This window comes from Panthera leo, chromosome D3, assembly GCF_018350215.1.
Source record: "Panthera leo isolate Ple1 chromosome D3, P.leo_Ple1_pat1.1, whole genome shotgun sequence".
Taxonomy (NCBI): domain Eukaryota; kingdom Metazoa; phylum Chordata; class Mammalia; order Carnivora; family Felidae; genus Panthera; species Panthera leo.
This window is the reverse complement of record NC_056690.1, coordinates 59,618,076-59,690,164: the sequence shown is the minus strand read 5'-3', so window position 1 is coordinate 59,690,164 and position 72,089 is coordinate 59,618,076. Positions and strand designations below refer to the sequence as shown.

General features: G+C 37.3%; 2 long non-coding RNA genes across 3 annotated transcripts; one reads left to right on the top strand and one right to left on the bottom strand.

Annotated features, from left to right (window-relative positions):
- Nucleotides 1-13,542: 13,542 nt before the first annotated feature.
- Nucleotides 13,543-55,793, bottom strand: LOC122203882. 2 transcript variants are annotated; one of them, XR_006195380.1, is made up of 5 exons: nucleotides 55,753-55,793; nucleotides 54,878-55,003; nucleotides 35,043-35,120; nucleotides 16,206-16,274; nucleotides 13,543-13,850 (listed from the first exon to the last, which is right to left on the bottom strand). It is a non-coding gene; the product is annotated as an uncharacterized LOC122203882 (long non-coding RNA). The 2 variants fall into 2 exon arrangements; XR_006195381.1 differs by lacking the exon at nucleotides 13,543-13,850 and adding an exon at nucleotides 14,795-14,881.
- Nucleotides 49,080-65,899, top strand: LOC122203883. The gene is made up of 3 exons (XR_006195382.1): nucleotides 49,080-49,167; nucleotides 58,761-58,954; nucleotides 65,747-65,899. It is a non-coding gene; the product is annotated as an uncharacterized LOC122203883 (long non-coding RNA).
- The last annotated feature ends 6,190 nt before the right edge of the window (nucleotides 65,900-72,089 follow it).

Genomic DNA, 72,089 nt, shown 5'->3' with positions numbered 1-72,089 from the left:
TATCTATCTATCTATCTATCTATTTATCTATCATCTATATTTTTGCAAGGTTATGATTGTACTTTATATGGTTATCCATGATGGCATTAAAAGTTTTCTTTTTATCTGCTAAATATACTTTGTGAAGCATTAGCTGCATGTTGACATTTGACTACACATACTTCAAGGCTTTTTTTTTTTTTAATTTTTTTTTTAACGTTTATTTATTTTTGAGACAGAGAGAGACAGAACATGAACAGGGGAGGGGCAGAGAGAGAGGGAGACACAGAATCAGAAGCAGGCTCCAGGCTCTGAGCCATCAGCCCAGAGCCCGACACGGGGCTCGAACTCACGGACCGCGAGATCGTGACCTGAGCTGAAGTCGGACGCTCAACTGACTGAGCCACCCAGGCGCCCCACTTCAAGGCTTTTTTATTAACTTTTTTTCCCCTTGAAGATGACCAGACCTTGGAAGAATCAGATTGATGGAGATGAAAAGTGTGATTTGCCCCGCTCTCATCACTAACCCCTTCTCCCTCATTGTTCTGCTCTTTCCACACTCTTCCCCCACAATGGTCTTGTACACTTTACAAGCCTTAAAATTCAACATGTGTAGAACCAGGTAATTCTGAAATAGATGCTTCTGGTTCAGGCCAAAAGATGCCTCTCCATGCTTAGGATAGTGGTGGTGCGGAGTCTAGGGCTTTATTCGTACTGCACCAAAACTGAGAACTGAGGGCAGCTCTTCATCACTTGGTGTCTGCCTTCTTCTACAGGTCAGCATCCTTAGTCCTTTCAGTATGCAAAATGAATTTATTAGTCATTTTGGGAATGACTGATATTGCTACTTTATACTATTGGTTTGGAGTGATATAAAAGAGTATACACTCCATTCCTACCACACCTCAAACTCTAAATTTCAAGCATCCTTTCAAAAGAAAGGATGATTACACAATGTGCAATTGCATTCATCCACCACAGTGCTGACTCAATCCCATACATGTACAGAGTACAAAATACCCCGTTGATGTCTGAAAGACAGTCAGAACTATTTAAAAGAGTATCACACATGAATGGCTGGAACTCTAAACTATTCCTTTTGCATAGATATTCACCTATCTAAAAGTGCAGATCTGAGCCAGTTGAGACCCAAATATTTCATGATTTTCTGACTTCACACATCTATTAAATGAGGGCAACAAAACTCTGATTACTCATAAGTAGAATCAAGCCAGCTGCTTTTTCTTGATTTAACGTGTTTTTTTCTTGTATTGTTTGATCCCACTCCAGAAAGTGGACACCATATTAATTGTATTTATAAACACTGTATACACCCAGTTGCAGAACCTCAAGACTCATTTAAGAAGAAAGATTAAACACATAAATTATTATGATGAATTAAGCTGTAAAGTTCTTTTACTCTCAGTACCCAGAGTATCTAAAGGGTCCCAATTCAAACCCAGGTGGAGAAGAGTGAACCACCAGAAATACCTACATATCATGGTATATTTCAGAAAATCATCTGGCATATAGATCCATCTTCAAGATGACCCAACGCAGCTCTGTATTACAGAAAACATAGAATTCTCTAGGATGAATTTTATACTCTGTCAGCCTCTATCTACTGTAGTCCTCCATTTATCTCAGAATTCAGTGATGTGAGCTTTGATAGCTAGGATGCACCCCACATGGATTTACCACTACCCCTGCCCATGTCCACAACAAATTCAAAAGTAGTACATTTCTTGGTTCAGTGTATGAAAGATCTTTAATTCTACAACCCAGAGTTTATTTCTTTATTTTTAATTTTGAAAACTAGGCCATGGCAGAAGTTAACAGTATTGTTTGTGCTAAAATGCAAGGTAACTGTAGAACATGCATTATAAGATTCTAGATTGTGTTATGGAGAGAAACGCTAGGTTAGAGATGAGAGGGAAAATATAGTCTAGGGTTATCCATTGGTTTTCAACAGTGGCCACCAGCTCCAGCAGACCAGTCAACATCTCAGTGTCTACAAAGAATGGTCTGTGACCTTGGATCTGTCCTCTAGACACAGCACCTTCTCTTATTCTTCCAGGATTTAGATCCTATCCATTTTTCAGGATTCGATACAAATTTGGATTCCTCCAGGAAGCATTCCCAAAGAATACCAGATTATGCTACCTTTCCTTTTTCTGAACAGAGCAGTCTCTCATTGTGCTGGCTATGTTGGGACTTAATCACATGCACCCTGAATTTATTTATCATTTAGGTTGTAGGCTAATGTTGAAATTAATTCACAGCTCTGAAATCTATACCAGTAGATTTTACTGAAGGTGCAAAGCCTAAGAAAATATTTAGGGAAAATTAAGGCAAATTTTATGAAAAAGGAGACATGACTGAGGCTAGGAAAATACAGTAAGGGGCAGTAAACTGAATTTAACTCAGCCATTCCAGAAACATAAGCTTGTCAACCAAAAAATCCAATTTATAGCTTATTTGAAAGCTGGCTCAATTTAACTTTTAAAACTACTTTTCTAAAGTAAAATATCCTGAAAATTATCAGAATATAGCTGATGATTATGTTGATCTTTATTTTAAGAAGTAGTAAAGCATGGTTCTAAAGCACAGACTCTGAAGCCAATTGACTGGCCAGTTTGTTTCTGAGCTCTGGAACTTAGGAGCTGTGTGACTTTGGAAATGTTAGTTAACTGTTGTGTGCCTCTCATTTCTTATTCATCAAATACTACTAATAGCAATATCTACTTCAGAGGAGAATCATAAAGATCACATAGTTAAATGGGAAAATATATTTTCAGTCCTCAGAATATTGCCCAGCATATAATAAGTGCAATATAAGCATGAGCTTTTAATGTGTTTTAAGCAGGTAGATGATCTTGAAATATTAGTATAAATTAGAAAAGACTAAGGTAGAAAGTGGGCTGGAACACCTTGTATCTGAGTTCTAGATGGCATTTCTCTAAGTACATATTGGCCCCAAGGATGTAATCTATTATTTTTCTGGGATGGGGAGTTGAAATACAAAATCTGACCCTTTTTCCCAGGATTGCAGAAATAGAGCTAGACATTTAAACATAAAGAATTTCATAATATATTTAATAAAACGATGAAACATTATAACTTTCCATTATCATTCACTGTCTACACAATTGTAATTAGTGTTTGTTAAAATCACAAAAGTGACAGGACCACTTCTGTGCCAAATGAAATCTGATTGTCGGAGACTGCAATTAAATTCATTTTGATGTGATTTGGAGCAAGACCATAGTAATAATCTGTTTTGTCCTTTGGCCATGTTTTCAGTTCTCTGCAGTTTAGACTTTTAAAAAAGAAGTATAGGCACCTTTTGACGCTGCAGATAAAACAGAATTTTAAAAACTGATTACTTCTATGATTAACCCTCGAGTGCCTCATTGTCTCTATCCACAAAATGGAGAGAATCATTTGGCTAAACTTATGGTAACTCCAGAGCAGTGGTCAATTCCTAATTATCAGAAATTATGGAAAACCACCATTTAGTGACTTGTTATGTTTGTTACAACTCTCCTACTGTTTCCAAAAAATATGGTTTGGAGATACTCATGTAATCAGAAGTTGGTCAATATTTGTACAGAAAAGGCAATAGAATCTAGAAGAGGAAGGCATTGCTGCTATGTTACATAGTTACTACCGCCACATTTTCTCAAGCGTATACTGGAGCACATAAAATGATACATATTTAAGGAGGTAAGTGAACAGGTTATTTGAAACAAACTTCCCTGAAAAAAATTAGATGTATAGATAACATGCATCTCAATTCCTATGTGTGTAAGCTTATATAAGGGAGGGAATCCCATGAAAATAATAATAATAATAATAATAATAATAATAATAATAATAATAATAAAATATTATTTCTATTTTGATAGCAATCACTTATAAGGGCCTGGCTAGTGCTATATATTCCACCAAGTTCTTTATATGTATTAACTAATTGCACACTGGCAACAGCTTATGAAGTAGGCACCACTTGTATTCTTTACAAATGAGAAAACTGAAGCACTGAGAAGTTAGAGAGCTGCTCTGAGTCATTCAGAATTCAAATCTGGGCACTCTTGCTCCCAGCCTTTGTGCTTTTGACATCGCTGCATTAAATCCTATATGGGGCATGGCTGAATTTTAATTGCAGACTCAAATGAAGCACTGCCTCACTTACTTAAAAAAGCAAATTTGTACGCACTGCTCTTGGGGACCCAAAAAAGATTCAGGGCCTGCCCTCAGGAAGTGTAGGCTATACCAGGAACTCAGGCCCTTCTGTATAGTCACTTGCTTATTTAATTCCAAGTGTGAAAAATGCTATGCAAAAATGCATAAGGAATAAAATTGTTTTAGAAAACAAAATATTTCAGAAAGGGTAGTTGCTAACAGTCTGCCAATTGTAAGTAACAAATAAACCAGACTATAAAGCTGATAAAGTCATAAAGGATAGGGGCCTTATCTATTTTGTCTCACTCTGTATCCCAAAGCCTTGTATCATATTTATCATAGAGTACACGCTCACAAAGCATCTACTAAGGAGGAGTCCCATGAAACAGCTGAAGACAGGCGATCTATAAGAACAGACCAACCAGATTAGTCACCTCTTCTCTCTTCCTGTCAGAGCATGAATCTACATAAGGACCAAAGGTCCCTATTCCACCCCAACGTTATCAACATCTGCTATACCTGCAGATCCAGGCTGACCCAGACACATGCCTGTAGCTCCCTTTGGAGCCACTCTTTCTATTAGCAATGGGCACACCACTCAAAATCATTGCCCAGTAACCCCTGTATGACTTCCATGTTCTTACTGAGAAATTCCACTGTTGCCAAGCCTAAGAGGGAAATGCCAATTCTAATACTTGGTGGTTTAGGGTAGGTAAATCTTGCAACAAGCGTTGATCCCCCCTTGTCCATACATCACTGTGTTCTTCAATACCTCAGACCTGCCAGGGAGTTTGTGTGTCACTTTATCAGAGGCATCCACTGTGACTGCTGGAGCACTGACAACAGTATAGGTCATAAGAGAGGGAGACATTCTCCACCTGTGTGTGTTCCTAGCTGTATACAAAATTAGTTCATCATATTTTGAGGAACAAAGGCAATAATTCTTTTCATGGTGAGAGATGCTTATTGGCACACAATACTCAAATGCTCGAAGAAGTTCTCTAGACTTACTACATCAACTCTCTTGAAAGGAAAATTTACACTATGTTGGCAAGTGTCATTGTCTGGAAAAACTTTCCTCCCATCCTTTCTCCCATCATTCTTCCTTCCTTACTATTCTTCACTCCCTCTTCTTCTTCTCTTCTTCTCCTCTCCCCTCCCCTGCTCTCCTCTTGTGTCCTCCCCTCTCCTCTCCTTTCTTTTCCTTTTCCCTCTCAAGGATTATGATTCTCTTTTTTAAATTTTTCTGATATGGAATTGCTTGATTTTTAGGCCTTGATTTTAGGTGACTGCTGCATGACCTGGCTTTTGTAAATATATTGGACAAACTACTCAACCTTCAAATGAGACTTTTCTTTACTGTACCAAACTCCTCCACCCCCCACCCCCTTGGATCTAATGGTTAACTATTCACTTTAGGAACCCATTTGTCTTGCTTAGAGTTAGGACTATTTTATTTGTTTCTTTATTGAAACAAATTGAAATATTTTGGCTCAAAATATGCTTCCCAACACTCTAGCCCAATTAGTCTCCTGTCTACTTCTTTTTTTTTTTTTAGCTTTTTTAAATGTTTATTTATTTTTGAGAGAGAGAGAGAAAGAGAGAGAGAGAGAGAGAGAGAGAGAGAGTACAGGTGTGGGAGGGGCAGAAAGAGAGGGAGACACATAATCCAAAGCAGGCTCCAGGCTCCGAGCTGTCAGCACAGAGCTGATGCAGGGCTTGAACTCACACACTACAAGATCATGACCTGAGGCAAAGTCAGACGCTTAACTGACTGAGCCACCCAGGCACCCCATCCTGTCTCCTTCTTTTTAAAAAATGTTCATATATTTATTTTGAGAGAGAGAGGAAGGGGCAGAGGGATCAGGAGAGAGAGAATCCCAAGCAGACTCCACAATGTCAGTGCAGAGCTTGACGTGGGGCTCCATCTTGCAATCCATGAGATTATGACCTGAGCCGAAACCAATAGTCAGACGTTTAACCAGCTGAACCATCTAAGTGTTTCTCTCCTGTCTACTTCTAAGCATTGTGGGCTCTAGCCTTGGTAGAAATGTCCCAACCCCTTTTTTCTATTTGACCACCATCCATTCTGTAAGATATGCTGACCACAAGCAAGACTGAAAGGTCAGTATTCTCCCCTTATCCATGTCATTTCGTCTCCCTATGGTGTCCCATCCCCTTTGGGTGCTCAGCGCCAACATACTCTTCTCCTTCACCATCTTTTCTGCTATGAAGAACATATCTAATATCAATAATTACACTTCATTGTCAATGTAAATTAATGTTTTCCTATTCCCAGGGATATTCTCCAGCTAATGACAGACTTTTTTCCACAGGTTATAAAAGAAAAACCAAAAAAAAAAAAAAAAAAGAGGAGAAATTACATTAATTTGTGCATCAGCCATTTGTCAAAAACTACATTATAAATCTTACTTATGCTAACCCATTTGTTTATACAGTATGTCTCTATTATTATTAGAACTATTTGCAGGTGAAAGTAAGCTTTTCTTCTTTGTTTAAAGTTTCAGGGCCAAGCCAGAATTTGAATCCAGTTATACAGGCCCATATGCCTTTGAAATCTCACCATAGAGTATGGAAATCCGTATCAGTTGCAGTTGCAGGTCAAGTTCTACTTTGTTTTCTAGAACCTTCCTTATTAGATGGTTTCCTACTTCCTTGGAATTCTCATAGTAGTAAGAGTCAGTGCCATAAAAATAATAACTTCACTGCATATTCCCACCATATTATAGTAATGGCTTTATTTGTATCTATCAACTTTATAGTGAGACTGTAGGCAGTTTCAGCCAAAGAAATACATGCCTTGTCTTTAAAAATATATTCCTGGGGGCTCCTGGGTGGCTCAGTCACTTAAGTGGCCGACTTTGGCTCAGGCCATGATCTCCCGGTTCGTGAGTTCCAGCCCCGCGGTGGGCTCTGTGCTGACAACTCAGAGCCTAGAGCCTGCTTTTGATTCTGTGTCTCCGTCTCTCTCTGACACTCTCCCGCTAACACTCTGTGTGTCTCTCTTTCTCAAAAATAAATAAACATTAAAAAAATTTAAAAAAAACCTTTTAATAAAAAAAATAAATAAAAATATACTCCTGGACCATGAACTAGAAATTCACATATATTATATATTTAGTGAATCCTTGACTTTATAAGGATTGGTGAGATATGATGGGATTAGACCAGATTTCTCAAGACCACCGGGGAGAATAAGAAGGAATAAAAGGTCCCGTGACAGATTTCTTACCCCTCTACCTCATAAGCATTGTATTAAAGCAGCTACTTGGGAATACCTTGTTATTTTCTAAAAACCACTTTTGTGAATGGCACTTTCTAGAACTGTACAGTGGAGGGAAACCCTGTCTACTGCCAATCCTCCCTGGTGAGGGTTACGGTTTATGGAGAGAAGCATAGTACTTGTGAGAGGACAACAAATAGTGGAAATCTGCAGGTTGCCCCTCACCTGTGGCTTCACCACGTTCTACCTTTGGTTCCATTAGCACTACCATTGTCTCACCAATGTCCTGACTCAAGTTAATTCTCACATAGGACAGTTTGGGCTATTCACAGCAGCGAAACAAGGTGAACAGAACACAGTGTTGAGATTTTCATAAAACTCTCTCATTTTGTGGGAAAATTAATATTGGCATGTGGTTTATTGGTTTACACTTTAGAGGCCCCAGGTGATATTATTGATGAATCACAACTCTTTCTTCTGAGCCTTTTCCATCACATACTCAAGGAAGCCACTTTTAATTATTCATGACTGAGGTAACTTCTCAAGTTATAAGGATGTTCTCTGAAGGAAGTGCTAACCACAAAAGACACAGTGTATAAAAGATCATAATATTTTTATAACCAATTGGGGCATCATCAAGGAGCATATATTGGTGGATAGAGAACCAAATCTGGGGCTATAGGAAACAGATCCTTAGAAGCGACCAGAGGCCTACTGCATTGTTGCATTCTAAATATCCAGAGGCATCAAAAGTGTACAGTGTTATAAGTGCCAGGGGCAGAAGGAAGAATAAATGATGAATTTATGCATATGGGAGGTCATCATCTAGAAGAATTATGCATAAAGAGGTCATTGAAATATGACACAGAAAGTGCCATGATCAGAGTGTGCAGAGATTATAAAATAATAGAATAGACCCAAACTGATTTTGATGAATTAATCTCATGAAAAGGTTTTTTTTTGGATTAAATACTTTAGCTATGCCCAGAATGTCATTAAGGGGGGAAAGAGTATGATTCTGAAAATAGGGGTGCTGAGAGGGACATTGCAGAAAGTGTTACAATGAGGTAAAGGCACAGTGGTGTATTTAGGGCACAATAAATATCTTGGTATCATTATATCTTGGCCAGCACATCCTTGTTGGAGGACCAATCAGCTGGATCTCACCACTGGACTGTACATTTGGAGAACTGAAGCTCAATGGAGGGTACAGACAAAAGAAGTTGAGACCAGGGAGCCTGGGTGGCTCAGTCGATTAAGCATCTGACTCTTGATTTCAGCTCAGATCATGATCCCACGGTTGTGATATCGAGCCCTGTGTTGGACTCTGAACTGAGCATGGAGCCTGCTTAAGATTCCCTTTTCCCTCTCACTCTTCCCCTCTCTCACGTGTGCACTCTCTATCTCTCTCTCTCTCAAAAAAAAAAAAAAGTTGATACCAATGTTGTAGACACAAGGAGTCCTATTTGCTTTCTAGAGATGATACCTACTGTTTCCTACGAGATACAATAAAATGAAAGTGACAAGTGAAGATACATGTATTAGTATTAAATGAGGAGTCTAGGACCACATAGACAATCCCCTTTTTTCTGATCATGATGCTTTTCATTCCTAGGCCAAAGCACTGTGAGAGCAGGGTGGACTATTTACTGCTTCTGAAGAATCTTGGAGAATCTTTATTGAGTAAATATTTGCTATTTATACCCTGTTGACATTTTGTTTGAAGATGTCTCTCAAAATGTAAAATTGACTTCAGGATTCATAGTTTAGTTAATTCCAAAGAGGTTTAGGACAAGTGGCTATAACTTAGGTCTAATGGCCCAAATCCAATACAGATCTCAAACATGTTGTGCTCTGAAAATCACATTAGCTTATTTGGTGTTCTGTTCAAGATAGTGCAAGGGCAAGGAAGCTTCCATTTGAAATACTGTCTGGAGTATCTGGGCTAAATATTATCTCATTGTTTTCTCATATTCAAACACCCATTTTGACAGAAATGCTCTCAAACACAGTGGGTTCCAAAAAAAACCTATCTGGAAGCAGAACTTGTAGAACAGTCAGAGGAAAGTTGCTGCTTAGTGCACTCCATACAGAAAAGGGCTCTGAAGTTGGAAATGCCTCCCACATTGTTATTTATGGTACCTTTCCCATTTCCTATGTTATTTCTGGGAATATTTGTGATTCTATCTTAAGAAAGGCTATTTTTGCCCACCATATCATACAGAGCTAAGCTCTTTCACAATTGAGGCAAAAAAAAAAAAACAAAAAAAAACAAAAAAAACAAAACCCAGGAAAAAGTATATTCTTATTTTCATATGAGAGACTATAAGGAAGCTCTCCAGTTAACAAAATGTCTTTAAGAATCCCTGGAAGACTAAGTATTAATCATATTTCTTTATCAGTTTCTAAAGCCATGAATATATATATATATATATATATATATATATGAATATATATATATATATATATATATGAATATATATATATATATATATATATATATATTCATATATATATATACATATCTCCAGGTAACATGTGTGAGAATGGAATTTAGAAACAGAGACTGCCATCCCTAGGCATGTTGCTGCATATCTGCTCAGGTGACAGAAAAAGTGGGGTCTTCTAATGATTTTGGATATGCCTCTTTGAGATTCATCTAAATGTAACTGAAAGGTACTGCGTTCCTATCAGTAGGGGACATATTCACAAATAACTCTATTATTTTCATTGAAGGAGACATAGAAAACTTCTATGGATGGAACAGAAGCTTAATGCTCATCTATATTTGGTCTTCTCTTCTTCTAAACACATGGGAGAACTCATTTCTTGATGACTCCACAATATTTAGGTGGAGCCATCTGGCTAGCTCTAGTTAGTGAGTTATGAGTAAAACTGATGTGTGTCACTTTCAGGCCAGAGTATGTAGTTGTCCATGTGAGATCTCTTCTATCAAGGCAATTATGGAAGTCCTTGTTGATATGGAGATGCCATTTCAACAAGTTCTTCCCTAGATACTGAGCCATCACAAGGACAGTGCCCTGAAGAGTGGCCCACACCTACAACACACTTCTCATGAATGAGGAATAAATTGTGTTTAGCAACTGAATTCTTTTGTCTGCAGTATAAGCCTGCTCTGACTAAAACAACGAAAGAAGCGTTGTGAGGTGTTGTGTTTGCAAAAAGACTTCGATAGTGGATAGAAGTAGGAAAAATTTCAAAGGAAAAAAAAAGCACTGTCAAAATCATAAAAGCAGAAGAATGTCATTTTCACTGGGGACAAAAGGAACAATTAAACTTGACAGGAATATAGTGAGAAGTAGATAATAAGCCAGAGGACATAGATTAGAATGTTAACACTGGATTCATACTTAATCCTGTTGGCGACAGATAATCATCTATGGTAGGAAGGAACATATTAAGAGGAGGAATCAAAGTGAGAAGAGGCTGGGAGGGGGGGAAAATGGGCGATTTTCAAACAAGTGTAGATAGTAATAATAACATCTCTAGAAGATTGGAGATAGAAGAAAAATAAATTAGGAAATATATTTGTAGGAAAAATACTGAGAAGCACAACAGTTTTCTTGACCTGACAATAGACAGTCGGGGTAAGGGCAAAAGGGTACCCCAAGAAGTTACAGGGAGGGCTGCTATAACACAGAGATGTTATTAGTTAAATGGACTGTTCTTTCCACGCACCTGACACCTCATGTATAGGGGATATTTTCCTCTAAGTTCTAAGCAAGTAACTGATTTTGGAGAACAACTTATTTCTAAGATAAGGTTTTCATCATAGATGTCCTCACTGGAAAAAAAAAATTGATAAGTCCCTAAGCTTTCACTTTGCTTCAGCCTGTCCTCTCAACATTTTATCCATACTCAGGAAAATCTCAGCATAGCCAATATCAACTCATGCAATTCATGTCAGTTTGTCAGGCTAACACATATGCCTGAAGACTTGACATCTGGTTTCCACACACGCTTTCCCCAGGTCCGTATGTGCATGGGGGAAACACACAGATCTTCTGTAATTCACAAATAGTAAGGGGGAAAAAAGGAAAAGGAAATTGCTGGAAAATAAAGAGTAAAAGCTCTTCTACAGCCATAATGAGACTAAGATTTAAAAGTACATCAGAGACAAATAAGAATTAATGGTTAAGAACATAAAACTTTGAGGTAGGCATGTCAGATTTTGAATCACTGATCTGCCACTGTAAGTCTCTGTAAACTTCAGTTTTCATCATGGAAAAAAAAATCCTTGCAGGGCTGTTATGTAGTTAAATGAGATATTGCTCACAAAGTCCTTGGCATAGTGTATTTTCAAAATAGCCACACGTAACAGAATGATTCTATTATATGTAGGTCAGATCACATTACCCACCTGCTCAAAACAACCCCATTTGCCTGACATTGTCCTACGAGTCCCAACATGACCTGGGTCCCTGTTTCTCTTTGGTCCCTCAGACCACTGACCATTCTTACCCCTACTTGCTGAGTGTCAGCCACTCTGATTACTTGCTGGCCCTTGATCACATCAAGATCTTTCCCACCCAGGCCTGCACACTTTCTCTTCTCTTGCCCTGCCCTTTCCTTAGGCTCCTTGAAAGACTTCTCAACTGCCACCTCCGCAGGGAGGTTCTCCATCCCATCCTGCCAAGCTCAAGTTCCCTAATAACTGCCACACCTCTTCTCTTTTTATTTTCTTGCATAGCACTTTTCACTTTTTGACACATCTCTAATTTACTTATTTATTTTGTCATATATGTTCCCTTACTGAACCATAAGCACTATGAGGGCAGAGATTTTGATCTGCATTGTTCATTGATATGGGAGAATGCCTAGAACATGCCAGATACTTGGTAATTACTTGTAGAATCAATGAACTTCCAATACGATTATAAGAGAAAGGTAATGCCCAAACAAGATGAATATACTCTTCTGTATATAAAAGACAAACACGCATTCCAGGGTTCAAACCTAGGCAAAGAGAAATAACAGCTGAAGAGTACAAGGCAGATAAGTGCCAGGATGAAGACAGAAATTGAATGCAATCGTGATATTTTCAGTTCCTTCTAACTTTTTTCCACTCAGAGTTCTCTCAATGCAAAAGTATTCATCAGGTCGTAATAATAATCAATTCTTATTAGATCTTACCCTATGCCATACATTGTTCTCACCCTTTATATGGATAAACTCCCTTTGTCTTGGCAATACCCCATGAGAGAAGTACTATTTGTATCCCCATTTTACAGATGAAGAAATAGGGAGTGTGAGTACCTTGCCCAATGTTACATAGCTAGTGTTTGGTGGAGCTGGGCTGCAATCCCAGGCAGCCTGACTATACAGACTGTGGTTGTAATTACACCGCAGCAGGCATATAATAAAATGCTCTTCATATGTGCATCAGTTGAGGCATAAGTTAATATTTCTCCATTGAATCCTAAATATACATTTTGCCCTCTCTCTGCTGTCATCATGACTGACTGTGACAGTTTAATTTTAAAGTGATATGATATAAAATTAATAGAAAAAAAGAACTATGAGATAGGGTAAGCCCTGGCTCAGGGGTCAAGAGCTTACCTTCCTGGGGCTACCACTAAGTACCTGCATAACCTTGACCTAATGCCTTAGCATGTGCAGGCCTCAGTTTTCTTATTATATAAAAATGTTGCTTTTGGATGCAATGATTCTTATAGTCTCCTACAGAATACATTCTGATTCTGTGAGACAACCAGAAAAGCCCTGTGTTGTTTGGCAACCAGCAGCATTAATTTGAAAGCAATAGGGAATATGGTTAAGTCATCCATATTTCACTTTGAACTCAGATCAACCTCTCTGGCGGAATTTAAGAACTAGGTATATACAGGAACAAATATGATCAAACATAAGAGCTTTGGAATTATATCCTATTGGAGAAGTATCAGGAGACTAGGAACAGCCAGAACAAAGACAGCACGAAAATGAACACTGCATTTGTTCGTCATCAACTGGAGCTATCCAATCATTTTGAGGAAAAGAAATGCTTCAAATGAGTGATGATTTTAATGAGATCTGACTACACCCTCTCCTCCATACCGTTACTTGGTTCCCATTGGCTAGGGAACCACTCACCTTTAAGAATGATGAGGCATCAGGTCACTCTCATTAAAAAAAAAAAAAAAGTAATTCTTGATGGATACTTTAAGAGTCAAGATAAAGTCAAATGTAGCGAACATAAGGGTCTTATCATTATAACATTTGTGACCAGGTGGAGAAAAACCAGGACTGGGGCTTCTGACAGCTGAGAAGGAAATGTTCGCTGGTGTGGCAGAGGCTCAGTCAGTGCTCAGAGTAAGGGTACTTTGCAGAAATTTGGGATCAGGGCCTGAAGGAGCAGGAAAGGGCCAGATTCAGTGCCAGTGTCTGAGGTGCTTGTCAGCGAGCTTGAGAAGAGCTGTGGATGCTGTGAAAATAGAAAACAGTCAGCAATGATTTCAGGGCAGGCGTTGGAAAGAGGGCAGCGGGTTTAGCTAAGTATGAAAAGTACAATAGCACACTAAAGCTTGTCACTGTGAGCACATCTGATTCTCAAGGCTTAGAGGTGTATGCCCTTTCAGAATTTTTTCCTTTGATTGAGACTGAAGGTCCAACCACAAGAGAAAATAGTGAAGAGGAATGTTGTGGTTTTCTCATACCTTTATGAAAGATAAGGAACTGTGATGAAGGTGCATGAGCCAGTAATTTCTATAATCAAACAGAATTTAATATAACCACTAATTACTAATATTCAAAAAGAATTATATGCCATTAGTACAATGACTTTATAATATGAGAAGATGGTGATTCTGTTTCCCTGCCCACCAAATGTGAGAAGTTGATTAGGAAGACTAACCTAGAACAGTATCAGTCAGGATGCACGTGTGTTTCCCAAGAAGACCCTATGTCATGTATTGGATTTAAGCAACTCCTGAAAGGGTACTTGATCAGGTGCATGACCCTCCCTTCCAGGAATTACCCCAGGGCAGCTCATCTCTTACCCCCCATCAACCCTCATAAGTCGTGAGGACTCACAGATAAAGTTGCTGAGTAAATTAACTAGACAATGTTGTAGAATCACGGCCAGCGCCTACCAGAAAAGAGGGATCTCCCTTCATAGGCTGATAGTAAACATTACAAGACCATGCCTGGTGGTGTTTACTTCTCTATTCCCAGTGCCCAACACAAGTGATTACTCCATAATTGATTATTTGTTCAGTGAATGAATCAGAGAATAATTATTATCTTATGTATCAAACTCTTTACTCTAAAACAAAAACAAGACAACTGATGCAGATGTTTTCTTCTATCAGTGTTCCATTGAACTTGATGTCATTATTCCTGTTCCATTGAACTTGAATGTCATTATTCCTGGTCTCCTTTTTAATTACTCCTCCACTTGTCACTCCATTCCCCTACAAACCAGCATTCTGCCTTCTATCACTTCTCTTCTATTGTCTGGTGAGAGAGTGGAGGGAATAAGAAAACAAAATAAAACAAAACCCTCATCCCTAAAACATTTGTATTTAATATTATTCAAACCAAGTTGAGGTGGAATAAACTTAGAAAAATACGGAAGTCATTATCAAGGAAATGAGAAGTTACATGTGATTTCTTTTTCTTCCTGTTATTTCCACACGGTTACCAGCACCTCCATTTTATAGTGGTTTTAAGATTATTGTAGTAGAAGTCTGGCTACAAAAATACAGATTTGCTTTCCATCATCACAACATGGACTTCACCATGTGAAGATGCAATTTTTATTTTAAAATACATATTAAATTCTATTCCAGTCCCCAAAACTATGCTTCCCAGCTTTTCTCTATCCTGCCACATACAGATCCTCACTGCTTGAAGCAAACCTGATGTATAGAAATCAGAATTCTCTTAAACTCCAAGGTGATTCTTTCCTTTACAAGAATATTCACCAAAATGTTCCTAAAAAATAGCTAGTTTCTCCTCTGCATTTAAATGATAATGTGACATACAAAAATTCAGTCCACTAAGGAAGTTGAAGGAGTTCAACTATGCTTTTAAATGACACAAGACCAATAACTTAAATCTGAATAGCAGTTTCTATATTTTAAAGTATTGTAATCAATCTTCGCAATCTAATTAAAGATAGGCTTCCAAAGATAAAATAGGGTGTTAGGGTTAAAAATTCAAAGATAGTAAAAGACACAAGCTGTGCTTTCAAGAAGCTTATGTTCTAATTACAGAGAAAGCTAGGTAAATATTTAGAACACAGTGTGATATGTCCTGTGTTGAGAAGAAGACAACAAGCCCCAAAATGGATTTGTTTATCTAAGACCCATGTCACTAAACCTAGACTTAACCTAATTATAGTTTCGGCTCTTTTAGAAATGGAATTTTCAACCAGTCTTTCTGGAATCACATGATCAGCACTAGTTGGATAATCTGCCTGATAGACCCGTTATCCCCTAAAGGAAAGTAATTTTGCAATAACCAACACACTTTTTTTTAAATCTAGTATAATTTCCTTGTTCCTCCTCCCTCTGGCTGTAAAAATTTTGTAAAGCTCCTCGGAGCTCACTTCTATCTGCTAGATTAGATGCTGCCTGATCCCAATCAATTTTTGCTTACATAAACTCTTAGAAGTTCAATATGCCTCAGTTTATCTTTTCACACCCATCATAAAGGCATAGAGCAATACAGAGGAAACACATACACGACTGGTTACCCGTGAGCAGCAAGAGAAAGCCAAACAGTGAAAAAAAAACACCCTTCTGGATGATACAAGCAGACAATGATATTTACTCACCTCAGTTCCCCTCCCAGCTTCTTTCCCTTACTGTAGTTTGGGCACCTGTTACATGGTCTTGTTCTGAAGCTGTAATATAGTTTAGGTTATGATTAACTTCATATGCAACACAGGATTCTAAAGTATCTGCGTCGTCTTAGAGTAATGAACTACAAATTTGATTTTCTGAATTGATTGATCCTATCGAGCTTCTCAACAGTTATGGGAATCACTTAAGTTCCCTTTCTTGGCCCTCTAACAGAGCTTTAAACCACCACTTGTGAATTGCCTGCAGTAGCCAGCAAGAACAAACCTAGCTGAATCCTCCAGCTCAAATGCAAGTTTCAGAAAGGTCCATGCACATGATCTACTCACAAACCAGCACAACAAAGTAATGTATCCATGCTTAGGAGAATGGAAGTCACACAGGCCTGTCTCTCTCATTTCCTCACAATTCAACTTTGGGCAAGTCACTCTACCACCATTATCCAGTTTCTTCAATCAAGAAATAAAGATGATAATATACAGCATCTCTCACAGATTTTGTGAAAATGAAACTAGATCATTATGTAAATCTTTTAGCACAGTACCTGATACCAATAAAGTGGCTAGGAAATGATTATTATAATTCTTTAAATTATTTATTCTAAAAAGTTCACTATTTAAGCTTGTCTATTTTGAGAACACGGCTAGCCCTCAAGAGTGCTACTCGAGAAAATCTTGAATAGAAAAAGAACCAGAATTCTTTAAAGGCATTAGGACTATTCATTTCCAATCCCACATAACTGGAATTAGTTGTCATTGTCTCCAGCATCTTCACAGTTTTTCCCCTTCCCCTGATGGATCCTTCTTCTCCCTCTTTGATGTTATCCCTGCTTGCAATTTCCCTTCCATGAAAAATCACTTTTGTATCCTTTGTGCTGCCATTCTCCATTTATAAGCCCCATTTACGATCCCTTTATCTGTCCTCTAGGACTCTGGGGGCTGGTCTCTAAGGATTAAATATGGGTATTCCCCTTTCCCTCTGGTTTCTAGTTGGGTTTGGACAGTAGGAGGCACCAGCAAGAAATGATGTCTTTCTCTGTTCCCTGCCTGTTTTGTCATCAGGGTCTGGCAGTCGCTGTACCTCTCTCCACAGACCCTGCCCAGTGGCTCTTTTCCTTCCCCTTCAGCCTAAAGGGTGGTAGTGGCTTCTTGTTCTTATTAATCACCAGTGGCCTCCACACCCTTTGTTGATTTCCTTAATCCTGTTCAGTAAATAACTGTCCTTAGAATTACATCCCTGTTGTTTTCTTCAGGGAAGGTGGCAATTGTCTTTCACTTTCATTCACTCTTTTTGCCAATTCACCTATTAATTTAACCATCTACTCAAATTATAATATTCCAATCACGCCGCTGGGACACTGAGGCGCAAATAAAAAAGGGAACTGAAGGACTGTAATGGGGCCAAATCTGCACCAAACACTGAAGCTGCAGAATACCCAAAGAGACTTCCAGCCTTCCTGTTTCTATGAAGGTTTCTGATCAGTTGTCTTGATGGAGCTACAAGGGAATATGCAGGGATTGTAGAGAATAGGATTAGAGCTCACACTTAGAGGTGAGATCTGCATATTCTATCCTCTTTCCCCCAACACACACACACACACACACACACACACACACACACACACACACACACACAGTTACATTCACACATACACATATACACTAAGTCTAATGAGAGGGTTCCTGGAAAAGGCAGAGAACTTTTCCTGAGCTGAGCATACTGCTTCTACGATCCAAGAATTTTGTCGCATTTAGGATAGAAGACATTTATTTGTCACATTTGAGACAGTTGTTAGATATCCATTAGCAGCAATGGAACCAAAACAGAATTTTCAAAGTGGGTGGTGATGATGACGAAGATGGTCTGGAATGAGCAATAACCAGGTGTCACACAGACGTCTTTAAGGAAAAGCAAAGACAGCAGAACTACAGACACTCCACCAAATCACAGAATCTAAATTCCAAGGAGAAGAGTCTTAACCAAGGGTCGCAAGCTAGTTCCTGATATGATAAAGAATAAACCCACTTCTCATGACACTCTGCCCTTACCTTTTTAGGACTGATGATTACAGAGTTGTATTTTTAACAAGAATCAGAGTCATAAGTAGGACATGGTAGAATTTCAGGAAATAAACTACATCCGGAGGAAGTACTTTGGAAATGTAAGGTTTCGCTGGGCCCTCAAAATCACTGTACAGGCAGTCACTCTCTCCACCTACGCATACGGCCAGCCCTGCTTCTGGTCCTGCTGACTGGGAAGGGCTCAGCTGTGATTTGTACACACTTTTCTTCATATCTGAATGCCCTCAGGTAAGGGTGGATTAACTTGCCCTTGGCATTCTTGGTGTGAGGCATCATCTGTCATGCCTTATGTCTTTTTAAAATTTTCTTGGCTTGAACCTTTCCATTTTGTTATCACTAGTAAGATTGCAGGCAGTTCCAACTGTGAGCCATTTGAGTTCTCAGGTGCGTGTTTGAGGGGATGAAGACCTATGCCAGGAATATAGGTTAATGCCAGTGCCAAACACAAATCCTCCTCTATCAGATTCTGGAGAAATCCTGGAAATGACTGTAAGAATAACTCACAGCAGTCACATGGTGTTCTTTTTCAGAGAAGAGATGCAATGGGTCTATCCACACTGTTCTTAGAGAAAAATATTTCGTCAGAACTGAATTTTTATTACGTGCAGCAGTTGGTGAGTAAAATCCCATCCTTAACCTGGCTGGCCCCATTTGTACTGGATGCTGTGGCAGTTGACCAGGTGCCCACCATCAGGACTGAAGCATTAATTTCCCCAGGTCCTAAGTGCTGGGAGTATTAGTGTGGACAGCTCTCAGCCCAGTCTGTCCGTTTCCATAATTAGCTTTTGGCTGAAGAGAGCAGCTTTGCCCAAGACCGTGCTGCCTTCCTAGGGACAATATTCCTTTACTATCTGGAGTTAAGAGTAAAACACTAAGGGGGATACAAGCTGGGCACCTTTGCCTTAATTTGAAATAATGCTTCAGGGCCAATCCCAGAGCCCACAGGATCTGCTTAGTCCTCTGTTGCTACTGCACTGCAGCCCAACTTCCCTTCCGCCCCTTCCTGCACCCTGCATTCACCCCTCCCACAAGTGTTGCTCCTGAGAGCACTTTCCAGTGGAAGTTAACTGTGTCAGTCTCTGTCTCAGAGTTGGTTTCCCAAGGAAACTGACTGGCAATACTACCCATGCATCATTCCAGATGCTCCCAAAATGCTAAGACATGTTCTACATAATATTTCCAAAACCTTTTTCTGTCCTTTGTTTCATTGGAGCCTTAGTACCATCTTCAGAGTCAGAGATGTCTGGATTGTCATGACTTTGTACTGGTCCCATAGCCAACTCACTGGGTATACAACTTGCCCACGTTTCTCACTGCTCTGAATGAAACGAGCAGCTCCTGTCATTCTACTATCCTGTCCCCCTCTACTGACCCCTATTCCTCCATCTGTATATAGCTTTTTGCTCCAAAGAGCTCCTAAAATATTGCTCTGGGTGTTACCTTCTTTGCCTTCTTGCTTCATTAATAATGACAATAAGAATGGAAAATATTTTCAAATATATACAATTATACTTGTTAGGTGTTCCCAATTATTCCTCAATAAAATTATACTGAGAAATAGTTAACTGATTATTTAGATGTAATAAGTGAGGCCCGAGAAGACTGAACCTGATTCCCCCAAGTGTGGAACATAGGAGATGAAAAATGTCATAGGACAGGGACAATGTCTTTGGTACTGCCTATTATCCTAAAGGATGATCCCTCCACCCCCTTTAAGAAACAGATAAATGGGGAAGAGGTCTTCTTTCCTAAAATAAATATGTGATTGTATTTTCCTATTAAAATTCCCCATAGGAAAGGTTCCCATTAGGAACCCGAAGTGAAAAATTAGGAAAACCCAGTAAATTGTTCAAGGTCACCGGGCTAACTTAGAGATACCAGCTCCTAACCAGACCTGGACTTGCCTTCTCAGATGCTCTGTGTAGACGACCTAGACTCTTCAGTATGCAGGGAAGCTACATTCTGCAGAAGGTGGGTAAACGGAATTCTCATTTTAATTTAGATAACCTTTTGATAAATATTTGTTTCCACTAACTCTTTAAAGCCTGTCTTATAAGGCTGATATGTTCTCTTTTATTTGCCCTACCTCTCCTTGTATCCAATATTTTATTCATTTATCAGAATAGTCATCAAAATAGTGCAGATTATTATTTTTTAACTAAAAAAAATCAAAACTATTAACTACAGACATCTTTATTGTTTATTTTTAAATTTAACTATTTTATGCAGGCAAAAGATGAAAATGGGTCAAAAATCAAAGCTACAAATAGAAGTACACTGAATAGTCTCCATGTGAGCTCATGTGCCAAACATCAAGTTCCCTTCACCACAAAAACCTATGATCTCAGGTTCTTGGGCATCCTTCCAGTGATAGGTCATGCAAATTTAAGATAGTTATATAAAAAAATGTATTAATGTCTTCTATTTTCTATCTTACTATATAAGATAGCTGATTATAATAGTTTACACAGACTTCTACACCTTCTTTCTTCAATTAAGAGGCTACTTTAGAGATCATTTCCATTAGTACAGAAACTTTTTAAAACTTTTACCTTTTTAGTGCTGCATACTATTCCCTTGTATAGGTCTACCATAATTACTTGTTTTTAATTTGTCTCTTTCATGTACATTAAAATTATAACAAGTTTTTCTATTAGAGGCAAACTGCAATTAATAACAGATACCTAAGGATATAACCTCAACAGTGGAATTTCTTCCTCAAAGAGTGAGGTATTTGTGATTTTGACAGCTATTGCCAAATTCCTGTTCATACAGGTTGTGCTAATTCATGCTCACAAGCAATAGGAATTCCTCCACACATTCACCAGTGCAGCATGTTATGACTTTTTAAAAAATATCTATCATTGCTAATATAATAGACTGAGCATGGTATCTCAAAGGCGTTATAGTTTGCATTGCTTTGACTTATGTTTATCATTATTTGATACATTAAAAGCCATTTATATTTATTTTCATAGAATATATAGTTTTTTTCTATTTTTCTGTTGGTCTCTTATTAACTGAGAATATTTTTCATATAATTGGGAAATTAGCCTTTTGGAATTTGAGTATCAAGTGTTGTGTTTTGTTTTGTTTTGTTTTTTTAGTGTTTGATTTTGCCTATGGTGCTTTTCATCATTACACTTTTTTTTCTAATTTTCGTATCTTCAAATTTATTGGTGCTTTGTGGGGTTGAGGGTTTTATTTCAAGTTAAGAATTTCTCTGTAGTTAAAAAGCATTCATCCATGCTTTCTTCTTATATCCTTTAGGTAAAATAGTTGTTAGTGCCTTTCTGAAGGAACTATCTCATTCATAAGTATTTGGATTCATTTGCTAATTGTTTCCAACAATTTGTATGGACTGGACTGGGGCCAAACACCTCCTCAAACTATTTTTAAAGCTCAATGAAAACACATTTAAAGAGATAATAGATTAAGTGATTTCAAGAGAAAAGTTTATATGGCTAGTAGGGCACAGAACAAAATTTATAAGATCCTTAAACAAAAGAGAAAACTCCAACTTGGGTGGCCAAATCCCAAAACATCTTAAGTGGCAAAAGCACTAGAAATGGGAAGAAAAATATAAGGCTGTCTGACTTTACTATAGCTCATAGGAATTTTGAATTAGCCCCTGTAAAGAGGTGGCAAAAACTGAAAATTGAAAGACTCCAAAAGCTTCAAAATGAAGATTTCATGTGCAGTTGATCTGAGGTGTTTCTGAGTTGTCTCATTTAGCAAATCTGATGTCAGGGGCAGGGAGGAAACAAACAAGCATATTTCTTGATTTCCTTATCTGGACCTCGTGCCCCAAGGTGGAGGAGCTACGAAATCAAGCAAGAAGGATATTCACATTTCTTTACCTTTCTAAAGAGGTAAAAGAACCCAACCCAGTAATTCCTCAATGATGATATTAATAGATTTTTATTTTTCTTTTTAATGGCACTGAAATACATTGGGAAATATCTTTAGATATCAATTGCTGTGGGTTTTATTAACTATCAATGGGTAATAGCTAATCTGCAGTGTTTATTGAAGGTTTATTATATGCCAAGCTCAGATACTCAATTGACTGAACCACTCAGGCACCCCGTGAAGAAACACTTATTAAATGTGAGAACATAATGGGAACAAAAAAGAAGTCAGCACAAATAATGTGGTGTTTTTCAAATAAGTCCGAGGCAATGAGAATGGTGGCTTAAGTTTGCACATTCAAGTCCATGAGACCTTACAGGAGCAAATGCACCAGAACAAAACCCTTCAAACTACTAATATTTACTTGCTTTTATCTTTAAGTTCTTGATACAACTGTAAACTTGGCCAAGAATGACATAGACCTCTATTAATCCTTGTTGTAGAAGTGGGTCCTGGATCAGCAGATCTAGACATTTGCTTTTCTTTCTCTCTTTCAATTTGTTATATAATTAAGAAATTGACTTTGTCACTGGTGTCTGGGAGGGAGATTCTAAATCCTTGGAATTTCTGGAGTGGTAAAAGTGTCTTTTTATTCCTGAGCCCCTTAGATCACACCTCAGTTTATGTTAAGTGATGAGATGATTCAGGATGGGACTGGTCACCAGAAAGACCAAACATTTCATTAGAAGCCTGGGGCTGTAAGTCAGTCAAACCTCTGGAGAAGGTAGGGAGTGTAGAGAATAGATCCAGATGTCTATCTGACTGAAAGCTTCTACTGTGCAGCAAGAGACAAGAAAGGTGTCTCCTGACTCATGTGTCCATTCACAGAAACCCAAGCAAAGGAGATTATCCTACCAAACATGGTTGCTCTTGCTTTTTGACACCTACTGATCTTATCAAACATTTAGCTCAAACACCTGCTTTATGTGCCTCAAACCAAACATATACGTCCTATATTACTCTACTCTTTCTACAGGGACATGAGTACTTTGTGGAAGTTCTGCTAGACAGAGAACAGTACTTTGGCTATTCTGGGACTTTGTACATTATGACTTATCTAGTGTATCATGTCAAAGCTCCACAGAAGGAACAATTTCCTGACGTTGGTTTCATTCCTCCTCTGTGGCCCATCACTTTGGAATCAATATCCATGATCCTCAATTTCCCAGCTTTACTTTCAGGCTTCTGGTTCCTACCATGGAGCCCAAGGCATGCCACCTGAGTGGGAGGACCTCCTTGTACTGCCTTTGAGCAGTCTCTTTTTTATCCTGCCATTACATCCTTGTACTAACGCTTATAGGATGCCTGGGCCCCATGGGACCTCTCTGATGGAAAGGGAGATGGGAGAGTAATGGGGGCCTTAGTCTTATGTTACTTTCCAAGTCCTAGCATAAACCTTGAAATAATAACATTTGGGAAAGTATGACATTTTTCCTGGGGCACCTGGGTGGCTTAGTTGGTTGAGTGTCAGACTTCAGTTCAGGTCATGGTCTCCCAGTCTGTGAGTTCGAGACCCATGTTGGGCTCTGTGAGCCTGGTACCTGCTTTGGGTTCTGTGCCTCTCTTTCTCTCTCTCTGCCCCTCCCTCACTCATTCTCTCTCTCTCTCTCTCTCTGTCTCTCTCTCTCTCTCTCTCTCTGTGTGTCTCAAAAATAAACAAACATTAAAATGAAATTAAAAAAATTAAAAATTGTCATTTTTTGAACCTCACTATTTTTATTAAGATAGAAAAGCTCCACCAGACAGTCAGGCATTTACACAAATGTTTACTCCCCCTTCCATACTTGGTTAATGGAAAAGGATGCTTAAATCTTTCAGCAGCCAATCATCAATTGGTTAGGCTAATTACAGAGAAGTTTTCACACTGTTGTCTTATCTCCTTCCACATTAACTGATGTGTCTCATGTAGTTACATTTCAGTGCCCCATCAAAAGGCTTGGAGGTGAGTGTTTCTACACTGTTGTGCTATGGAAAGCATATGTGGTTTGTACCTATGGATAGAGTTGAGGGTTAAGAGGATGATGGGGAGCATTTAGCTGGTCACCTATCAAGGAAATAAGACTTAAGAGTAAGGACAAGGGAGTTAACTTGAAATCAAGGTTATTTTTATTGGTATTTTCATTTTTTTTTTTGCAACAAAAATTAGTTTGCCCATTTTCATTGGTTAAAGCAGAGATCTGTACTCAGTTTTAAATTTCCATAGCCAAAGATCATAAATGTGGCTCCTGACCTCAGCTATAATTTTGATTTTCTGTTCAGGAGTTATTTAAATAAATAATTATTTTTAAGAACAAAAATTTGTAACATTCATATTAGAAATGACGTTTACAAATTCCAAATTGAGACTTCTTTATGATCAAGATTTTACCCCCCTGTTATTGTCTATTCAGTTATCCCTCCAAATATTTGCACTTACTATTTTTTGGAAAATATAGTCTAAGGATCAATCACACAACTCTAAAAAGTCCTACCTTCAATATTCTTATCTTTCATATTCTTCTGTTTTTGTTTTTGTTTTTTTTTTTTCAGTTTATCATCTTACTGCATTTCCCATTTTGCTGCAAGGTTTCATTCTTTTTTTTTAAATTTACATTCAAATTAGCATATAGCACAACAATTATTTCACAAGTAGATTCCTTAATGCCCCTTACACATTTAATCCATCCCCCACATCATTAACCCTCTGGTTCTTCATATTTATGAGTCACTTATGCTTTGTCCCCCTCCCTGTTTTTATAACATTTTTTCTTCCCTTCCCTTATGTTCATCTGTTCTGTGTCTTAAAGTCCTCATATGAGTGAAGTCATATGATATTTCTCTTTCTCTGACTAATTTCACTTAGCATAATACCCTCCAGTTCCATCCACGTTGGTGCAAATCGCAAGATATCATTCATTTTGATTGCCGAGTAATACTCCGTTTTGTGTGTGTGTGTGTGTGTGTGTGTGTGTGTGTGTGTGTGTGTGTATACCACATCTTCTTTATCCATTCATCCATCAATGGACATGTGGGCTCTTTCCATACTTTGGCTATTGTTGATAGTTCTGCTATAAACATGGGGGTGCATGTGTCCCTTAAAAACAGCACACCTGTATCTCTTGGATAAATACCTAGTAGTGCAATTGCTGGGTCATAGGGTAGTTCTATTTTTAATTTTTTTGAGGAACCTCCATACTGTTTTCCAGAGTGGCTGCACCAGCTTTCATTCCCACCAACAATGCAAAAGAGATCCTCTTTCTCTGCATCCTCACCAACATCCGTTGTTGCCTGAGTTGTTAATGTTAGCCATTCTGACAGGTGTGGGGTAGTATCTCATTGTGGTTTTCATTTGTATTTCCCTGGTTATGAGTGATGTTGAGCATTTTTCATGTGTCAGTTGGTCATCTGGATGTCTTCTGTGGAGAAGTGTCTATTCATGTGTTTTTCCCATTTCTTCACTAGATTATTTGTTTTTTGGGTGTTGAATTTGGTCAGTTCTTTATAGATTTTGGGTACTAACCCTTTATCTGATATGTCATTTGCAAATATCTTCTCCAGCAGTTCACTTTCCATTTTGCTGATTGTTTCCCTCGCTGTACAGAAGCTTTTTATTTTGATGAGGTCCCAGTAGTTCTTTTTGCTTTTGTTTCCCTTGCCTCCAGAGACGTGTTCAGTAAGAAGTTACTGCAGCCAAGATCAAAGAGGTTTTTGCCTGCTTTCTCCTCAAGGATTTTGATGGCTTTCTTTCTTACATTTAGGTCTTTCATCCATTTTGAGTTTATTTTTTTGTACAGTGTAAGAAAGTGGTCCAGGTTCATTCTTCTGCGTGTTGTTATCCAGTTTTGCCAGCACCACTTGCTGAAGAGACTGTCTTTATTCCATTGGATAATCTATCCTGCTTTGTCAAAGATCAGTTGGCCATATGTTTGTGGGTCCATTTCTGGGTTCTCTCTTCTGTTCCATTGATCTGAGTGTCTGTTCTTGTACCAGTATCATACTGTCTTGATGATTACAGCTTTGCAGTATAGCTTGAAGCCCAGGACTGTGATGTCTCCTCCTTTGGTTTTCTTTTTCAAGATTGCTTTGGCTATTTGGGATCTTTTCTGGTTCCATACAAATTTTAAGGTGGTTTGTTCTAGCTCTGTAAAGAATGCTGGTATTATTTTGGTAGGGATTGCATTGAATATGTAGATTGCTTTGGGTAGTATCAACATTTTAACAATATTTGATCTTCCTATCCAGAAGCATGGGATCTTTTTTCCATTTTTTGTGTCTTCTTCAGTTTCTTTCATAAGCTTTCTATAGTTTTCAGTGTATAGATTTTTCACCTCTTTGGTTAGATTTATTCCTAGGTATTTTATGGTTTTTGGTTCAACTGTAAATGGGATTGATTACTTGGTTTCTCTTTCTGTTGCTTCATTGTTGGTGTAGAGGAATGCAACCGATTTCTGTGCGTTGATTTTATATCCTGCAATTTTGCTGAATTCATGAATCAGTTCTAGCAAGTTTTTTTTGGTGGAATCTTTAGGGTTTTCCATACAGAGTATCATGTCATCTGTGAAGAGTGAAAGTTTGACCTCCTCCTGGCCAATTTGGATGCCATTTATTTCTTTGTGTTGTCTGATTGCAGAGGCTAAGACTTCCAATACTATGTTGAACAAAAGTGGCAAGAGTGGACATCCCTGTTTTGTTCCTGACCTTAGGGGAAAGCTCTCAGTTTTTCCCCTTGAGGATGATATTAGCATTGGGTCGTTCATATATAGCTTTTATGATCTCGAGGTATGATCCTTCTATCCCTACTTTCTTGAGGGTTTTTGTCAAGAAAGGATGCTGTATTTTGTCAAATGCTTTCTCTGCATCTATTGAGAGGATCATATGGTTCTTGTCCTTTCTTTTATTGGTGTAATGGATCATGTTAATTGTTTTATAGATATTGAACCAGCCCTGCATCCCAGGGATAAATCCCACTTGGTCATGGTGAATAATTTTTTTAATGTATTGTTGGATCCAGTTGGTTAATATCTTGTTGAGAATTTTTGCATCCATGTTCACCAAGGAAATTGGTCTATAGTTCTCCTTTTTAGTGGGGCCTCTGTCTGGTTTTGGAATCAAGGTAATGTTGGCTTCATAGAAAGAGTTTGGAAGTTATCCTTCCATTTCTATTTTTTGGAACAGCTTTAAGAGAATAGGAGTTAACTCTTCCTTAAATGTTTGGTAGAATTCCCCTGGAATGCCATCTGGCCCTGGACTCTTGTTTTTTTGGGAGATTTTTGATTACTAATTCAATTTCCTTACTGGTTATGGGTCTGTTCAAATTTTCTATATCTTCCTGTTTCATTTTTCGTAATGTATCTGATTCTATGAATTTGTCCATTTCTTCCAGATTGCCCATTTTATTGGCATATAATTGCTCATAATATTCTCTTATTATTGTTTTTATTTCTTCTGTGTTGGTTGTGATCTCTCCTCTTTCATTCTTGATTTTATTTATTGGGGTCCTTTCCTTTTTCTTTTTGATCAAACTGGCTAGTGGTTTATCAATTTTGTTAATTCTTTCAAAGAACCAGCTTCTGGTTTCATTGATCTGTTCTACTGTTTTTTTTTTGTTTATTTGTTTTGATAACATTGATTTCTGCTCTAAGCTTTATTATTTCTTGTATTCTGCTGTTTTGGGGTTTTATTTGCTCTTATTTGTCCAGCTCTTTAAGGCTTAAGGTTAGGTTGTGTATCTGAGATCTTTCTTCCCTCTTTAGGGAGGCCTGGATTACTATATTCTTTCCTCTTGTGACAGCCTTTGCTGCATCCCAGAGGTTTTGGGTTGTGGTGTTATCATTTTCATTGGCTTCTATATACTTTTAAATTTCCTCTTTAACTGCTTGGTTAGCCCATTCATTCTTTAGTAGGATGTTCTTTAGTCTTCAAGTATTTATTACCTTTCCAATTTTTTTCTTGTGGTTGATTTTGAGTTTCATAGCATTGTGGTCTGAAAATATGCACGGTATGATCTCAATCTTTTTGTACTTACTAAGGGATGATTTGTGTCCCTGTATGTGGTCTATTCTGGAGAACGTTCCATGTGCACTGGAAAAGAATGTGTATTCTGCTGCTTTAGGATGAAATGTTCTAAATATATCTGTTAAGTCCATCTTGTCCAGTGTGTCATTCAAAGCCATTGTTTCCTTGTTGATTTTTTGATTAGACGATCTGTCCATTGCTATGAGTGGGGTGTTGAAGTCTCCTACTATTATGGCATTACTATCAATGAGTTTCTTTATGTTTGTGATTAATTGATTTATATATTTGGGTGCTATCACATTTGGTGCATAAATGTTTAGAATTGTTAGGTCTTCTTGGTGGATAGACCCCTTAATTATGATATAATTCCCTTCTTAATCTCTTGATACAGTCTTTATTTTAAAGTCTAGATTGTCTGATATAAGTATGGCTACTCCAGCTTTCTTTTGTTGTCCATTAGCATGATAGATGATTCTCTATCCCCTTACTTTCAATCTGAAGGTGTCCTTAGGTCTAAAGTGGGCCTCTTGTAAACAGCATATAGATGGATCTTGTTTTCTTATCCATTCTGTTACACTATGTATTTTGATTGGAGCATCGAGTCCATTGATGTTTAGAGTACTGAAATATATGAATTTATTGCCATTATCATGCTTGTAGAGTTAGAGTTTCTGGTGTTTTTCTCTGGTCCTTTCTAATTTTTGTTGCTTTTGATATTTATTTATTTATTTATTTATTTATTTATTTATTTATTTATATTTTCATCTTTTCTTCCCTCAGAGAGTCCCCCTTAAAATTTCTTGCCAGGGCTGGTTTAGTGGTCACATACTCCCTTAATTTTTGTTTGTTTGTCTGGGAAACTTTTTATCTCTCCTTCTATTTTGAATGACAACCTTGCTGGATAAAGAATTCTTGGCTGCATATTTTTCTGATTCAGGACACTGAATATATCCTGCCACTGCTTTCTGGCCTGCCAAGCCTGTGGATAGGTGTGCTTCAAACTTTATCTGTCTTCCCTTGTAGGCTAAGGACTTTTATTTCCTTGCTGCTTTCATGATCCTTCCTTGCCTGAGTATTTTGTGAATTTGACTATGATATGCCTTGTTGATGGTTGGTTTTTGTTGAATCTAATGGGAGACCTCTGTGCTGTCTGGATTTTGATGTCTGTGTCTTTCCCCAAGTTAGGAGAAAGTTTTCGGCTATGATTTACTCACATAACACTTCTACCCCTATCTCTCTCTCGTCCTCTTCAGGGACCCCTATGATTCTGATGTTGTTCCTTTTTAATGAGTCACTGATTTCTTGAATTCATAAATCATGCTATTTTGCCTTCATCTGCTCTTTGTTTCTGCCTCTTTATTCTCCATAAGTTTGGTCCCTATATTGCTGATTCTCTGTTCTGCCTCCTCCATCCTTGCTGCTGTGGCATCCATTCATGATTGCAGCTCATTTATAGCATTTTTTTTTTCATCCTGACTAGTTTTTAGTTGTTTTATCTCTGCAGAAAAGGATTCTAATCTACTTTTGACTCCAGCTAGTATTCTTATTATCATGATTCTAAATTCTGGTTCAGAAATCTTGTTTGTATCTGTGTTGGTTAAGTCCCTTGGTGTCATTTCTTCATGTTCTTTCTTTTGGGGTAAATTCCTTCATTCATCATTTTGAAGGGAGAAAAGGAATTAATGAGGTAGAAAAAATTAAAATCAAAAAAATTAAAATTAAAAAATATTAAAATTAAAAAATTAACACACACACACAAAAATTGAATAAATGATGCTAGATCCTAGGTGTGTTTTGGTCTGGGTGTTGAAAGTGGCTTGATAGATTAGAGAAAAAAGGGGAAAGGAGAAAAAAAAAGGAAATCTTCAGATAATTTGAAAAAATGAATACACTGAAGTAGACTAAAATGAAATGATGGAAGTAAAGTAGAATTTGAAAAAAATTTACACAAAAGTAAAAATTATAGTAGAAAAATTTAAAGAAAAATATTGTTAATAAAAATTAAAAACAAAGATGATTTTTCTCTTTCTGTATTCAAGAAAAAGAAAAGAAACGAAAAAGAGAAAAAAGAAAAAAAGGAAAGAAAGAAAATTGAATAGATGGACCTGCCAGCGACTGAAATACGACTGAAATTACTTTGTTTTCCCCTAGAAGTCAGACTATGAAGCGCTTTATAGTTTATAAACAAGCAGGAGGAGAGACTTGTGTTTTTGAAGTGTGATGTTGGCCCAACTGGGTGAGGCTAAGTGTAACGGCTCCTTTCTCCACTAGATGGTGCTGCTAGCCTACTGGGGTAGATTGTTGTATTGCTCATACGTGTGTATGCACATGCGCAGGAGCGGTGAAAATGGTGTCACTCAGCTACCCAGTCTCTAGTATAGGAACTCTGTTCTCCCCAATCAGCAATTGCACACCCATCCTCTGTCTTCAGCTTTCATCCACTCCCCGTTTCTTCACTGTCCGTGACCAAGCCCCAGGCAGTACCTCTCTTCCGAGTTTTGTCTCAGATATGGCTGCTTTCCCTGGCTCCTTACTTCTGAGGGACTGCGGCTTTGACCTGTTCCACCCCTCTGTGGGAGGGTCTGACCAAGCCATGGCCAAATGCCAGCCACACCCAGGAATGTGGCCAGCTGCCAGCCCACCCCAGAAAAAGTTTGTGAAATAGTGTAGCAGAAGTGTTTTAGGGATTATGGAAAATCACAACACATCTGGCACTGGGCTTCACCTTTAAGGACATTGTTCCAGCACCAGCGAATGTGGCCATTCTCTGCGGTCTTCTGGGCTCAGGTTGCCTCCCAGCATCTACCAAATGTCCTTCCAGTGGTGGAAGCGCTTCTCCCCATCTGCCCCGAGAACCTCCCAGACTCCACTCTGCTCCTGGGGTTTCACCCTTCCCACCAGAGCACCACAAAGTATCATGCTGAGGAGTTGCAGAATCTGCACTCCCCCTGTTTACAGTCTTAATGGAATTTAAACCCCCTCCTTTCTCCTTTCTCCCTTTTTAGTTCAGTCCCTGAGGCTGTTTCCAATTTTCCACTTTCTCTCCAGCTGCTTTTGGGGAGGGGTGCTTTTCCTGTATTCTGTCCATCGTCTCCATCCTTTCTCTGCATGCAAAAGTACCTCCCTGCCTTCTGTGGCTTCTCTTTCCCCAAGTTCCCCTCTCTGCGCTGCGTACCTGCTGAATTATGTAGTTCTGGTTGTGTAGGTTGTTGTGTTAATCCTCAGATGAGTTTTCTAGGTGTGCAGGATGGTTTAGTGTTGGTCTGGCTATATTTCATGGACGTGAGACACACAAAAAACTTCCATGCTGTTCCACCATCTTGGCTCCCTCCTCATATTATTCTTCTGACAAACTAGACTGGCTTCTACTTCATTGATTTCTATTTGTTGTTTTCTCTGCCTTCCTACTTCTTGATAGGAATGGTCTTGGATCTTAGTTCACCTATCACCTTTTTTGGGTGACCATTCCTAGCTAAGCAACCTAATTTTATCTCTTACAATGTTATTCTCAACCACGGTGCCCATTTTTATTTTGTTCATAGTAATGAATCTGATATTTAAATGATAGCACTTTGCTATCTAAAATAAAATGGTAAGATTTGAAGCAAGATTTTCATTGGATTCATTGGCCATTCATTATGCAAAACCCAAGGATATTAGGATTTAAGGTTCCTACTCCTCTCATTAAACAATTCAGTTATCTATTGTGGCAGTTTCTTCTGAGATCCACTTACTCATGTCCCATGCTATGCCTTCCATCTGCATGTGTTAGAGTTACTGCATTGCTACATGTATGAGAAATCCTCCTGTAGGGAAATGTTCTAGTACTGGCAAGCTTCAAAAGAGAGCCATGTTTGTGGGAGAGTATGCACTGTGTTAGAATTCCCTCTCCAGACTGGCTCTAATAAACTCATTACATTAAGATCAAAATGACTGACCAGCTGTTCCCCTTCCCTGAAGTATTTGCATTTTAAAAGGTGAGAAAAGCCTAAAACTGAGACAATAAGTTTCTATTTGTTGAACTCAGACACGAAGAAATACTGAAATGTAAAAAAAAAAATTCAAGGAGATGTGAAAGGGCTATATTATCACTGCTGGGAATCATTCAAACTGGCAAGAAGGACCACCAAATCCACTCTCTAAAATTCAAATCATTTGCATGGCTCTCTGGGGAATCAATTGGTCCCCAAATTCTGCCTTAGTTTTGCTATTTGGCAGGGCCTTTGGTTCATTAAAATCTCAGGAGTCGCTACAGAGCCTCAAGTGTAGTGGCCTCATTTGGGGCCAGTACTGTCATCATGTTAGGCACAGGCTGACTCCCAGCAGGGGTCACAGCTGGCCTAGAAGAGTTAATTATCCTCAGGATGTAACCACAAAGCCATAAGCCTGTCACTCAGGCCTTTGCTCCTGTTTGCCAGTAACTTTGGATTATCAAGAAAGGCAAAGAGGAGTTCCTATTATTGATATGATGAAATATATTCCTTCTCCATCCTAATGAGAGACTGACTCAGGAAAATGTAAGATGAAAACAATTGTATCATTCATTCAAATATAACAAATCTTTGTTAGATGCTTACTCTGTGCCAGGGACTATTTTAGAAATATACAGGGATAGTCGCTATCAACATATACCAGGTTTCTGCTTTCACAAATTTTATATTCCAGTGACCAGAAATAGGTACCAAAATAGAAAAAAGAAACCTAACAAGAAATTATCATTTTAATCAGTATAAGGAAAATTAAACACTGCAATGTTATAGAGACTGGCATGATAAAGGATTTAGATTGCTTGATCTATTAAAGACACCCAAGAAAGTGACATTTAAGCTGAGATACAAGTCCATCCCTATAAAGATGTGGAAAAGAGAGTTTTGGGTAGAGAAAGTATCAAATAGAAATCCATGAGAGGGATACAAATTCAGTTTATTTGAGAAACAACAACAACAAAAAAAGACCAGGAGAATTTCTACTCCCAGGAAGCTGGAGTAGACATCCGTTTTTCTTTTATTCTTGGTAAGTATAACTAATAACTATAGGCATTTTAAATGCAGTAAACATAGTATGGATCTGAAATATAGAGAGGATAAGAAAGACAGGCTAAGGAACTCGGGACTTAAGTGACAATAAAACAGTGAGTTACCTCAATTTTCTAGTTTTGCCTTACACATCCTAGACTTGGGGCTGAAGAAACAACTAACAAATCATAAAGGTGTAGACACACACATAAAAATGTCCCAACAAGAGCTTGCTCTCTTTAGCCAAATTTTGATAGTGAGTGCTCTACTCCAGTCAAATACGACAGAAACAAACAAACCAAAACTGTTTTTGAATCTCTATCCAGGTCAGCAAAGCCTGAGTGGGAAACCTGTATTTCCAACCACATGAGACTGTAATAAGCACCCTAAAACTCCTACTGGGGTGGTGTCAGAGAAGATCAAATATGGAGGTTTGACTTTTATATCCACTGGCTGGCTGGTTATGAGCCAGTGGTGCCACTAGAGACCACATGAGGAGGATGGACATCCGCCTCTACTCAGTATTCATAATATGCCCCTCATTTCACGATAAGAAGAAGCCAAAGCGGGGAATGAGGACACTGACCATCTTGGAGTAGTAACAAGGCCACGCCCACCTCTACATGCACTGTCTGTTGAGATCACCTCAGGACTGGCACTTCTATCCTGCCCAGCAATCAGTAATGAGGAACACCATCCCTCAGTTAATGCAGGCTGAGTGAGGAATCTGGACTTTACTTCCTCTTGGGAGTAATAAGGCAGAACCAACCTTCCTCTAATGGAGTAGTGTCCAAAAAAAAAAAGAGGCAGATAAAACAAAAAGGTTTAAATGGGAAGGTTAAAAAGGTTAAACGGTATCTTACCAATACAAACAAGGGCTCAGTTTTAATCAAAACTCACTAGTCATACGATAATGAGGAAGATCTCACAATCAATGAAAAATACTCTAAAATCATAGAAATATTAGAATGATCTGATGAAGATTTTAAAGCAGCCATTACAAAAATTATTCAACAAGGAAAAAACACACTTGAAACAAATGAAAGTAGAAAATCTCAACAAAGGTCTAATATTCATGTAGACAGAGTTCTAGAAGTAGAGGAGAAATATGGCATGACTAGAAAAGTATTTGAAGAAATAATGGCTGAAATTTGCACAAATTTGGCAAGAGACACAAACTTGCAGAATGAAGAAGCTCAATGAACCCTAAAGGTTAATCCCAAAGAAATCTACACCAAGACATAGGCACATCATATGTAAACCTCTGAAAGTGATTAAAGTAATTATTATAACACTTTTCAATGTGGTTGTCAATATGTGTAGAGAAAATATTTACATGTTATACTCCCATGATATTATAGAGTATAAAGGAACATAAAGGGAGCTAAACTTTAATTCACTCATATTTGTAAAGTGATGACACCAGTACTAAAAGAAGAAAAAGAAAAAAAAAACCACCATCCTAAAATTCTGTATCCAGTGAAATTATCTTTAAGAAGTGAAACAGTAATAAAGACTTTTTCAGTCAAACAAAACTAAGGGGATTTATCACCAGTAGATCTGACTTGCAAGAAATATTAAAAGAATTCTTTGAAGAGAAGGAAAAGTATAGAGGTTAGAAATACAAATCTATGAAGACCAGTTTCCTTTTTTTTTTTTTAATGAAAACTGGACACTTTGTATAACACATTGTAGCAATTATAGATTCTGATTCCCCTTTTCTAGAACTCTTACTGTTGCTGCTTTTTTGTTTGTTGCTTTTTTGTTTGTTTAATGATTTGCCTGGACTCATTATGTAGACTCTACTTACCTCACAGTCTTCAATCACCAAAGTCTCTGCTTTTTTTCTTCTCATTTTCATTCTCAAGCCCAGCTTCCTAGATGTAACCTATGGAACAGTTTTTTCGTCAGCTAATGATTGGTCAGGGGTTGTGTTAAAACATTGAACAAATAAAACTCTTCCTTTGCCTAGAGAGCTGGGTGTTGTTTGCAACTCATTCAATGTTCAGACACTTTACAAATCTTCCCCAGCTTTTACCTTCTGCAGGGCCTTGTGGCGTCTCATCTGCACATGTATTCTGAATGCCCTTGCAGTCAGAAACAACTTATAAATAGCAAGAACCATCTCTGTCTCTTCAGAGATTTTGCAGGCTTGCACATGTGTGAGCTTTCCAGACTGCCAGAAATCTATGAGTGTTTTGCAAGGCCTCCAATGGCTATCTAATTTCCTAGAGCTCCATATTAAAATTTTGGCTATTCTATAACTGTGTTGCTTGCCCCAACCTCAGGCTACATGCAAGAACATTGGTCTTCTCCCTTTATTTGACAATGAGATTAATTGTGTTTTCAACATTGCCTCTGGGTGTGGGGTTCTTCCTCATTCTGTACCCTTTCTTGTTAGCCTCTTTTAGCATGGAAGCTGCTGGTTTTCATAGCTTTCCCTGCCATAGTTGAATTTCTTTGTTGATGGAGTTAATGGAAGGAAGCATCTCAGGCTAAAACTCCAGAAACTCCTACTGTTCTTAAATAAACATCTCTCAATTTGTAGTATGCCTTTCATTGATTTCTAAAATATGGTGGATTTCTAAATAAAGTTTTCTACTTTTATCATTGCTTATTTGGGTAAGGATTTTTCAAGTTCCTCACTTCCTCATGACTGAAGTCTTCCCTTTGAACTAATTTTTTTTAGGATTGATGTTATTTCTATTTTAAATCTTTGATAGAATTCAAAATGATGTCAACTGGGCCTGGATTATTCTTTGTGAAAGATTTTAATTACAGATTCCATTATTTTAATGCTTGTGAGAGTATTTATACTTTATGAATGTCTTTTGATTTACTGTGTTTTTCTAAGTATTAATTTATTCTAAATTTTGAAATTTATTTAAAGGTGCTTAAATCTTATGATCTTTGTGATTTCTGTGGGATTTGTAGTTTTAACTTTTGAGTTTCTGACATTGGTTATTTGTACATTCTTTTTTTCTTGATCTATTTCACTGGAGTGTTTTTTAAATCTTATTTTTAGAGTTAACTTTTATTTTTGGTGGTGCTATTTCATGTCTGTTTTGCATTTTATTGTTATTTTATTTCCTCAGTTTAATTTTACTAGCTTTCTAAGATGGATGCTTAAATTATTAGATTTTAGCCACCTTTTTTCCCTTCCAAACATAGTAATTGTAAGGTATGAATTTCTTCTAGTCATGCCTTATGATGCATCTCACAAATTTTGATATGTCTATTTTTATTGTTATTCAGTTGAAGATATCTTCTAACTGCCATGGTGATTTTGTATTTGATTTGGATTACTTAGAAGTATATTACTAAACTTCTATTACATGAAGACTTATTTATTTAATTTAACCATCTATTTTTAAATTAATTCTAGCTTAATTACCCTGTGGTCAGTCAGAGGAATAAATGTAGTCTGATTTCAATCCTTTGAATTTTGTTGAGACTCACTTTGCCACCTGGTGTATAGTTAATTTTGATTAATTTTTCCTAGTGTTTCTAAAAATATATATTTTTTAATTCTGCAATTTTTGTATTTTACAAATGCTCATTAGGTGAACTTTTTTTGTTAATATTCTTTTCAAGTTTCTTTCTTTCTTTCTTTCTTTCTTTCTTTCTTTCTTTCTTTCTTTCTTTTCTTTCTTTCTTCCTTCCTTCCTGAGAGAGAGAGAGAGAGAGAGACCTCACAAGCAGAAGAGGGGCAGAGGGAGAGGGAGAAGAAGGATCTGAAGCGGGCTCTGTGCTGACAGTGCAGACCCCAATGCAAGGCTCAATCTCAGGAACCTTGAGATCATGACCTGAGCCAGAGTCAGATGCTTAACAGACTAAGCCACACAGGCACCCCTTTATGTTTTCATGCCATTTTACTGGATTGTATCTAAGTAGGATTTTGTTTTATTAATCCAGTTTAACATTTGTTACATTATTAGAATATCTAGATTGAGATTTTTCATCAATTCAGAAAATTCTCAACCATGATCTCTTTAAACATTTTTTTTTCCCTCTCTCCTCCTATGGGTGTCAAATTATACTTTTGTTAGAACTTTCTTGCTATATTCTCTATGGCTTTAATGTCTTTTATCTTTTTTATGAAAACATTCCATATTGTTTTTATCTCTGTGTATATTTTTTTATCTATTCTAGTTCTCTGGTTTTTCTTCCATCTATAGAATACTTAATTTTCATTTCTTTTAATTAAAATGTACATTTATTTTTTATAGTATCTTATTGTCTAAGTTCTTCATATTTTATTTCTTTGAATCCACTGTATTTAACTATTTTAAAGTTTATGTGTAATAACTCCATTGTGTTGATCATTTATATTTCTTCTGTTGTAAATTGTTTCTGTTATTTTTCAATTACATTTTCTTGCATTTTTTAACATTTATTTATTTATTTACTTACTTACTTACCTATTTTGAGAGAGAGAGAAAGTCTGAGTGGGGGAGGGGCAGAAGGAGAGAGAAAGAATCCTAAGCAGCTCCACACTCTCAGCGCAGAGCCCAATTCTTGGGGTCAAACCCATGAACCTTGAGATCATGACCCGAGCTGACGTTGGATGCTTAATCCAGGAACCTGCTTGTATTTTTTTATATCTGGTTATTTTCCATTGAGTGCTAGGTGCTATGCCTATAAAATTTAGAGATTATTGAAACTGGGGATCATGATTCCTTCTTCCATTGAGTGTATGTTTTAAATTTAATTAATTTATTTTTAGAAAGAGACAGAAAGAGCAAGCAGAGAAGGGGCAGAGAGAGAGAGAGAGAGAGAGAGAGGGACAGAGAGAATCCCAAGCATTCTCCATGCTGTTAGCACAGATCTCACGAACTGTGAGATCATGACCTGAGCAGAAACCAAGAGTTGGACACTTAACTGACCAAGCCACCCAGGCATCCTTTCCACTGAGTGTTATATTTACTTCTGGAAGGTGGTGGTGGAACTAACAGTCCTGCAGCACCTCAATCTAACCAGGCATTAAGATGATTTAAAGCTGAACTCTAATATCCCCAATTTCTATTCTATTCACTTCCTATTTCTAAGTTGAAGCTCTTGGGAATTCAACTAAAACTTTTGGTGGGCATAACTTGCCCAGAGACTCCATTAGTGGGCTTTGAATTCCAATTTTCCTAAGCTCTATGGGTCTGTCATAAACAATTTTTAACATTTAGCCTCTCAGCCTCCTAATTCCTCTTCTTCTGCAAGTGTCAGATATCCTGAGGAGAAAAGCAGACCCAAGTGCCAGTATCACCTCTCTGGGTTTCTTTCTTCTTTCAGGTCTTCCTGCAATAAGTCTTCACTTCTTTGTAAGCAATCGGCTGATTTCAAATATTTTATTTAAAATATTTTTCCAGCCTTACTTGTTTTGTTCTGCATTACCTAGACTTCCATTCTTAGAATACTTGTGTTTGTTTTTCACAGCCTCATATATGTATGGCTTTCATGTTGACAGATAATATTTGTTGTAAATACACAACTCTGTCTACTCCTTCTCCTCCTCATCTCAGAAAACGATTAGGTATGAGAACATTTTAATCAATTCCCCTGTTATGGGTTAAATTGTGTCCCTGAAAAGGGTATGTTGAAATTCTAACCCGTGGTACCTTTGAATGTGACCTTATTTGGAAATAAGGTCTTTGCAAATGTAATCAAATGAAGATAACGCCATTAAGGTGGACCCTAATTCAATATGACTAGTATCCTTATAAGAAGGGAGTAGAAACAGACACAGTAACACAATGTGAATGCCCTGTGACAATGGAGGCAGAGATTGAACTGATGCATCTATAAGCCAAGGCATACCGGGAATACCACAAGCTGAGAAAGGGGTGGAATAGATTCTTCCCTATAGACTTCAGAGAGCATTGTTCTGCTGACTCCTTGATTTCTACTAGCTTCCAAAAGTATAAGAGAATGAATCTCTGTTGTTTTAAGCCACCCAGTTTATGGTACTTTGTTATGACAGCCTTAGGAAACTAATAGATTCCACCCTTAGCCTGAAATAATTTCTTAAAATCCTAAGTTTCTAAATTGACTGTGACCTCTCTCTTTCTACTCCTATTAACCTCTCAGCTCTTTCACAGACATTTAACAAATTCCGTGTCAGCAACTGGTAACATTTGGGATGATTTTCTTTTGCTGTTTCCTTCCCTTTCTTGTCTGTCCTCCATACTAACATTATTCACTCATTTCTTCTTTTGAATATACCAGGGGATATTTAATGTCTTAGCTAAAGTACCAAGTGATTTTATGTTTTTCCAGGAGCCCCTGATGGCAAGAGAAGTATTTGGTAAACTCACATTTAGTGTTTAGAAATAGACTCCCTCTCATTTTTAACAAATTGCAGTGGTGGCAATAGCAAGTGGGCAGGTTAGGTATAATTTGGTATATTTACATTTTTAGTGTTTTGAAAATTTTTCCACTGCTAACCAACAGTAAGAAATATTTTTTTACATCATGACCGAATCCACTTACACATGCAAACAGATCTAATTGAAGAAAAAAAGAAGTTTCCTACAACAATGCTTAGCTTACTAAGATGTAAATCTTCTGTTATTTTCTATTCTATACTATGATTTTATAGTTATGAACATGAGGGACACCTAGGTGGTTCAGCTGGTTGAGCATCCAACTCTTGATTTAGGCTCAGGGCACAATCCCAAGGTTGTGGGGTTGGGTCCACGCTGAGTGTATAGCCTGCTTAAGATTCTCTCTCTCTCTCTCTCTCTCTCTCTCTCTCTGCTCCTCACCCCCACTGATCTCGATCTCTCTCTAAAATAAAAAATAATAAAAAAAAGAAGACGATGTTCAGGAGGAATTAAAATGAATTCACAGAAGGAAATCATAATCCAGAGTTTGAGATTACTGTCCAGGTGACTTGTTTTCTGCATGACTACTTTCTGATGTCCATCATATGGGATCTCACACATTAAGCAGTAGAAAGTCAGGAAGAGTACATTGATCTCTCATTAGATCTTTCTTTTGATTCCTTTTAGTTAATTATCTGAAATTTATTTGTTTAGTTCAGATTTCTGATAACACAGGAAGAAGATATATTTTCAGGGGTTTGTTGAAGACATTTCTGTCTCCTCAGATTACATTATCAGAAGAATCTATTATTTCATTATTTGAAACCCAGTCTTTTCCTTTTTTGCTGTCCTTTTGTTGAGGCAGAATTAAATTTCTTTTTTTTTTAATTTTTTTTAATTTTTTAATTAAAAAAAATTTTTTTTTAACATTTATTTATTTTTGAGACAGAGAGAGACAGAGCATGAATGGGGGAGGGTCAGAGAGAGGGAGACACAGAATATGAAACAGGCTCCAGGCTCAGAGCTGTCAGCACAGAGCCCGACGCGGGGCTTGAACTCACGGACCGTGAGATCATGACCTGAGCCGAAGTCAGCCGACTGAGCCACCCAGGCGCCCCGAGGCAGAATTAAATTTCATAAAGGGACACATATCATTTCAACCAGGTTGGTGTTTGGTGCTATTTTTTTCTGTATTTGATAAAACTCATTTGTAAACAACTTAGTTTTGGTTTAAACCATCGAATTATATATATATATATAGACAAATTCTAATACAACATAAGCTACATTCTCATAGAATTGCTCGACATCAAGCGTGAAACCCAAAAATAACATGTTCTGCTAAGGAGACATGGTGTTTGTTACACGGAGGCTTTTCTGAATGGCTGACATCCAGAGATTCATTTTCACATTGGTTCTACCCTCCACCATTTGGGGCATGACAGGAAAAGATCAGAGAAAATATTGTTGGAAAGAGTTAATGGCAGGTGCCATGTTTGCTTATTGCTTCCTGCAGCCTTCAGCAGTTCATGCTTTTGCTGTTAAATATTTTCATATGTAGTTTCTATTTGCCTTGAATTACTGAAATATACTAAGCATATCTCTCCAAGGACCCAGAGCCACGATGTAATAGGCTCCTGCTAATAGCTTGAAACTGTACAGCAATCTAGTTTTAAAATACAACACAAATCTTTATCTAAAAGCACTAACACCTCACTCTTGTGTTCGCAGAGTATGTTTTCACATTTCCTCTTGCGATGCATAGGAAGGGGGGAAAAGCTACAAGAGAAATGATGCATTCTGGGCAAGGAGCCAATTTAAAAAGTCTGTTCTTTCCAGTTTGCTGTCACTTGTCGTGGTTAAACAAAACACGGAGGAGAAAAAGAGAAATTGGCTTCAGTGTAAATGTCAACATTCTGATTAAAGCAAACACAAAGCATTCAGAACTCTTGACAAAAAAAAAAATTAAATTGAATTATGAAGGGTATGCAAATGGAGCCCTTCCTCTGTATGATTACCAGGACTTATGCATTTCGTATTTGCTGTCTGTGCTGGAGAAATCTGTGCTGCAGAACAAGGTGTTCAGGAACAGGGAAGGGAAGGTGAACAACACATTTCCCAGCTGATGACAGTTGGAACCTACCAAAATGTTGGTTGAGAAATAGCCCGATACTTTGCAAACACTGGGGAAGGTTAGGAAGCTGACAGGAAGGCCTGGTGCTTTTACTCTATTGTCTTTCTAGCTAAGCAGGGTCTTCCCCTAGGACACAAAACCCAAAAATGTTTAGTTAAAGGATTCAAACGATGTAATTTGTTAGAGGGGAGGGCTTTAAAAAAACTCATATTAAAATGCAGATATGTAAACTATATAGTGTCAATTCTTCCCTATCTCCTTCAACACAGACCTTAGAAATTGAATTGTTTGAAATGCAGTTTGAAAGGGATCTCAGCATGCATCCATGATATGCAAGTTTAAAGGTAACATGATACATCCCATTTCTGTAATTAAAATTAATGGGAAAATGAAAAAAATGGTGTGCCTAGGTCTGACTTTTCCAAAAGCAAAATATATTTGTCTTCTTGAGTGAATATATATGGCCCTGTGTTAAGAGGCTGTAATGTAGGTGTTATCTGTGGGGGTGTATGTGTGTGTAAGTTTATATGCTAAATGTAAGAAAAATCTTTCATTACCTTCCATTCTTTACTCTCCATGACCTCCAGTACCATCGTATATATCAAACTTACCTTTGCCTGTAATTTTACCATTGCTTTCTGATTCATCACCGCTCTTGTCTCTTCCCCCTTTGGGCTACTCTGAGACTGCCTCCAAAGTTATAGTATGCTCTCAGCATGTCATTTCTGACTCAAAAATCTGAAATGGTTACCCAGTGCCTGCTATAAAAATCCAAACCCTGGCCTGGCATTTAAGGCTTTCACAAGTGGCCTCAAATTAACTTTGTATTCATTTCATAAATATTTACAGAGTGTCCACTGAATGTCATTTTGCTTTTTCCTCACCTTGTTGACCATACATTTTCTACTTTTAGGGTTTTTTTTTATTCCTCTCCCACCATACATTGTGCTTTTCCATTTCTGCAACTTTATTTTGCTGTACCCTTTCCTTCCTAAAGCTTTACCTGCCAGACCCTACCAGAAATGTCTTTCAAGGCTGCATTTCAAAGACATCTCTTTCTTGAAATCTTCCCTATTACTGGATTTGAAAATGACTTCTTCCTCTCCAGAACTTTTATAGTTTTCAACTCATAACCCTTAGAACTTATTAGTATTACTTTATATTATACAGATCTTCTTGACCTACACTGTGGTTGTGTCCTGATAAACCCACTGTACTTTGAAAATATTGTAAGCCAAACGCTTAATACATCTAAGCTACTGAACATCATAGCTTAGCCTCGCCTACCTTAAAACATGCTCAGGATATTTGCATTTAGCCTACAGTTGGACAAAACTATCACACACAAAGCCTATTTGATAATGAAGTGTTAAATATCTCATGGAATTTATTGAATACTCTGATGAAAATGAAAAACAGACTGGTCAGTCATATGGCTACAGAATGATTGTGTTGGTTGTTCTTACCCTTGTGATGATGTGACTGACTGAGCAGCTGCCCAGCATCACAAGAGAGGATCAGACCACATATTGCTAGCCTGGTAAAAAGATTAAAACTCAAAAGTCAAAGTATGGTTTCTACTCAAAGTATATTGCTTTCATACCATCATCAAGTCAAAAAACTATAAGTCGGGGACCGTCTGTATATGTATATCCTGCATCTGGCCTAAAAGAGTCTTAAAAGTTGAAGCCTTTGTTTCATACAGCTTCAGGTCCTTCCCCAAACTAGTACATGTAGTCATGGTGACTTGTACATCCAGATAACATTGGGAAAGTGATGTCACCTAGCAATGTTCTAATTCCCTTGTCCATGAAATATGGATGATGATCTTTCTGTCTTGGAGAATCATGAAAAGTAAAAGGGGGTAATGTTTGTAAATCTGTGTGGAGCTCTAAGTATTAGGTATAATTTATATTATCTCAATTTTTAATATTGACAATGTATCCAGAGACATAAATAAGTGAATGAAGATAGTAGTACATGTAAGTAAACACTAACACAGGAGCATTAGCTCTTTGCTGGATGCTTTTCATAGATTTAACAGAGTTCACACTGTACCCTTATAAGGCTGGTACTAGAAACTTGACTGAATAGGTGAGGCTGGGCAGGCTACATGTAAATAGTCTGACTCCAAACAAATACTGTGATGTTCTTCAAACTCTCAGGAATGTATTCCTTGGACTGTCCTAAATAACAGGAGAATTTCGTTCAACTAGACTCAGGGACAACATACCCCAAGCTCTACTATGGACCCGTTTCCCCATTCCTTGAGTGTGTGAAAATAAATTCACTGCAACTCAGAGGAACAATCTGAGGATTTGCTTGGACCCCACTAACCCCATTTCCTGTGCTGCTGCTGTTCTTCCCCCAGATCCAGTTCTATCTAAGATTTCCCTAAATTTGTGTCTGAATGCATTAATTAACTTTTTGTTAAACAGTCCTCTAGACTGCCTGTTACAAATGTGGATCCCTGCCACCATTGTAACAAGTGTTCCAGGTGACATTGATGAAACCTGTCCTCAGACTACACTAAGAAATAATGCTCTAGACAATAAAGCTCAAATGTATTTAGGACACGACATAGAGACGTTCCATTTGGTATGAAGAGAGACTGGTAACATTTAATAGGATGGGGAGACTAGAGATTATCAAGCGTCACTCCCCATTCCATTCAGGAAAATGAAACCTACATAGAGGTTAATTGGAATAAATCAGCATAAGGAATTAAGGCCAACAATAATTCTTGTGGTGGTTTTTAATGGAAGTCTCATTCATTCATTCAATACCATCTTCTTGAGCCCCCACATTATAGTGTCATTCACTGAAGAAAGCCAGCCATAAATAGCCTCATCTCTCTGGGAGTTTACAATCTGGGTGTGGAAACTAAATTATCTTATAAACAAAAACTATAAAACATGAACAGAAATTCCAAAGAGATTATCACTTGATGTATCTCAAATAGTGAATTAAAAACACACATGCACAGATTTTAAGTTTTTATGTGTAATGTGGGAGCTGGTATGAAACAAGACAGGTGTTTTTAGAGAAGGTGAGGGCTTATCTGCTTTATCACCAGCACAGTCCTCCTGAGTGGGAGGGGTCCTGGACAATGAGTCAAGGCCTTGCCAGCCCATTTCCCACATTTCCTCATCTGTGCACTCAGACTTGGGAATGATGGCTTCTTTTGTTGTTGTTTTCATGTGGAGAAAAATACATGTTCTTTCCTTCAAAGTAAACATTTTGGAAACTGTTGTGATTGTTCAGATTTCTTTAAAGACCTTGACGCCACTTACCATTGCTTTTTAGACTGCAGGGAACATAATGAAACTGAAGTCTCTCATGGAGCTTTTATTCCTCTTCTTTCAGACTTAATAGAAAGCAGTAGGGGACACTTGGGCCACCAATGTCAGTGCCATTTCAGGATCTGCTTTGGTTTTATTCTCAAGAAAAATGGCATTGGATTAATTTTTTTTTTTAAACAGATGTTTTGCTCAGAAGAAGCCCTAACATTTGCCATTTATCTCCTTCTCTTCCTTCTCCTCTCCCACTCCCCTGGCCTGTCTTTTCTTCCTCTGGGACAGGACAAAGGCCTGAGTTTGAATGGGGTCTTCCCCTGATAGTGCTTCTGGCAAACTTTATTTGACCAGGGTCCACAGTATGAAATACATTTTACATTGAGATTCAACATGAAACACACAGAAGCACACACATATATCTTTTGACAGAAGTTTGTATCTTTACTACTAAGTTTACACATTTTTTTCCTTTAGACATCTCCCACTTCCAAAATATTAACTTTGAATCTATCTTCTGGTATTTGGTCTTTAGCAGCCTAATTATTATTATTTTTTTTAATATTGATTCATTTTTGAGAGAGAGAGACACAGAGTGTGAGTCGGAAAGGGACAGAGAGCAAGAGAGGGAGACACAGAACTCGAAGCAGGCTCCATGCCCCAACCTGTCAGCACAGAGCCAATTGTGGGGCTCGAACTTACGAACCGTGAGATCATGACCTGAGTTGAAGTCGGAGACTCAACCGACCAAGCCACCCAGGGGCCCCTCAAATTTAATTTTTAACATGGAGTCTCACTGTACTTCTATTTCATTAGATAAGGATTCACTTTTCTTGAATCTTCAACTCATTTTAGTGAAGTCTAAACGCGGCATTTTCACCTCTGAGTTCTCAAAAATTGTAAGCAGCCATCACCAAAACAGCAACAATGAACAAAAACAAACAAACCTTGGTTGCAGGTCATATTCTCAGATATTTTTGATCCATTTAAGAAATAGTAAGTTAACTTCACCCTTAATGGCTTACAACAGGCAAACTGAAAACCCTGCTTGGCTTCAGAGAAGTAGAGCTTGTTAGTGGCTGCAACAGTAAGTAATGGGAAGGATTTGGAAGCTGAGCTCAGTGGAAGGCAGACAGCAGTCTATTACTCAGGTTGGCCAAGGGAGTAGCCAATGAGCAAAGGGAGAGCCATTCCTTACCCTTCAGATAGTTTTTAAGTCTTCTGGAAGGTCAGCATTTTACTTAGACTATAAATCACTCACGACTATATTGTGACTTTCAAGGAACCCCAGGCACTTTCCTTCACAGGTCACTCTCTCAATAAATAAATAAGTAAGTAAGTAAATAGGTAAATAAATAAATAAATAAATAAATAAATAAATAAATAAATTTATTACTGTGTTGATATAAAGACAAATATAATCCAGGCTGGATTTATAATGAAATATTATCATCATTATTATATATTGTATTTCCTTTTATCTTCTAATTTTAAAAGAAATTAAAATTGAAATATTTTCATGTTAGTTTGCAAACTGGGCCTTTGTACACGGAGGGCAGGGAGACTCAAGAGGCAAGGCACTCCAGATTGGTAACTGGAACTTCTAATAAGCAAGGGAATTTACATATTAAGCTTATCTTGGGCAGCTGCAAGATGAGAAGATCTCCACACCCACCAGCCAGAATCATAAGGCCTTATATAGAGACCTTAACTGGGTTCAGTCACATATTTAGTTCAGATGGTGTCAACACCTTACTCTCTCAAGGCTGATTCCTTCGAACAGCTCCTAGTGTGGGAATGGTGGGCGGAAAGTACATTTCAAGGACAAGGGAGTGAAGACTGTCTGATTCTCCTGACCCAGCTTGTTGCCAACTGACGGTCTCATTTTTTCAGTGACCTCTTCCAACATTTCATGAACTCCCAACTCTATAGTAGGGCCTAGATACTGTGCTTATCACCTGGATGAACATTTTGTCTAGAATCCCTAAATTTTAATGCAAAGTATACTTTGTAATTCACAGGTGAAAGAACTGACTCCTTTTCTTTTATGAGTAGAAAACATGTTGTAATTTCTAGATAATGAAAAGTAGCATATATGGTTGCATCTGCTTCTTTTAGTTAATATTACAAATGTTGTGGTTGGTTGTTTTTAGAGATATCGTGGTGGCTGTGAGTAGCAGAACTGTTTGGAATTTGGGTTGGAGACCAGTGTGTGCCTAGGGTCAGAGGTAAACCTTTGAAATTTTACAAGGAATTAGACTAGAAGCAGGGTGCTTCATGGAATTACACTAGAAGCAGGATGCAGAAAGTTTGACAAAAGAAAATATCCTTTGGGTTTGGCATTTGGTCCAGGACCACTTTTCTAAAGGAAAAAGAAATATATCTTATACAAGTAATATATATTTAAAAGCAATAATAGGTAAACAATGCAGATAATAAAAAGGAACATCTGTAGTTCAGTAATTCCCCAGAGATCTAGTCATTGTTAATATTATGAACCACAATCTTTAAGAAGCATATGGATATATTTATGTATGAACATTTAAAACTTTTAACAAAAAAATGATCTATTATTATGTAGGTTGTTCTGCTGCCTGCACTTTTGCTTAAAAATAAATCATTAGACTACTTGCATATCATTAGTTTTTCATCTAAAATATAATTCCTAATCCATGGTAGGACAACCTAACACTTGTTCAATGGGTCTCTTGCCTATGGAATTCGAGCTCTCCATAGCTATTTGCTAATACAAGCAGTGTTGTCCTAAACTTGCATAAGCCTGTGAACACAGCTGTATGCGTCTATATTCTCTCAGAAAAAAAGTTCCTTGAAGTGTAGTTCTCAGGGAAATTGCTATATACTTCAGACAGTTAACCATTTTTACATCTTCTTTAAAGAACTATCTAGGGGCACCTGGGTGGTTCAGTTGGTTAAGCATCTGACTTCAGCTCAGGTCATGATCTCACATTCCTGGCTTTGAGCCCCGCTTTAGATTCTGTGCTGACAGCTCAGAGCCTGGAGCCTGTTTCAGATTCTGTGTGTGTGTCTCTCTCTCTGCCCCACCCATGCTTGTGTTTTGTCTCTCTCTCTCTCTCTGAAAAATAAATAAACATTAAAAAAAATTTAAGAACTATGTATTCATGCCTATATCCCATTTCTTACTTTTTTTCTTGATTAGAAGACAGGCTTTATATAACAAAACTGTTAATCCTGTGTATCTTTTGAAAATATTTGTAGTAGTTTATTTACATTTTTTGAAGTTACTTTTTTTTTCTCTCTACACATGTTTTAAAAGTTTATTTGGTAAAATCTATAAAATCTATTTGACTTCCTTCTTTGGTGATATTTCTTCTATTATTTGAAGTTTAAAAATATGTCTGTTTAAATTATTTGTGATTCATTTTGGTATAGTATATGAAGTATAACCAAATTTTGCATTTGTTTGGTTTTTTAGTATATGTGCTGCCGAAGCGAGCACATGTTTGGTTTTTTTTCCAACTGCGTTTATAAACAAAATACATTCCTACTTTTTTTTAAGATTGCTTCTGTATGATGTTCTAAATTCTGATATGAACAGTGTGGCTGGTTTCTATACTTTCTCTATTTTTCATTGATCTATTAGTCTATTTCTGTACCAGAATCATACAGTTTTGATTTTTGAAGTTGTAAAAAATAAAACAATGAACTGATTATGTCTTTTTTTCCTTGAAATGAGCTATTTTATCATTTACTTTGTTAGAAGAAATGTAGTATAGTTTTTTCAGGTCAAATATTTGGAAAAGTTATTGACATCTTTAAGGTTTAATTCAGAAGAGTAAGTTTTTTCATAGTATCTTCCCATCCAGGAACATGGGACATCACTCTGTTTATTTATTTACTCATGCACACGCACACACACACACACACACACACATACACGTGCATGTGGATGTGTAAATATATAGTTAGATAAAGTTTTATATACTTCTTTGACTAATGCATTTTTGCTTCTTGATATTTTTTATTTTGGTTGCTATGGCAAATAGAATCTTTTTTTTTTATTATGTGTTCTAAGTGGTTATTGCCACTGGGTAGGAAAGCTTTAGATTTCTCTACTTATTTTGTAACTGCAAATCTTACTGTATTTCATTGTTAGCTCAAAGTAATTTTTTTCTTTGATTCACTGGGTTTTTGGAGTAGACAATCTTATAATCTGTAAGTAATGGTATTTTGTCACTTCCTTTACAGTATTTATAGCTCTATATTTTTATTATCCTATTTCATCAGGTAGAACTTCAGAAACTTGTTGAATAATAGCAGTGCTAGCAGGCATCTCCTTTTTTCCCCCAGAATTTATTGGAAATGCTTCTGGAGTTATGTAGTCAAATAAGGTGTACATAGTTTCGAAAACAAGTCTTTATCCGTATTCTTAGTTCATTCTGAAGCTTCTTTTTTTTTCACCTTAGTCTGTTTATTTTAAAACAGAAATGGATTTGGGATATCTGGGTGGTTCAGTCACTTAAGCGTCCAGCTCTTGATTTTAGCTTGGTCATGATCTTGTGGCCTGTGAGTTGGAGCCCCACCTTGGGCTCAGCTAGGAGAGTAGAGCCTGCTTGGGATTCTCTCTCTCTCTCTCTCTCTCTCTCTCTCTCTCTCTCCTTCTCTCCCTCCCTCCCCCTTCCATACTCTTGTGCAGGCTGTCTCTCACTTTCTCAAAATAAATAAATAAACTTTAAAAAAAATAAGAAACAGATTTGAACTTTGTGAAATGCATTTGGGCAATTATTAGGTTAATTACATTTTTGTCTCTCTTTTTACCTATTGATGGGAGAAATTATATTTATGGCTGTCCTAACAGGTGAGCCCATCTTGCACACCTGGTGTAAATGTTATTGGGCCATGGTGTATCATTCTTTTGATATGGCACAGAATTTAATTTGCTAAAATTTTGCTTAGCATTTTTGCAGCTATACTTATAAGTGTGATTATTTGGTAGTATGTGTGTGCACACATATGTGTTTTCATACACACATTTTCCTTACCAAGCATGGTATTAGGTTTGTGCCAGCTCCTTAAAATGAACTGAAAAAATTCATATTTTCTATATGACCTATAAATCTACAATTTAGATTTCATGAAAATGTTGCTGTCCCTGAAGATGTGATAGATCAACCCAGAGTAATCTCACCCAGATTGTTTTGTCTTTCTAGTCAGTCTCTCTGGCATTAAAAACGACTTTCTCCCCATAATCTACTAAGTACCCATCAAGCCTCTACCTTTCTGAATTCACATGCAACACACAGGAAACGGTCAAAGAAAGTCAACATAAAAAAAAGATGGTGTACAAAGCAATTCATTCCAAGCCCAAAGGAGTGGCACACACAATGCATTTTATTGGAATTCAGAAGAATTAACAAATAGTATTGGCCTCTTTGATTTAGAAAGTTTGTTGTTGTTCCTTCTTTTGTTTTGTTTCGTTTTGTTTCTGTCTGAATGAGGAGGGATTTGAGCTTAATATCAGGCTAACCTAGCTGAGAAGTGCTAAGAGTACCTTAGCTGTAAGTATGAACTGCTGTTGGGATATTGACTTGAGTGCTTGAGGCACTAGAGGACATTCTGGCAGAAAACTGAAAAGAGCACATGAGGAGTATAATGTTAAAAAGACTGGAGTCAGATGCCCAGGGAACCTGTAATATGTACAATTCTTCCATCTACAAAAACCTATTTCCTTCCATAGATGCTTTAATGAAAACCTCTAGCTCATTGACATAATACCAAAGGTTCAAATAGATAACTTGCAGGTCCCCTTCCAATTTTTTCACTCTTTGATTCTTTGAGTTTCTAAAGCCCCAGAGTGCCTCTTGGCCTCTGGAATTTGGCATGATTTGACCCAAGATTTCAGTAACAAAATGGTTTTCAGTTTAACCTATGTAGTTCATTTCATCACTTAATCATGAACTTCCAACTCTTTGTGAGGCAACAACAACAACAATAGTGGTTTGTATAAGTCACATAAGAGAAAGGCACATCTATATCTTATGAGTCTATTTACAAAGGGAATTATAGAAGATGTCTGCTTACTAGAAAAAAATCACCTAAGTTAAGACAGTGAAAGTGCCATTAAGTCATTTTTCCATCCCTCAGAACCTGGCAGGGAATTGTTCCCTGTGGTGCATTTTCCTGCTTCTCTTGCAGCCAGGTTTTAAACATCTTAAGCTATAGTACTACCTTCCCCTCCCTTGAGCAGTGACTATACTGCCTCATAAATCTCTTTGGTTGGAATTCTTTCCAACATAACTCCAGGTCCCTTGTGATGGATTCTTTCTGCCCCTGGGAGGCCCCTTAGTTTTGTCATGTGCTAAGGGAAAGAAAGCAGGAATTGGATTTGTGCAAACTTCAGAAAGCGAATCTTTCTGTCCTTTGTTTACATTCTTAGCTATAAACTGAAATCTTTAGATCTTACAGAATGCAACACTGACATTATCACACAGGGAACCTCATATATCAATTAGTTGAGCATTCATGGTAAGTTCCACAAGAATGGGAAACTTGGACAGCTTATTTAACTCTGGAAACCCAGAGTCTAAAAGAGTGCCTGGCAAATAGTAGGTGCCTGATAAATACATGTTAAATGTCTGTATAAATCAGTGGATTGCTGCATGTCAAGCAAAATATGCCCAGTGGGAATGCCCACAAAAGAAACATAGGACTCCTGCCTCACAGAAAACTACGTCTAATTGGAGAGACAGATTCATACTGGAAATTAAGTAGTCTGTAGGAGATAAGGGTTTAAGAGCCATAATGCAGATTCTGAGGCTATGGGTTGATGGGCAGGATTTAAATCACCAGAAGGGCAGAGCAATCCATGGAAGAGACCACTGCTCTTTCCCCTTGTCCCCTTAACTACTTCTCAGAACACCTGTAAGTTTATCCAACTCAATTACTCTGAAGTCACTGAGAACCTGGCTTTATAACCTATGATTGAGAAGATGTTAGTCTTTATTCAAATGACATTGCAGCCAGAACCCTAGCTGGTAAATCAATGGAAACATGCTGCTCTGACTGGAACAAAGTAGTGAGCTCTTGTGATGCACCCTGAACAGGTTCACAGAACCTCAAGGACCCTCCAAGAACAGTCTGGGGGACACCTGCCCTCTGTGAGCATGTGAGGAACTCTGGTTCTATCTCTCCACTCTTCTCATTCTATAGATTTTTCCAATCACACCTAGTCAGACCTCTACTTAGCCCTTTAGGCTAGGAGTATTTTTGTGAGCATGTGACAACCCAACATCTAGAAAGGAAACATAGAGAGTCTGCCTTCTGATGCTGTTGTTCATGTGTATGTGTTCAAATCTCTGAATAAATAGTTTGCAGGCAGTCACAACATCTCAGCACAGTAAAGTATGGAGTCCGTGCATTGTAATTCTATTTTCTGACAAAACAGCACAGGACTGCAGGACTGACCCTTTGCATGGACTCTCAGGTGATTGCTCCTAAGAAGGATGTAATTGGGGTATCATCATAATCCATCTATGGCTTTAAACTGCCTTCTACCTCAGTTTGTCCTAAAGACAGGAGTTCTCATACAAGACATCAAATGTAAAGAGTCTCATTTTTTAGAAAATACTGCCAGGAGAGATTACACATTAAATTTGTGTTACCTGTTAACACCTTTGCCTGAGTTAGTTTATCAACTTAGCTCTCCAGTCACTGAGTTAAACTTTAGTGAAATGAAATCTGAAACAGAAATAGCTGATTTCTTTTTTTATGAATTGTGTTCCCATAAAATTCATATGCCGAAGTCCTCACCTGTAATGTGACCGTATTTGGAGGTATGGCTTTTAAAGAGGTTAAATTAAGGTTAAATGAGGTCATAAGGGGGAGGGGTCTAATCCATTAGGACTGCAATCCTTATGAGAAGAGGAGGAAGCACTCGGAGTTCACAGAGAAAAGCTAATGTGAGGACAAAGTGAAAAGGTGGCCATCTTCAAGCAGGAGAGAAGCTTCAGAGAAACCAAGCCTGTGGACATCTTGATTTTGGACTTCCAGTATCCAGAACTTGAGAAAATACATTTCTATTGTTTAAGCCACCCAGTCCATTGTATTTTCTTGTGGCACTCCTAAAAAAACTAACATACTTTATAATTTTATGATTAATATATTAGTGTTAACCAGTCTTTAGAATAATCCTTCCTTCAGCAAGCCTCACTTTGCCAGCTCCCTTCCTTCACAAAAATGTAAAGAAAACAGGGATGCACAGTTCTCCCTGGAATTCCCTTTTTTCACCCTTAGCAGCACTTACTAACTACACCAGGCTGAATATTTCCTAGTCACTGACCTGGTTGCACCAATACATTGAAGCTCTTTGTTTGGCAAGTGTTGTATCCTGTTGAACATTTTATTGCTGGTCTACAGCACAGGACCTACCATATGCTTATACACTCAAAAAAGTGTTGAATTTTTTCAAATTTAATGTATTGAAAGGTTGTTATGTATATATGGAAATACTCTAAAATCATCATTTTCTCTTCAAGAACCCATAGACTATGACAATTAGCATCATAGTTAGCAACAAATCATGGTTGATTTATTATTGTCAAGTGGTGCTTTTATTGTTTTATTTTGTAGTAGGTCTGGAATAGAAGATTCTACCATATAAATAATGCTGCTGTATTTAAAATTGTGTATGTCAAACAGTTAGTGTTCTTATGCTCATGTGCAACTATTCCACACTCTACCCAGTATTTGCTGTCATGTCACATCAGTGGTTAAGATCTCCAAGGCCATCTGATGGCTTCCAGAGAAACATTTTAAGTCTTCATGTTGACAGGCATGGCTAGTCTTAACATGGCTTCCACCTAAGTTTTTAAGACTTGCTTAGCCGCCCCACTACTGTTATACACCCTTTTTAGAACACACCATATTAAACCTTCAAGAAATTCACTATTCCCTCCCTTTGTCCATCTGGAAAAACTCAATTCATATTTTAAAACTCAGTACAAATGTCATTTTCTGTGAAGCCTTGAGGATGATGCAAAGCAGTTGGTCTTTGCATTATTTTCCCATAGCATTCTAAATATTCGCTGAAAGTATAATCTCCACCTTCTGTTATAACTTCCTAGAAATACCAGTCCTAAAAAGTTCAAAGAAATACCAGTAATAACAACACACCATTACTGACTAAGAAACAATTGTCAAGTAACTTAGTAGAATTAGATGATGACTTCTGCCCCAAATCTCAACTGATTTCACAGCTTTTGGTTTCCTCCCTCTCTTTATTGCCCAAGTTTTTCCACCTTAAAACAGGGCATGATAATCCTCCTTTATTAGGCATGACATAAGGAGGACTGAGACTAGCTTGGCTTTCAGATTTACAGAAAACTCAATTGCCTGAAAGATGCTTATTTTCATAAGACACATTTCGATGACAACAATCTTAGATAAGTTGAACTTCTTCCATTACATCATTAGTCCATTTCCTTTCTTCTTCCGATCCTGTACTTCCTCACTGCATGATAATTAGATAGAATATTGTATAATTCTCACAAGCAATACACATGCGAAATGTGATGTTCACTACCAATTCAGAGATGATTTTATCAGAGAGCTCATCCAACTATTTTACCTTTGTCCTATGGTGTTTTAATTTCTTATGACATAAGCCAACTGCCCTGGAAAATTCTGAGATATCCTAAATGTTTATGACATCATGGATCCCAATATATTGCTTAGATTTATGCAAGCCTTCCTAAATATCTGATATAAATATTTCATATTAGGACTAAAATTTCATAAAACTTACATATTAAATATAAGGACATTGTGGGAAAGCATCTCAAGATAAAAGAGAATACAATGCAATGTAAAAGAGTTATCCAGGTCACAAATATATCAACTTTTACACTAATTTAAAGAATTTCAGTACCTTGTTCTTGGCCCAATAAGTTAGTCTCAATTCATTTTTTATTGTTTCCATTTCAGAACCCTCAGTCAGATATGCAACTGAACATGAGAACTTCCTGCTTCCATCCTCATTCTGGTTTAGTTCTACCTGAAAAATAAAGTCCAATACCCTCAGCAATACCCTCCATTGCCTTCATATTATGGCCTGAATTCAGCTTTGAGGATTGGGGCTCTACAGCTCAACCCAATGTTACCTATATACATGATATTTTGTCCTAACCAGACTCCTTGAAATTCTCTAAACATATCATATATCTTCATGCCGCTCTGGGTGTTGTTCCACTCCAGCTGTTTCTGCTGCCTGAAATGCCCTCCTACACACAGATCATTTCCATTCATTCTCAGGGCCCAACCCAAATTCAATCTTTACAAATTCTTTACTCCTTTCACAGGTAAAATAAACTAATTGCTCTTCAGTAGTGTCACAATACTACACAGAGATCTTTGTTCTTTATTTTATTAGGTGAAGTGCTATTTGACATTTTCATATAGTCTCCATCTTCCTTAGCCTACCTAACATCCTCTCTCTTAAGGGTATAAGTGGTGATGTCTTTCCTAGCCATAAACATTGTGTTTTCCACTCCTGTAGAATAGTCTTATTCTATTGTATGTGACCCAATCTATATTGGATATAGACATTAGGATTGTCTGAACAGTTTTGAAATGTTTTCAATAATGAAATATACAAATATTTAAAGAATTGATAAAATTTACACATAAAGATATTTGCTGTTGACAATATGGGGAAAGGTAAGCGCTCAGATATTTTCAAGAGAAACAGTAAAGTGTTTACTTTTCAAAAAGTAAAAGCAAACATATCTCTTAATTTGGGGGCACCTGGGTGGCTCAGTCAGTTGAGTGTCCCACTTCGGTTTGGGCCATGATCTCAAGGTTTGTGTGTTCAAGCCCTGCCTCAGGCTCTGTGATGTCAGCATGGAGCCTGGAGCCTGCTTCAGATTCTGTGTCTCCCTCTCTCTCTGCCCCTCCCCTGCCCGTGCTCTGTCTGTCTCTCTCCAAAAAATAAACATTAAAATTTTTTTTAAAAATACTTCTTAATTTTAAGGATGAGATGAGCTATCTTCTTAAATTTTCAGAAATGAGCTCTATACTGTGACTCTTCAAATTGAAGTTTCTAAAAACTTAGGTAGTAGGAAATTTGAATTTGAGGCAGCCTGGTATCATAACCTACCTTATCCAATTGAGGAAAAACGTGTATGAGCAAGTACAGAGTTCACAAGGATGAAAACAAAGAAAAATATTTTTTATCTCTGAAACTCTTGAGAAAAGTTATATGGGAAAGATAATCTTTCGCATAAAGTAGTTAAGGTCAACATTTGTCTGGTCTAACAGAACAAGTCTTTTCATGGATAAATGAAATTAACTAAGAGACCCTAAGAAGTAACAACCTAGGGACCATAGTGACTGAAAGAAAACATACATTGAAAATCACTCTTCAAAGACTCTGAGGAGTTCTTTGGAAAAGAAATTCATTCATCTGTGTTTAACCAGCATTTCACAAACTTATTTAAACATGGAACACTGCTATTTTTCTGCAAAGTAACCTATCCAGCTGAGTTGAGAGAATTCTGCCTACCAGGGCTTTCCTGGTGTTTACTTTAACCAGACTCTGGTGTGTGTGTGTGTGTGTGTGTGTGTGTGTGTGTGTGTGTGTGTGTAGAGCAGGATAGGTGCATGCACTGTGGAAGACCTCTGATGCCTCGGGCATTTCCTTCCTAAGGAAGTTTGATAAAGGATAAGAAGTCTCAGTTCTTCTCACTCAAGTCCTACTCTTTCTAGTTGAGTGAGACCATCCTCACTCTCCATTAGCTCTTAGTCATGCCAAAAATTGAAAGCAAAGAGAAAAGATAAAAAAAAATTAAACATCAGAGAAAAGAGAGAAAGAAGAATGGAGTATAAAGATGAAGAAATGCCTTAAAACCTAGATACCAACAGCAAAGCATTTAAAAAAAAGCCTCTGCCACATGTAGCCAGCTAAAGTCTAACTGAAGTGTCAGCAGTAGGCATTCCATCTGTCATATCAAAACATTTTCAATACCATCTACCAATACAGCACTAAATTCTCGACTGCCATTAATGTCAACCCATTTATAATTTTGGCCCGCAGCACTACAAAAAGGCAGATGACAGCCTACTATTTCACACCTGCTGTTGAAATGAATAAAAATGACTGAAACCCTTAAAAGCAGAAAAAAGAAGAAAGGGAAAAATAAAACCAACAACACTGAACAATAAGGCTAGAGAGAATTCCCTGCCTGCCTTGTGTTTTGAATACCAGCCTTTGGTTGATGTGTCCTTTATAGATCTATCTACAGTAAATATAGTGTGCCCTAGGTATGGAAGCTGACCTGCTTGGAATAATTTCTTCTTTCTTTGATTGGTACTATCTTACCTACATTCATGACTTATACTGGTCCACACTCTCTCTCCTGGGCCTAAATGAATTTGATACAGTTTCTATAACATTCCTTTGTGAACTTTGTCATATATGGCATTGGGAATGTTTTGATGGACCTGTGCCTTCTGAAATGTTAGTACTATTTCTTGTACTTCTTTTGGATTTTATTTACTATTCTCTTCCTAAGAGTATGCAGCATAACATGGAGTATTATAACATAGAGTATTATACATTGGTATGACATCTGATCTTGCTTTCTTCAACCTATGCAACCATAAGTGGGATGTTTAATATGATTTTGAATAATTAGATGCTCTGGTTGCTAATCCTTGGGTTTTCCTGACCTGGCCAGGTATAGTTAGTTACAACAGGCAACTGACATCAAAGTGTGGATGGCAGACCCTTACTTTTGTTATAATATAAAGATATCATTTGCCTCTTTCACTGTCTTGACATTTGTACTGATAGTACCAAAGATATAGTGGGTGAAATTTCTGGCATCTAAGAAAATAATGGTTTTTGTCTTAAAATTATCTAGTGGTTTCAGTTTAGATCTCAAATTATTGATAAATATGTGATTTGGCAATTTCAAGAACAAAGAAAAGTTTTCAGTATATTAAGAGTCTCTCAATACAGCACAAATTCAGATTATGTAGAATTATATTGAATGGAATGTTCCACTCATATTAGATTAAAATCAACATCACAAAGCTGAAAAGAAGTTCCAAGTACACACCATTCTAAAGCAAGTCACGATGTAATGCATGTTCCTGTAGAACCAGTTTTGTTTTTTCAGAACTTCAGCCTATATTAAAGGCAAATGAAGAATTCAAGAAAATTTACTTAATTGTGAAATGTCAATCTTGGGACATAATGTGACTTTTTCTTTTCTCTCTCTGTTGGGAAGGGAGTGCTTCAATATCCAATTCATTGTAGAGCTTGATGGTGTCTTCCATAAAACTGATTCTCATTCCCTGGTTAAGCATCTGTTGAGACATAATTCTGGCTGATCTAACCTTGGACCTATTTGAGCAGGTGAAAAATAAATGGAGAGAATTTGTGGACAAAGAAAAGGGACATCCATGCACTCATATCATTGAAGTAGCAAAGGTGTGTAAAGTAAATTTCCCTTGGGTCAACTGTATGCATCAAGCATATGCAGACTTGAAATGACTTGCATATATCTTAACCAAAAGGTGCCTCTGATTACTAGAAGATTCCCTGATAGTAAAATACCTCACATATTACCAATAATTGGAATGAGAAGAAATAATGAGAAGCTAAGCCATAGAAGACATTCTCCACATCAGAGAGCTTATCTCTAATAGGACTTAACATGTATACCTCGAACCACAATTTCAATGCCCACAACATATAGGCTTTCTACAGTTTCACAATTAAGTGAGAATTACTTGATCTTTTCTATCAGTTTCCCAGCAGTCAACCCACTAAAGGAGAAAGGAGGAAGAAAGGAAGGGGTGTTCAAGAGCAGGCCCCACTCACCACCACAGAGGTCCCTAACGGAAGGAGTTGAATTTCCTCTACCAGAGTGACCAGTTAACTCTAATAGCAGCCTCCTATGTCTTAAGAGATGAGAAGAAAAATCTTATGACACATTGGAAGGTAATGATCAGAAAAAAAATAAATAAATAAAACTATATTAAAATTTGTTGCTCAATCAGTTCAGACTCAAATCTACCTTTAGTAAAGTTGGTTTAGATCTTATATATGACAATAATTACAATGAGTACAAAATCCCAGATCACATATTTTTTCTAATATTATTATACCTGATTTCCAAATATTTTAAGTAAATGAAAATATCTCCTTGTATATAATGCTAAGTGAGAAATGCCTACAATGTAGCATTTTCATATTTATTTTTTTGCCATACAGCCAATAATACCTTCCTCTGAATCTCACTAATTCCAATTGTATTGTTTTTTTTCATGTCAATAAGGTTACACTGAATATTTGTACCTGCAAATAACCAATATGCTATATTTGACTACATGCTGTCAGAATCCTCTAATTAAAAAGAATTGGTCTCTGAAACAATCATCCTTGGCACAAATAGGAAAACCTGTCAACAAGGCATATGATTTGCAGAATACAGGAAAAAAAAAGAGTAGCAGTATTATCATCCATCATTACTTGGAGAACATCTAGAGGCAGTCTGGCAACATTTGTCCAGAGAGTGAACAGTAGGATGCCTCAATTTTCCCGAATCATCTACCTATTTCAGAAAGTCTCTTTCTGAAAAATACATAGGTTGCCTTGCAAGTTTCTGTCAGGGAGCACTGAAGCCTCATATTCGAGGACCATGGAATTGTAAGGAACTGTGGAAGGGATTTTCAAAACCATTTAATATGACCTTCATAATTTATAGGTGAATAAATTCTGGCACAAGTAAGTTGAATGACTTGTCCAAGGTCCACAGGACCATGATTCAGACCTCTTAACTGCAGTCTAGTCTTTTCCCACTAAGATTCCTGTTCCTAAAAACACCTGTTTTTACCTCAGAGACATTTTACTTTCCTCAGAAACATTCTACTGTCCTCAGAAACATTTCCTAATCTACACCTATGGAATTTAGGTGAAAACAGGGGCTAGGAAGATTCTGTTTTATTGTATTGTGTCTGGAAGACACTAACAACTGTAGAGTACAAAAAGATAAAACAGCAGCTGTCAAATGAGCATCTAGGACACAAAACACCATTTCACAATTCCTCTTAATTACATATAATGGTGCTTTCTGGGAACAAATGAAGATTGTAAGAACCATGGTCTCCACTCAGAATGAATTTACAGGCTATCATCCATAGGTATGGAATAATCCCGATATGAGAGAGCAATGGATTATTCTTTCCTCTAGGAAATCTGATCTGATAGCTCAAGATGTGTGACAACTACAGGTTCATGGTGGGTATTTGAACTGTTCTGCATAACTTGACATTTTGTAGCAGTTGCCAAAGGAAAAAGGATAGGCAGGGTCTGGAGACCAAAGAGATTGTTCAGAAGTAGATTGGTTGTTATTGTCAGAGGGACTTGCTTGGCAAACTTGAGAAAAAAATTGTGTGCTGCTGAAAGAGTAAATACAGCAGTGAATTGCGAGTGAAAATTGGGGCAGACCAGTCACAAGTGATACTGGGGTAAATAGAGAAGTGGAACCGAATGAACAAATGCATAAAGGCAGCCATGTTGTTGGGTAAGAGTGGGTTTATCAAATATTGACAAACATGAAATGATCGTAATCAGTCACTGTCAAAGGAGAACAGGTCCCCTCCTCTCTTTTACAAATGATCCAATTAAAGGAAACATGTTGGCTATAAAAGTCAAAATCAACAATGCACTATACACTGACAACCCATCCAACATATAAAATCAATAGTGCATTCTGCTGCCATCCAGCACAAAGCGACAGTAGCAACTTCCCCACCTCTTTAGTCAAATATGACACTGTATCAATCGATCAAAACTCAGTACTTATTGAGCAAGGCTTCTGAAGAATGCAAACTGCATTGTACTTCTATCCCGCCTCCCTACCCCCTGCTCATTTTATTTCGATAAATTTTAACTTAAAGGCATAATACCTGAGAATGTTCTGTTGGCACATAGAGTGGTTTTTTTGGTATAATCACCACACAATTTGACACTGACTGTATTTACAATAGGATTATAAAACACTGTAGGGCTAGAAATGCAAATGCCATTGCATCGGAATCTGTAATTTTAGTTCTGTCTCCATACCATAGCTTTGTCCAAGTCCTTCATTCAGTGTGACAAACAAGACATAGATGGCTCCAATGAGTCAACAGGCTTTCAGTAGAACTAAAAATAATCTGAGAGGGAACTGCACAATGACTGGATATAGAACAAATCATGAGTTTGACAGAAAAAAAGTACAATTCACAACTTAATATTTGGTGTTGTGAGAAAAGGGCAGTGGAGTGGAATCTGGCTCTGGCTGTATGTGCCCTGTGCCCTTGAGCACATCATTCTTCTTCTTTGGATCTTAAACTTTTATAAAGTTAAAGTATTATTAGGCTCAATGGACTTCAGTAACTACATAAAGACTGAAGTTTTAGTAGTCTAACCGTCGTTTTTAAACATCCCCCGCCCCGATTCATAGTCAGAAATGCATTTCTATCATGATAGAGTACATAATATAACCGAAACAAAATTTCATAAACAATATTTACCAGTATTATATTTAATGGTCTCTAATATTTTATCTTCTATCCATTTTTGTTATTTATAAATGCTGATGAATCACAACCCAGGGTGTGCAAAACACTGTTTTATGACTCTTTGCTGTTCTTGCTTCCTGCCTTCTCTCTTCCTTCTTTGCATCTCCTTTCCTCCCTCCTTTTCTCTCTTCCTTCAAAAATATCTCTACCCTGAATCTGAAACTCTGTTTTTTTGTATTTATCTGAATTTGTGTTTTTCTCCAAATACTCTGTATTTCTCCATCCCATAGGGCTAGTACAATACAGAGACCCTCATTTGGTGCTCAGTACTTAATTAACCCCCCAACTCCATAACCTATTTGAGAACAACAATCATGTGAAAAGGGCATTTATTAACTGATTTTTTTTTTAATTTTGGGATAATATGAGGGCAATTGTGTAGTTATTTAATAATTTTTTAAAATAATTTTCAGAGTCAGAATGTGCTCATAATATGATTTTAAGTAAAATTAGGGATATAACATTTCATAGAGAATATGAATTCAAGTAATAAAACTATAAAAAAGACTGGAAGAAAATATGCTAGTCTTTTATCTCTTGACAGGAAATTTCTATGCAAATTCCAAACTCATTTTTTATGCTTTCTTCTGCCCTCCAAATTATCTTTTTTAACATGTGCCACCTTGGCAATTAGAGAAATTATAGATATAAATTATATATATAATATATTTAATAAATAAATATATGAATAAATATAAAATTTATATATAATTTTATATAAATATAACAAATAAATATATACAATATTTATTAGATATATTTTTTATTTCCTGAGAACAAAAGGCAAAGCATGTTAGAAAGTTTTGCAAAATGATTTGGAGTAGTGTGTCAAATGTGCAGTGTATATGTATCTATCTATTCATCCATCCATTCAGCCATCTATCTGTATTTCCTTCCTGAACATAAGCTGGTAATATATTTAGCTTGGCTTTTTAGCCTCTGTTGCCTTTGCATGTCTTAAGAAATACAGTACTAAGGTAATTTTGTTACCAGCGATAGTATTTTCTTTTCCAAAATCCAAGGTAGCAATCTAAAATAAATCGAGGGGTACCTGGATGTCTCAGCCAATTAAGTGTCCAGCTCTTGGTTTTGTCTCAGGTCATGATCTCACAGTTTGTGGGTTTGAGCCCTGCATCCGGCTCCAGATGACAGCGTGGAAGCTGCTTGGGATTCTCTCTCTCTCCCTCTCTCTCTATTCCTCCCCCACTCACACTCTCCCTCTCTTGAAATAAATACACTTTAAAAATAAATAAATAAAATAGAGTAACATAACATATATAACATAAAGCCTGGCTGCCACCACCTCTTTCCCTTTACCCAGCATGAATTTTAATATGTGCAAGTTATAGACACAATAATTGCTACCATCTAGGGACGGCTGATCATATGTCAGCCTTTGTTTCCTCTCCATGCTTGTGATGTCATTGATCCTCACAACTATGCCAGGAAAGAGTTGCTACTGGTGTCCCATTTCTACAAATAAAGAAACGGAGGACTGAAAGATTTGATAGGTAACTGTCTTAAGTGGTAGAATCCTAATATAAATTTGAGCAATCAAAACAAAAAGCAATGATTATTTTTCTCTTTAATGTTTTTAGAGATGTGTTTTCTCTTTCATTTATTTTGACTAATTACAATGTTTGTTGTATTTAATACTCATGAATTGTTGAAGTCAGTCCGATCATTATCACTACTTTATATGCAAGAAAAGGAGGCAAAGAAATGGCAAGAGAATAGGTAATAGAGAGTAAAGTGGTAATGTGTATTTAGGAGTTCTCAATAAAAATTCACTTCTCTTCATAAAAATTCTAACCAGATTGTTTAATTTTATCTTTCAAACTTCATTGATTCCCATAGGGGCTTACAGAATTTTGTCTCTAAGTTTTCCCTTTCCCTTACAAAAATGAGGTAGGTATGGGTTTATAATGACTCCATTTTCTTTTGGAAGACATTTAGGAAATATATATATTTTAAAAACTATTCTAATAAGAGCAAAAATATACTTGTTTTTCAATACTTTATGCTTTTGACTATAAATTGGCAAAAAATAATGTGACAATATTATTAATAAAACATAAGCAAACGAATCTTTGAAGCAATGCAAAGATGAAACCTAAGAGTTCACCACATTGTCTCTTCATAAGTTGGCCCAACTTTCCTCTCTACCACGAAGGATTCTCTGGTTAGCACCATAGTATCTTTATGCCATTATGCTGTCCTCCTCAGAATTTTGTATTATTCCATTTAAAATTTTTATCAGCAGTACTGCCCTGTTCAAAGCCTTCACAGACCCCCCATTGACATGCAATGTCTTTTACATGGGAGCCTTAGTGAGCTTTTCAATCCGATTTTCGACTTCTTTTGGGGGCAGGACTATATTTTAACGTTAGTCTGTATATACGTCTCTGCTTAGCACAGTGAAGAGATTAATAGAATTTTAGAGCCAAAAAGACCTCAAGGCTCATCTCTCCAAGACAGATCATTTTATTTTATTTTTATCTTTTTAGGTTTTTAACATTCATTCATTTTTGAGAGACAGAGACAGCATGAGTGGGGGAAGGGCAGAGAGAAGGAGACACAGAATCCGAAGAGAGCTCCAGGATCTGAGCTGTCAGCATAGAGCCGGATATGGGGCTTGAAGTCACAGACCATGAGATCATGACCTGAGCTGAAGTCAGACACTCAATCAACTGAGCCACCAAAGCGCCCCCAAGCCAGGTCATTTTAAATAAAATACTGGTGCTAGGGAGTGCTCTAGGTCATACAGAAAGTTAAAGGTCAAATTGTTAACAAAACAAAAGCTCCTAAACATGTAACTAGTTGCATTATTTTTTGAATTAGTTGCATTATTTGCCATATGTTTGGAGGCATTTTGTGACCTAGTGGGAATCACAGTGTTTGAGGACAATGAATGGAATGAGCCAGCATAGGAAACATCTACAGATGTTGAGCAGCTCACTTAGTATAACACAATGATAAATTGTTTTTAAGACTGTTACATGGATTCATCATTAGAAGGAGTTGGTATGGAGAGAGTGAAAAAGAAAGTTACCTAAATCCCAGCTTCCTCGGAATATGCCCCTCAGCATATTCCTAATGAAATAAAATCATGTATGGCAAAGCCATACTAAAGACTTCTCATCTCACTTTCTGGGTGGAATCTTCAGTGGAACCTGGGATTATTAGAATTGGAAGAGACCTCAGAGATAAGCCAGGTAGTCTAGTCACTTCATTTCAAGTGACAAATTGAAGGTAAGATTTTAGGATATGTTACAGAAGGAATCTTCATTAAAAAAAAAAAAAAAGTATCTGAGAAAATCCATGAATGATCTCAGCAGTGTTTTTAAACTCCGCAAAGTCTTCTGGGCACTATGAATGTATTCTTTGATCTGTCTCTTACAACTAGAAAAAAAAAAAACTAATGGGTCAAGTTCTGAGTCCCTCAGTTCCACATCAACATATACAACTGATTCTCAATATGGAGGTTCCAGATGAAGTTTTCTAGGAGAAAAACAGACTGCTGAGTAAAACCATTGATCCCAGGATAACTAAGAAAAGTAACATGAGATAGATTCTATATGTTCTTCTAGTCTACTCTTCTCTCTCTTGGTGTGTCTATCTCTCTAATGTAGAGCTCTCATACCTTAGTTATGGAATATATTTAGGAGTGAGGGGTGGGAAGAAATTTAATGAGGCACTGAGGCAGATTTTTTTTTAAATCCATGCCAGTATGAAGGCTTTTAAAAAGCTCCATTTATAATCAAAGCAGTCAACTTAGCAGGACATACAATCATTTCAGTGAAGTGAACCATTTCTGGGATTGTTTTTTGGAATTTTCTTCAAAACACAAAGCATATTGTTTCAACTATTCTCCAGCATGGCAAAAGTGTGTCTTTGAACATGGTTTTGGTTTTTCACAATTAAAATGATAATTGGAATTAAGTCTGGTTAGTAAGTGTGAAATCTGAAATTAGGAAAACATTTGGACTTTAAACAGGCTGTGGTTAAAAAGGAATGAGAGGGATTTCTTCATGTGCTTCTGGAAGCAAACTCTGAAGAGGAAGACCAAGAAAAGTTTAGATTATGACTGCAGCAACTAAATAGGTGGGGTTTTGTTTTGTTTTGTTTGTTTCATGTTTTTGTTTGTTTGGGTTTTTTTTAACAGATTGAAAGGCCAACATTGATTTGGATGCAAGAATGGCTTGTTGTATGGGAGACTCCAATTAGAACTAAAGAAACCTGGATTGGAATTCCATTTCCACTATTTCTGATTCATAGGACCTGGAAACTTAACATATCTGCAACTCAGTTTCCTCATCCAAATACAGGAATTTTCACGGAGAAAAGAAATGCTTCGTATAAAGCTCCAGCTCAGTTTTGGGCATGATATACTTCATAAATGATAGTCATTATCCTTAATATTAAGGTATATATGTTTAGACTATTTATAGTTTGTAGTCACATTGTTATTAGGTTATGCACTGCATGAAAGTATATATATTTCTTGCAAAATCCCTAAGACAAAGGTCTGATATTAGCTAAAATTTCAGATAGATTTTAAAAGATGCCTCTTCCCTTCCCAGCAAAGTTTCTTTTCTGTGCTTTCTGTGGTATGCACCTTTTTGAATATGCTCTTTCTAAAGTGACCCCTGTCATTTCTCAGCCAGAAGACTTGAGGCACAGAGAACCTCTCTGCTTTATCCAAGGCTACACCCAAGTTAGCTGCCACATACATGTAACACCAAGGTCTTCTAACACTGAGTCAAATGATTTTGCCATTCTACCTTCTGCTACTTACTTACTGAGGTATTGAAAGGATTAACATTCACTATGAGCCATCTTTATGTACTTAACTAAACCTATTTCATCTTTATACCCACAATCCTAGTATTAAGTATTATAATAGTCTCATTTGGCATGTGAGAATACTCAAGTTCAGAAAGGATAAGCAACTGGTACAAGGTCAAACAGTGAGGAAGTAGCAAACTAGGTTCAAATTCAGATCTTCTGGGAAAAAAAGCAAAGATTCCAATGCATTCACCATAGAGATATGACCAAACAGATGGCTAGGTCTTAAGATGCTCTAAAAGACACTTGATGTTATGAAGTATATGAATCATGTGAATCAAAATATGATGGTGGGATAGTGCTAATTCACACCTGTTCTCACCTCCACTGCTCATATCCCCAATTCTAGGTATAGGAGATATTCAATCATGTCCTTTTCCTATAAAACTCTTCTTCCTGATCATTGATGAACTGCATCTCCAGTCAAGACCTGAAGGGTGGAAGAGCCACTGAGTTTTGTAGTGACTGAACTTAATGAGTTCTTTAGCCATGCTATTATATCAATGAGTAGTATATAGTAATTTATTTTTTCCTTTCCAACTTATTCATGTGTGTCTCTAGTCTTTGAAATTTCTGGGCCATTTACCTGTATGCCCTTTAAGGATACTGATGAGACCTTCTCCTTCTCTGGAATCATATTCAATAATTAGTCACAATGTCATAAGACACTAGTGTATACCCTTAGTCAAATTCATTGCCATATGAGAAAGCCCAAGTAGTTCAGAGCAGTGCTACCCCAATGCTCAAAATCGGTGTTGTGTGTGAAGACTAGAAGACTGACTTTGACATGTAGATATGTAGGTTATTGAGACTGGTGAACAGATGTGTCATCCCATCACATTAAATATTTTCTAAAATTCAGGCTCTAAGTGCAATATAATCCTACGGGTCCCCAGCTGTGATCACAGCCCCTCACTCACTGGACTTTTGTCCATTTTTTTTGCCTTTCTTCTGCACCCAAAGTCACAGACATGGAGGAGCTGAGAGAATGAGCTAGGGATACCATGGTAAGCTGTCAATGCAGAGCCTTATAAAAGTGAACGAGACTTAAATTTGCCAAGCATCTGCACTCAGCATCTCACCTTCTCAAATCCTTACTGAGTCAGATGGCCAGTAGAGGAGTGTGGGGGTAGGGTGGGGGGGGGGGGTATCTGGTCCAACATCTTTCCACCTCAGCACAGTTTACATTGTTTAAAATGTGTTTGAGTTTCCTTGATGAATAACACATGGGGGAGATACTTTTCCACAGTAGGCATTACATAAATGTCTCTTGGTTTGACCAGTGGTCTTAAAGAGTCAGGATTATAAACCATCTAGCAAAGTACTGGCATTGGAAAGCACTTTTTATACCCCCAGAACAATGTTAGGGGCTCTGAAATGCAACGGAAACATATGAACAATCCCAGCCACAAAGAGCTTACAATTAGCCAAAAGAAATTGCATTTGGTTTACTTTTCCACTGGAAAAAAAAATCCCAACCTCAGCCATTAAATAAAAGGAGAGAATTCATTTCAGTTTCATTTGCTCTCAGCCTGTATATTAATATCTTGATTTCCCTGATAGTATCTAGGCATAAAAGTTATGTTTCCAATTTTTCATTTAGATGAAAGATATTCCACATTGCCTGCTACACCACTAAGGACTAAGTAAATGCTCTTCAGCTTTCCTTTAAAAAAATAATAACCCACACTTATTTGGATGATTTTCTCTACTGTGGCTTGAGAGAAAGCAGTATTGGGGCTGTGGCAACATTGTTAACCACACAAATGACCTTCTAATTGCAAAGACCTCCTGGCTCAACTGGGATATCACTTCTAAAATCATATCCTGGTAATTTATTCCTTCCATTCCCTGAAGAGCTGGCTTGAGGTCAATGTCATCATGTGAGAGACAGCTTCTCTCTTGCTACAGCTACAGTAAACTGTCCTTTTCCTTTATTCTTTCATTCCCCTGCTTCCTCCCTTACTAATCTGTTTAAAAGAAATTTCACATCAGACATGGTCAAATGATGATGATTTCATCTCCACCAAATGGCCCTCCCTGGAGACAATTAACCAACAATTATAGGATGAGTTAGTTCTCACTGGGTCACAGAAAGGGCCTCTTAGTTGGGGGCCAACTATCCCCAAAAACAGACCATGGAACAGCAGAGCTGCAGGACCAGTGGTTGCCAAGAAATTGCAGAAGAGCAAATGATGGCAAATTGGCTTACCTTTTCCCTTCCCTGGAGTATCATCTGATTATTAAGATGAGGGGTTGGACTCACAAGTCCCTCCAATTCCAGTAGAGAAGTCATCAGAGTGGCTTTCAGCTCTGTATTCTACTTCCTGTTTCAGTTAGATTAAACTTCTTTGAATATGACTTTCCTTATGTCATTCACATATTCCAAATCTTTCCACAGCTTTTTGTTTCTCGCCTGTATGATTGATACTTTTCTGCCTGGCTCACAGCTTTCGTGGTCTGGCTCCATAGCACCTGTCTCCTGTCCGTTGGAAACCTACTCTCTCTCACCCAGAAATCTCTACCTCATACCTGTGTTTTTATTTCATGCCTTCATTCATATTGTTTCCTTCTTAGGCATGTTCTCTCTTCTCTTTTCTCCTCTCCAAATGCTGACAGTATTTAATACCTATCTTGGTTTTCAGCTCTTCTCTAAGGCCTTTCAAGCCTTTGCTGAAGTTATTAAGTCAGAGTTGGTAAACTTTTCCTATAAAGGGATATATTTTAGACTTGGGGGCTTTACCATCTTTGTGATAACCACTCAACTTTGTGGTTATAATGCAAAAGCAACCACAGACAATACATGGGTATGTCTGTGTTCCAACAAAACTGTATTTACAAAAGCAAGTTTTATAATATTTAGCATCAATAATATAATGTTATATGAGCTTTACTATCAATACCTCAATACTCTGTTTTTTATTGAGTTAAATGGAGTAGCCATAACTTTCAAACTGGACCGGACTGTGGTTATTTCGGTCCATTTTAAGTTTCATAAGGGTAGGGACCATGCCTTATAAACCTATTATGTCTTTTATATTAATCATCACAGCACTAAACATCAAGATTATGGTTAATATAGATTCTGTTGGTTGAGTAGTTTACTTTTCACTCATTTACCTCAGTGAGCTCATCTATAAAATGGCCCATTTGAATTAAAATTTCCTCTTATCTCTGGTATTTGATAGAGCAGAATAGAAAGGCTTAAGCTTTTTTTTTTTAAATGGTTTTCTTTCACTTTAAAAAAATTGTAGTAAAATACACATAACCTAATATTTACCATAGTAACCATTTTTTAATGTATAACTCAGTTCTATTAAGTACAATTATGTACACTGTTGCACAACCATCACCCCCATCCATCTCTAGGACATTTTTCATCTTACAAAATTGAAACTCTATACCCAAAAAAACCCCTTCCCATTTCCCTCTCCCCTCCATCCCCTGGCAACCACCATTCTACTTTCTGTCTCTATGATTTTGACCAATGTACACGCATCCTATAAGTGGAATTATATAGTACGTATTTATATTTTGGGAGTGGCTTATTTCACTTAGCATAGTGTCTTCAAAGTTCATCCGTGAGTAGCATATGTCAAAATTTCCTTCCTATTTTAAGGCTGAATAACAGCCCACTGTATGTATATGCCCCATCTTGCTTATCCTTTCATCTGTCCATGGGTACTTAATTTGCTTCCATGATTTAGCTATTGTGAATAATGCTGGTATGAATATGGGTATAAAATATCTATTTCTTTTCTTTAGCTAGTTTTGCATTTAGTTTGTTCTTCTTTTTTGAGTTTCCTGAGTTTTAGAGTTGGTAATTGATTTCAGGATTTTTTTGGTTGTTTTTTAAAGTAAGCATTTATGGCTATAAATTCCTCCCTTAGCAATGCCTTCTTTTTATCCCATAAGTTTTAATACTTTGTATTTTCATTTTCATTTCTCTCTAAGTGTTTTCTAACTTCCATCATGATTTCTTCTCTGATTCATTTTTTTTGAGTATGTTGTTTAATTTCCACAAAAATTTAAATTTTCTGGTTTTCCTTGTTATTGACTTCTAATTTTATCCTATTGTGACTGGAGAAGTTACTTTGAATGAAGTCTATCTTTTAAATTTTACTAAGATTTAATTTGTGGTATACCATAGGGTCTATTATGGAAAATATCTGGTAAGCCCACTATTTGGTCTTTCTCAGGGGCATTCCAGTTGATCTATTGTTTTTGCACTGAATAGGCCATACTTATCTGCTTCTTTGTATAACTTGTGATTGTGTTGTTGTTGAAAACCAAGCATTTGAGTTTAATAATATGTTAACTCTGGTTGTCTGCTTATTTCCCTTTCAAAGGAATTGCTATTTTGTGTTGTTTGTTTCTGTGGTTGTGTCTATGCAGAGGATCAGACTGAAGTGTAAACTTAAGGTCTCCTTGGGTCTTTTCTGAGCCTGCATCTTCCTGTGGACTTGTACAGTGACTTTCAAATTTCTCGCATATATGTAGTTTCCTTTCAGTGTGCTATTATTCAATATCCGGTAACTAAAAGAAGAATGAAGAAGAGAAAAAAGGCACCATCCTTACAAATCCCCCAGAAATTGCTTTAGCCTGAGGAGGAGGGGCTTATGACAATGGGAATGGGTGCAGCAATGGCTGCCCATCTCTTTGTCCACACCTCCATTGTTAAAAGCAGTGATCAGCGATCAGAACACAAATTCCTGACATTCGGAGGACCACATCCTTATTGTACACCCTGCCTCCTATAAACTGTGTGCAAGCTGCTCTCGGAGCATGTGCACAGCTGCCTGCCATAGGGCTGAAGGGTGGGGGATGGGTAGTTGCTTCTGAGGTAAGAGTTAAAATGGACTGAAATAACCACAGTTTACCACTAGAGGCTTTCCTTGGAAGTTGGAAGGCTTCAGTAAACCCCAGAGTTCTGAAGTCATACATCAGGCAGATTCCGCCAGACCAATTGTCTCAGTGGTAGAACAGAATCCTGGCACTTCTTCATCATCTTTCCAGAGTCCCCCTGAAGCCTTAAGCATTTTTCAAAGTACATGTCAAACTTTAGACACTAGCATGAATTGGAGCAATTAAATGTCTTCATAAGCTTCTGTCCTTCCAGGAAGCTCAAACAAACAAGAGACTGCTGCCTCTTCACCCACAAAATTAAGTTTGAGGTTAAGAAAATTGCATAACTGATTTGTGGAGTCAACTTCAAGAAACTCCAAGAGAATCCAATACAAACATTATATAGGTTTAATGTTTTATCAGTAGGGCATCATTGTTTTTCACATAGTAAATAAGGAAATCAGTGCTTAATTTATATTCACTTGGGCTACACACTCACACATTTTCAGAAATATGACATTTATTTGTGGTCCTACAGCACGAGAATGGAAATCTCTCTCAGAGATCAGAGATTCTTGTTTAAAAAAAAATGTCACCTTTCTAATGCAATGTTCCCAAAGTCCTACCACTAGGTTTGGGCAAGTCAGGACCTGTTCACACAGTGGGCACCAACAGAATTTCACTAAAAGAGGAGGTAGAAGAATAAAGAAAATTAACTATGTTCTTTCATTAAATTTAACCAAAAAAAAAAAAAAAAGAGCCTTATGGTACATTTACCCAATATCCAAGAGACAAAAATTCTCAGATTCTCTTCA